This window comes from Cynocephalus volans, chromosome 3 (assembly GCF_027409185.1).
Source record: "Cynocephalus volans isolate mCynVol1 chromosome 3, mCynVol1.pri, whole genome shotgun sequence".
Lineage (NCBI taxonomy): Eukaryota > Metazoa > Chordata > Mammalia > Dermoptera > Cynocephalidae > Cynocephalus > Cynocephalus volans.
Window position 1 is genome coordinate 107,642,737 of NC_084462.1, and position 72,089 is coordinate 107,714,825.

Sequence of the window (72,089 nt, forward strand, 5' to 3'; positions counted from 1 at the left end):
CCGAGCTGCTGCAGCAATCACCCCAGACTCCCCTGCTGGAATGAGGGTGGTGCCACAGGCCTTGACCAAGCTCTGCCTCTTTCCTACTCCTCCCACTCTATTTCCTTCCCCTTCCTGTCTCCCCTTCCCCCCAACTGCTCCACAACAATATCTTAGAATGTAAAAAATAATAATATTAATTAATAAATAAATTTAAAACAAAACAAATAAAATAAAATAGAAGAATATTACTCAATTGTTCAATATAGGGAAAACAAAATATCATCCAAGAGAAGGAACATACTCATAGCAGTTTATATGGTTCAACTAAATTGTCTTTTAGATAAGTTTCACTAACTGATTCCATTAGTAGCAGTGATTGGGCAGAATACTTATTTCCTCCAAATCTTGTGTATTAATAAGCTTTTTGACTTTTGATTAGTCAGTTAGACTTTCTTTTATTTTAAAAATTCATTTAATTAAGAATGACATGGAACTTCATTTAATATGTTTAAAGGCCATTTACATTTATTCTACATATATTGTTCATTCATATAGCTGTCCATTTTTTGTTATATTTTTCCCCACTTCTATTATTGCTCCAAATCATACCCTTAAAAAAAAAAATAACACTTTTTTTTAGTGCTGTTTTAGGTTGCAACAAAATTGAGAGGAAGGTACAGAGATTTTTCCACATACCTCCTACTCTGCCCCCCCCCATTATCAACATAGCCTCCCCCATTATTAACATCTTCCACCAGAGTGATACCTTTGTTGCAATTGATGAATCTACATGGGTACATTATGGTCACCCTAAGTCAATTTACATTAGGGTTCACTCTTGGTTTTCTATGGGTTTGGACAAATGTATAATGATATTTACAGTATTATACTGAGTACTTTCACTGTCCTAAAAATCCTCTGTGCTCTATTTATTCCTTTTCCAACTCAACCACTGGCAAGCATTGTCTTCTCAGTTTTGTCCTTTCCAGAATGTCACATAATTGAAATCATAAAGTATGCAGTCTCTTTGGATTAACTTCTTTCACTTAGTCACATACATTTAAGGTTCCTCTGTGTCTTTTATGTCTTGATAGCCAATTTCATTTTAGTGCTAAATAATATTCCATTATCTGGATATGCCACAGTTTTATCCATTCACTTCTTGAGGGGCATCTTGGTTGCTTCCAAATTTTGACAATTATGAATAAAGCTGCTATAAACATTCTGTGCCTGTTTTGGTGTGGACATAGTTTTTAACTCCTTTGGGTAAATATTAAAAATTATAATCTCTGGATCACATGGGTACTGTATATCTAGTTTTGTAAGAAGCTGCCAAACTGTCTCTCAAAGTGGCTGTACTCTTTTGCGTTCCCACCAGCAATGAATGAAAGTTCCTGTTGCTCCACATCGTCACCTATGCTGTCAGTGTTCTGGATTTTGGCCATTCTGATGAGTGGTAGTGGTAACTTGTTTTAATTTGCATTTTCCTGAAAACATATAATGTAGAGCAACTTTTCTTATGCTCATTTGCCATGTGTATATCTTCTTTGATGAATTGTCTGTTAAGGTCTTCAGTTTATTTTTTAATCTGGTTGTTTCTTTTCTTATTGTTGAATTTTAGGACTTCTTTGCATATTTTGGATAATAGTCTTTTATCAGTTGTGTCTCTTGAAAATATTTTCTCACAGTCTATGGCTTGTCTTCTCATTTTCTTGGCATTGCCTTTTACAGAGGAGAAGTTTTTAATTTTACTGATAAGAACAGATACCACACTTGATCTTAGCCAAAAGGCCGAGAAGCGATGAAGTTTTTAATTTTAATGAAGTCAGCTTATTAATAAGTCATTGCCATAACCAAGGTCATTAGGTTTTCTCCTATGTTATCTTCTCAGAGTTTTATAGTTTTGCATTTTACCCAAGTCTACAATCCATTTTGAGTTTATTGTTGTGAAGGGTATAATGTCTATGTCTAGATTTTGGTGGGTTTTTTTGCATATGGATGTCCAGTTATTTTAGCACCATTTGTTGAAAAGTCTATCTTTGCTCCATTGTATTGCCTTTGTTCCTTTGTCAAAGATCAATTGACTATATTCTTGTGAGTCTATTTCTGTGCTCTCTATTCTTTTCCATTGATCTATTTGTCTACTCTTTCACCAATGCCGTGCTCTCTTGATTACTGTTGCTTTATACTAAGTGTTGAAGTCAGGTAGTGTCTGTCTTCCAACTTTGTCCTTCTCCTTCAATACTGTGTTGGTTAATCTGGATCTTTTGCCTCTCCATATAAACTTCAGAATCATTTTGTCAATACCTTCAAAAAACTTGCTGAAATTTTGATTGGAATTGTATTGAACCTGTAGATCAAGCTTGGAAAAATTGACATTTTGACAGTATAGAGTCTTACTATCCATGATTATGGAATATCTCTCTGTTTATTTAGTTCTCTGATTTCTTTTATCAGATATTTATAGTTTTCTTTACATAGATCTTGTACATATTTTGTTAGATTTATACCTTCATATTTCGTCTTTTGATTGTTAATGTAAATGGTATTGTATTTTTAATTTCAAATTCTACTTGTTCATTGTTGGCATATAGAAAAGTGATTGCATATAATAAATAATTGTATAATAGACAATATATAATATTGTGTAAGTTAACCTTATATTCTGCAATGTTCCTATAATTGCTTACGAGTTACAGGAGTTTTTTTCTCAATTCTTTCAGATGTTTTACATAGATGATCATGTCATCTGGAAGCAAAGTTTTGTTTCTTCCTTTCCAATCTGCATATATTTTATTTCCTTTTCTTGTCTTATTGCATTAGTTAAGACATCTAGTACAATGTCAAAAAGGAGTGGAGATAAGGGGCATCCTTACCTTTTTTTGATCTAAGTGGGAAAGCTTCAGGTGTCTAATAATTAACTAATGTATTAGCTGTAGGTGTTTTGTAGATACTGTTTATCAAATTGAGGTATTTCCCTTCTATTCCTGGTTTACAGAGAGTTTTTGTCACGAGTGGGTGTTGAATTTTGTTGAATGCTTTTTCTGCATCTATTGATAATATCATGAGATTTTTCTTCTGTAGCCTGTTGATATGATGAATTATATAAACTGATTTTCAGATCTAAACCACACTTGCATAACTGGTATAAATCCCACTTGGTCATGGTATATAGTTTTTTATTTAGATTGCTGCATTTGATTTGCTAATGTTTTGTTGAGGATTTTTGCCTCTAGGTTCAAGAGAAATATTGATCTGCAATTTTCTTTTCTTATAATGTCTTTGTCTGCTTTTGACATGTTCACAACAGTATATAAAACCTACAAACAATGAATCTATATTATTTAGGTGCACACTGATTCTAGACTGTGATATCTATATCCATGTATATATATATATAGATATGTGTATATATAAACATATGTAGATATAGATAGATAAACAGATAAAGATATATTTATTTTTTAAAATTGGTTTATGCAATTGTTGGGACTAGCAAGTCCAATATCTGAAATTTCTCATCTAAAAAGTACCTTCACAGTATCATCTAGATTGGTATTAGACCAAATGCCTGGGTACTGAGGCCTAGCCAAGTGGATACATAAAATTAATCTTCCCATCCTCTTTACATCTAGTAATTATTTTCTGAAGGCCTACTTTGTCTTACACAAGTTCAACATACAAATTTTCTTGTGATTTTGTATGATATATCTTTTTCCACTCTTTTGCTTTCAACCTCTCTGTGCATTAAATCTCAAGCTTGCAATAATCCTCATATCTACACTACCCCTGTTTGTTGGCTTCCTAGGTCACTGAGAAAACAGAAACAATAAGAAGAGAATTTTCACAAGCCTCAACACTGATCACTTACCAGTATCTCTGCTCAAATACTCTCTCTTCCCTCTCATTAGATTGTAATTCTATGAGAGCAGGGACTTTGCTTATCCTCATAACATATAACCATATCTGACAAAGAGCAGGCCTTTAAAAAATAATTGTTGAATTAAAAATGAATGATAAAAAATACTACTGTCACTACAAAAACAAAAATTACCATTCATTCATTCAATAAAAATTTATTATATGCTAATATTTTGACTGACCCTATTCTAGCAACTGAGGATCTAGTAGAGAACAGATAAAAATCCTTATTCTAAGGGAGCTTACATTTTATTTGAGGGCTAAGTTCATGCTAGCCACTACCATAGGCCCTTTATATGAATTATCTTTTTTAAATCTCTCAAAAAATGTTAAGTAAGTGTTACTACACCTGTTTTCAGATGAAGAAGCCGAGGCTTAACTCTCTATCCAATATCACATAGAGCCAGAATTCAGACTGAAGTCTTAAACATATGTCTTAATTATTAATCTACTGTGCTTATATATAGACATATAGAAGCTTATATTGTAGATCATGTTGCAAATAGCAAGAAGGAAACAGCAAAATGCTTAATCAGAGGTTTTGAGCATCTGTAGCTCTGATCCCAAGATGGCAGCATTTGCTTCGGTCCTGCCTGTAGGTGTGAATGTGTTTAGCATAGCTATATCTGGTCTCTGATTGACTGGGAATACTCCCTAAAACTCCTTTTGTTTAATGCTGAAAAAAAAGATGTTAAATAGACAAGTTGGCTCTTTTACGGGCAGACCTCTGCAGAATAAGAATAGAGAGGCATCTGAAGACCTACTTAGTGGTCTTGTGGCTTTATTTTTGTTGTAAGTTAGTGGAGAGTTTTAGCCAGTTGACAGAGGAAGTCTAGGGAACACTTTCTTAGGATTTGCGGCAAAGGTGTAATGCATTGGGGTAGAAGGAGGAAAGAAAATGAGCCATTTTCTCATTCATCTGGGATTCATTGTGGGGAGTAAAGAAGGAAGGCAAATTAGAAAGCATTAAGACTGGGTGATTGATTTCCTGAATCTCACTTTGCTTTCTGAATGGGGTTGAGTGGCAAAAACCAAGTGGAGGAGAGTCCACAGTGCCTGATCATACTGGAGGGAGAGAACTGCACTCTTCAATGCAATTATACAGTGAGCCCCTTTAACAACTCACGGTGGTACAAACAAGATACCGGGAGACGTCCTGTTTCCCTGACAATCACGGCGACTTATAGTGAGAGCAAAAAGCCAAGCAGAAAGTTTCCATGACAATTCTGGATGCGACCACCACAGGAAGCTCTCTGCACATCATAGCCTCCCAGCTCAGCAATTCTGCTTCCTACATCTGCGTGGTGAGTGCTGCATGCTCCCCAGGCACTTGCAGCCAGTACCCAGACCTGCACCTGGAGGTTGTCAAGGAGTCTTTTTTGACATTATTTTTTTATGCTGTATATAACTTCACAAGTGAGCTAGTATATCTTTTACAGACATGATTGGGTTTGAACTTGAGCCTAAATATCTACATAGCATAAAATTATCCTCTCTCTACAATAAAGTTAGCTGCTACATCTGGCTATTTCCAAAGGTAAGACTGTCGTGCTGTGTTACTGCTACTGAAGTAGATGATAGCTTTGGTTAGAAGAGAGAGACCAACTCTACCTGGGCTACAGCCGCCAGTATAATGTTAGCTACGTGGAAGAGGAACAAGTTGATATGGCTGATGACAATATCTGATAAGTTTCCTTCCCCTGACAGATATTCAGTCCTCATTATATGGATATTCAAGTTCTCAGAAAGCATCCTGTGGGGACAGAGCTGCTTCACCATTAAACCATGCTCCAGATCAAAACACCTTTCCAGGTGCTGCACCAACTCTCTTATCACCTCCTGCCATTGCTCCTTTGGAGGACATTTCTGCTCAGACTGTTCTCCCAGCGTGACATGGGCAGGCACAGCCACAGTAAAGCAACAAACTGCCCCTGGCTTTTCAACTAGCAGTGCTTTAGAAAAAAGACTATGTACAACTGTGAACACTGGTTTGCACAAATTAGCAATTTAAATATGATTTTAGAATTAGATGAGATAAATATTTATTGGGAAGGTAAATAGCAACTGACAAAAACAAAGAATATACACTAAGGTACTGAAAATGGTAATCTGTAAGTGGTAGAAATATAATGTTTTTATTTATATTCTATCTTTCTTTGTCTATACTTCTAATTTTCTATAGTTCACATGTTATGCTTCCATCAAAATAAAGGGTTTTAAAAAAACAAAAAACAAAATGTCTTAAGCAAAATTTGAAAAAATGGTTGTGATCTGTCATCATCAACTTACATAAATAGAAAAGTAAAGATGATTATACATTTCAGGAAATGGGTGAATAAGATTGACTAGTTATTGTGTGGGGCCTACATGTTAGTTCCTTTATAAGGCTTAGTGAATTGATAACTTGTGAATACGTGAAACCAAGACCTGAATTGACTTTGTAGCTAGTGTGGATATTGCACAAGTATCAATACTTCAAAAATGCTTTGAATTCTAAAGCTAAAAGTAAAGCTAAATGTGTTCACTTATCAGACATTTCTTCCTGTTCTGCACCTCCTTCCAAGTATTAAGATTTCTTCTACGTAAATTATTAATTAATTCATTCAAAAATCTGAATGTACAAATAAAAAATAAACCTCAAGTAAGTCTGGATTTAAGTACAAAAAGGTAAGGAAGTTCTTTTTCTGAGCTATTTTACTAAAAATGCAATTTTGGTTCGTCCTTTTGCCCACCAGTGGAGATTGCCTCATAACCAGATAGCTCACTTGCAAATTCAAAGTTCATTAGCTTCCTTCTTAGGACATCCTGCTTGTCCTTATGTTTATCAGTTTCTGAGATCATGACAGCAGGTATAAGAAGATTCTCCATCAGTAATCCCAACTCAGTCCCTGAGTCACTACAAGGGATATGCAACTCATGCTGGAGACCAGGGGATCCATTCCTGCTTTTCCTGGGAAAAGGAATCAGGCCACCATAGGCCATGACCTCTTTCCTGCCTTCATGACAAGAGTTGCTACTGCTTGGCGAGAAGGAGGCACTGAGAACTCTGGATTTTTTACTTTTGCATTATGTCTATTAAATTCCACTGAGGGCATTGGTACAGGTGCTGAGAGTCTGATGGTTGCTCTGTCTGAACTCAGCAAAACATTTTTAAAATAGTACATGAAAATAAGGGGTAAATGACACTACTAAAATTTTATTTTTCTCTTTTAAGTGTGCTGAAAATGATTTTCTGTTTCAGTTTCCTCCCAATTATACAAAGTCTTAAAAATTTAAACCTTTTCCAAAACGTTTGTTTTTTCATCCAGGGACAATTCTCCTGTTCTAAACTCATTATTATGTATAAATTATTGAATTTTCTCCAAATACTACCACAACAAATCCTTTTATTCTCTGGCAATTATCTACAGAGGAGAACTCTTAATATAAACACAGATGATATTTGTCATCATATGAGTGAATTACTTATGTCTCATATGACAGTGGAAGTCACAGCATCCAAGTTATCAAAATTGACTATAGTTCTTAGTAGTATATTTTTGGTATCCTCTCCTCCAAATTTCATTCTCTCTTTTCTTAAGGAGGTTCACAAGGATAGTCTGTCTTCTCTGTGTCCTCTCTCATTTACTCAGATTCATGTTGTCTTTGAAACAAAGTAGTGCTGTGCTGTGAGTCCTGCTCAGTCGACTCCATGAGATATAGTTCATATTTTCACAAACTCATTAGCAAGTGAGCATTTCAATTAACACAGAGGAAATGTCACCATTTACCATGTGACTTGTTGATTATGGAATGAAAAAGAGAGGTAGCAAAATGAATTGTTAAGAGCAAGGATTTAGGAGCCTGATTGCCTGGGTTTGAATTTGATCTTGAATGCCTATATCTGTGTGACCGTGGCCAAGTTACTTAGCTTTTCTGTTCCCAGTCGTAGTGGGGATTAAATGAATTAATATATGTGAAATTCTGTCCCATAGTAAATGTTCAGTAAGGGTTAGCTGATAATAAGGAATATTATTAAAGCTTCTATAATATTAAAAAAAATTGAGAACAGACTCTCAACTTCCCGCAACAATAGAACTAAGAATATACACTCAGAGAAACATGCTATCTGTCTTAGTAGTGTTTGAGGGCTCTCAAACCCCAACCAGAGTCCTCATTGAGTCTGATGAACAGTATAATGGAGAAGCCTTTGGGAATTTTGTTTGTGATTTTCTCTTGGCACCTGTGCTGTGAGTTGGTGGGCTCTGCAGATATCAATACAAAGAGCAGATTGTAGCAATCTTCTCCATAGGTCTGAAAGTTATAGAAGGGTGGTTAGAGCTACTATGATCACTGGTGGGGACTATGAATACATCTTCAAAAAGTAGTCAGCCACTAATGAATCCCCTCTGCCTGCGGTTCTCTGTTTAAACAGGGGTGAGAAGCCTACATATGCTGGAGCAGAGTCCTTCATTCCTGAGCATCCAGAAGCGAATACATACCATACTTACCTGTACTTATCAAGAGAGAATGTTCTACAAGGTCTATTGGTTCCAGCAGTATCCTAGGAAAGCATTTTATCTTTGACCTTAATTCAATCAAGCCAGAAAGAGCAAGCAAACAGAAATCTTAAAGAACTGCTTGGAAAAGAGAAGTTTTATAGTGTTTTGAATATCCCAACCTCTTATACTGGATATTCAGCCACCTATTTCTGTGCTTTGAGGCAGAGTGTTCCACAAGCACCTGTCGCCTGTACCACAACCTTGTAGCTGGGCCTCTCACAGGTGAGCATGAAGGTGTTTTCTTTCTTTGTAGAGGGAATTTTCTTTATAATCTCTGTTTCCAAACAGAAGTGATATATAATATACCATCTCCTTTATGTGATGGATCTCAATTTATGTTAAATTAAATTTTCTTTTGTTTTTATTTCTTTCCTCAATGCGATTGTATAGGTCCTGGGCCTGTTTGCCCACAGATCACTTCCCCTGCTCTGCCATTACTCTAAGAGGGAAGACCCCTTCGTGACACAGGCTCTGACTTCATGAAGTAAGTTTTCACCAAGCTGTAATTGGATTGAGTGACCCCCAAGACTTGACTCCCATTGTGACAGTGTTAAGAAGGTAGGAAATCTTATTATGGTAATTGAAAAGTGGGGCTTTGAAGTGGTAATTAGATTCTAAAGACCAAGCCTAGTGAGTGGATTAAAAATGGCGATCATGGTCATGGTTCTGAGGGCTTTAAAAGGAGAGTGAATGAAGAGCTACTGCTCTCTCTGCTCTGCCGTCCTGCCATGCGAGACCCCTGCATTGCTATAAAGCCACCACTGAAAAGAACCCTCACCAGATGTGTTCCCTGGGCTTTGGACTTCCCAGCCTCTGAAACTGTAAGCAATAAATTTTGTTTTCTTTATAAATTACCCAGCTCCAGATATCTTGTTAAAAGCAACAGAAATGGACTAACACATGTACCCTCACTAGGAGCATTTTACACATTGGTTCAAAATCTTCATGATAGTTTCTGTATCTGTGTGCCACCTATACCATTATTTACTTAGTTTAATATAAAATTGGCTTTTATATTAAATAGACTTTAAAGACAACTACATAAAAATTATCCTTATTTTTAAATGCTACTATCTGTAAAGCCACATATTTGATGTGCTGGTTGTATTTTTTTCCTAATACAAATTAAAATGACATTATATGTGTAACAATTAAAAAGTTCATGTGTGTACTGCTTAACATGACCTCTTGTGTCAATCACACTTTAGGAAATCCTGATCCAGCCCATGCCCCTCATTTAAGAGATGTGAGAATGAGGACCCACAAGCATTGCAAGACTCACTCAAAGGATGACTCACAGCAGAATAGAAGTTAGTAGTAGAATCCAGGCATTCTGACCCCTTGTCAATAGATTTTTCCACAAAAGATGCAAAGCAGGATCCAGGGTTTAGAGGAAGGAGTTGTGTGTTAGACATTTAAAAAAAAATAAATTTTTATTATTTAATCACATGTGTTCATTTGAATAGGTTAGAAAACATAAACACTCAAAAAAAATAGAGCGCTTCCATAATTTCATGACCTAGAGATGACAACTATTGCCATTTAAAAAAATTTTTTGCTACACATATACAGCTGCTATATAGTTTTCTGTAAAAGTGGTTTACAATATATCCACAATGTGCTTATTTCTCTTAACATCATAATTAGATATTTCCATTCCAGGAAACATATATTGAGAGCATAATTTTAAATGATTTCCGAGATTGCATTATATAGATTTATATATCTTAAAATTAGTCACTTTTTGGTATTGTTTCCAATTACCCAGTATCATAATCAATGTTTTTTATGAACTTCATTAAAGTTATTGCTTTAATGGAAATGGAGTCACTTAAATAAGGTGAAATATATGGCAGTGAATGCCTAATTTCCTTGAAGATATTTTTCACCAAATTGTGATTTCATCAGTAGCACATGATGATGCTGATTTTCCAGCACCTTACCAATTATGGACATTATTATTTTAAAGTAGTTTTCATTTTAAGTAAAAATTTTTACAATATTTTAATTTTTTTTCTTTTAGCCTGTGAGGTTATACCTTTTGTTGTTAAAAAATAAATAAAACAGGATTAGAAAACATTAGAGTCCACCACATAGAATAAGTATCCTTTCATATGGTACAATATTAAAAAAAAAAATAAAGTTTGAGAAACACCGTCCTGGTCCAAATTACCTTCTAGCTGGTCTCTTTTCTCTCCAGGCAATTTATTCTCCATATCCTTGTGTTTGTTCCACCATTGTATCTTGTAAGTAGATTACTTGTATTGATTTCACAGATGGGACTTTTTGAACTTTGGACTCGAGTTGAAACAGTTTAAGACTTTGGGAATGAAATGAATGTCTTTGCATGTGAAAAGGACATGAGTTGGGGGGGCAGGGGCAGAATATAGTGGTTGAATTATGTCCCCCAAAACTCACCGAAGCTTGAATTGTGTCCCCTAAGGTTTATGTATTAGAAACTTAGCCCCGACTGTGACTGTTAAGAGGGTGGGAAATCCTATTATGGTAATTGAAAGGTGGAGCCTTGAAGAGGTGATTGGAATGTAGGGCCCTACCGGGGTGAAAGGATTAAAAATGGTGGTCAGGGGTGTGGTTCTGAGGACTTTGAAAGAAAAGAGAGGAGAGCTCTGCTCTCTCTGCTCCATCATTTTCTACAATGTGTTACTCTGCCATCACTGTCACCACCACCAACGCCTTTACCAGCGGTGTTCCCTGGACATTGGACTTCCCAGCCTCAGAAAATGTAAGCAATAAATATTGTTTTTTCACAAATTATCCAGTTCCATGTATTTTGTTATAAGCAATAGAAATGGGCTAATACACCTTGCTACTCAAAGTGTGGACAAGCAGTCTCAGAACTTGTGCATAATCCCAGGCTCCATCCCAGACCAGTTGAATTCGAATCTTCATTTGACAAGATCCCCAGGTGATCCTATCACTTAAAAGTTTGAGGAGCACCAATCTAACTGGTTTTCAGAGTGATTTTTTTAAAAGCATAAATCAAAAGCTATCTCTACTTGCCTTAAATGCTTCAAAAACTTCCTATTGCTCCTAGAAAAAAATTCAAGTTTTAGGCTTGTGATATACAGGGTTCTGCATAATTTGAACCTCTCCTGACTCTTAAATATCAGCTTTTAGCTCTCTTTCCCTGGCTCTGTGTGCAGAAACAACACTGGTTTCCTCTCAATTCTCTGAACTAGCCATGTCATTTGCCACATAGAGTCTTACTGTTTCATCCATCTGAAATGTTCTTCCTTCAAATCTTGGAGAACCTGACTCATTTTCATCCATCAGGTCCCAGCTCAAATATCACTACTGTAGAGAAAGACCTGAAGGACTAATGCAAAGGACTTGCCTATATCTCACATAACTCAAAACTCTCTCAGAACAGAGAAATACCTATGTAAGGAAATTTTCTCTAGAAATATTTACCAGAGTGTTTCAACAGCAGATATAGGCAGGCAAGAGAAAGAATCCACTAACTTGAAGGTAGTCAATTGAAATAATACAGTTTGAGGAGGAGAATAGAAAGAAAGTAAAATGAACATAGCCAAATAGACCCGCGGGACATTATAAAATGTACAGACATAAGTATAACAGGAGTATGAGAAAACGAAAACAGAGATTAAGGGGAAGGAAGAATATTTGACAAAATAATGATCAAAACCTTCCCAATTTGATTGAATTCATGAATTTACACATCCAAGAAGTTCAACAAGCACCAAGTAAGATAAAGGCAAAAGATAAAAAAATAAAAAATAAAAAATAATCCACAGTTAGGCACATCGTAATCAAATTGTCAAATGACAAAGACAAATTGAGAAACTTGAAAGCTGCAAGAAAGAAGTGACTAATAATATGCAAGGAATCCTTAACAAGATTAGCCATAATTTCTCATCAGAAATAATGGAAGTTGAAGGCAATGGACTGATACACTTAAAGAGCTGAAAGAAAAAAAAAAAATTCTATATAATCATCCCTTGTTACCCCTGGGGATCTCGTTCCAGAACCCTCTGCAGATAACAAAAGCCAAGGATGCTAAAGTCCCTTATATAAAGGATGTAATATTTGCGTATAACCTACACTCATCCCCTGCATACTTTGAATCACTTCTAGATTACCTATGATACATAATACAATGTAAATGCTATGTAAAAAGTTGTTATAATATGTTTTTTTAATTTGCATTATTTTACTGTCATATTGTTATTTTTTATTTTTTGAATATTTTAGATCCATGGTTCGTTGAATCCACGGATGTGGAACCCAAAAATATGGAGAGCTGACTGCATATGGCAAAACTTTTTCAAAAATAAAGGGGAAATTAAGACATTCCAAGATAAACAAAATTTGAGGGTGTTCATCATTGTGGATCTTACCTACAAGAAATCCAAAAGGGAACCTTTCAGGCTGAAATAGCACTAGATAGTAACTTGAAGCCACAGAAAAATAATGAACAACAGTAAAGGCAACTACATAGGTAAATTTAAAGTCAGTATTTTTTTAATTTTTAATTTTAATCTCTTCTTTTCTCCCTCATGACTTAAAGACAAATGCACAAACAATAATTATAGATGTATGTTAACAGAAACACAGTGGGTAAAGACGTGTGTATGTTTTCACATGTGCAAAAATCTCCTTTTTGTTGTTGTTTTTAATAATATGACTTACATATTTCAAATGAACATAAAATTAGTACCATTTACAGTAGTGTTTTTCTTAAGATAAATTGCCTTTGAATGGGAACTTGCTTTCTAGTACTTTGAGGTTCATAAGACATATCTGAAAATATATTACTTTGGAAAGTGAAGACAGCTTCAAACAAATGGGGAGGGCTATCATTTTCCTTTTTGGTTGATTGACAGAACCATGTTCTTCAGGCATCTGGCGGGAGGGGTGGTTCACATCATTAGGCACAGAAGTTTTTGCAGGACAACTTTGATGCTGTATGAATTCTGGCACTTTGCTAACATTTTGGCACCACCACCACATTCAATCTTTTAATGGATTTATATTATCTTTTGTTACAAATCTGACAGAGAGGAATTCTTCTTACTAAGACTGTGCTGTGGGTCCACGTTCTATTTTTAAGGCCTTATGTTTGGTTTTCATAAATTTCCCAAGGCTGTGGTGGTTGCCAAGTTGTGTTGCTGTTACTCCTCCTTTGATTTTCACATTTACTGAGACATGGCTGCTGCGATTTCTGTCAAGTGCTGTGTACTCTTGAAGAAAAGGATTTCAGTATTAGCATCTTCTCCCACATTCTGTGTCTTACACAGTTGTCTGTGGGAATGGGAAGGGTCTGACCAGGGCATCTTGGTGGATAATGATTACCTGACTTTTGAATAGAAAAGGTCTCACTGCATTGCTGGTCTCCAGCCACCAGCTCCTGCAGGACACGAAGCAGGCTGTGGGACAGAGGAGGAACAGTGGTTGTCTGTGCTTGTTTCTCTGTGTATCCAGTTAAGCTTCTTGCATAGATAGCCCTCTGATAGATCTGTTTGGTGGTAAGGTTATGATGAAAAGGCAGAGGGAGAGACCAGATCCATTAACTTTCAAAGATTAATTCCTAAATATCTTACACAAGAGAGGGGAATAAGAGAATTAGATGAATAAACAGGTACATTCGGTTTTATTTCGAGTCTAGGTGCTGAAGGAAGTTTCATCTCTATTGCACTAACCCAAGTAAGGGATCTTTTGACAAAGATATTTTATTGGTGCAAAATGGAATGAAGAACTCCAAGCTCCTGTAGTCCTTGGTATTATTTGAAAAATATTGCCCAGCCTGTGAGCTGGAACCATGCATGTTCAGCCAGATTTTCAGCCATTCTGTTTTGAAAGGATTCTTTCGAGTTACAAGAAATTTCCTTTCAAATTGGAGATGAGGGAGTGGTATAGGGGTGCCTGGCCTGATACAGAGAAGAGCAGTGCAATACGAAATGCTCCTTGAATCACAAGAACCTCACCCAGATTTCCGTAACAGAATACATTGTGACTGATTTTTCAGTGTAGGAAAGTAGCTATTTGGAATGACTGCTCTAACTCAGACAAGAGCTGACATTAGATATAAAATCCATATAGACATACACTCCCTCCCTCCAGCCTGCCACACATGTTTACCTGGACCAAAAGCTTCTTAAGTATTTAATTTAACTAAAGTGTTAGATTTTTACCTTTAACAGCCCACATAACAAGAGTCTGCATTTGAATTTTCTTTGATCACCATCAAGAGTCCACATGAGGGCAGTGTTTTCTCAGGAATCCTGAGGAAAGCCCTCAAGGGCGTGTGTGTGTGTGTGTGTGTGTGTGTGTGTGTGTGTGTGTGTGTGTGTGTGTGTGTGTGTGTGTGTGTGTGTGTGTGTGTGTGTGTGTGTGTGTGTGTGTGTGTGTGTGAGAGAGAGAGAGACACACACACACACACAGGAGGGAGGGGCTTGGCAGAGTAGCAGAGCTGGTGAAAAGAATCATTTTTCTAATTGGTAGAACAGATTCTTTTTATGTTTCTTAAAGCAGAAGAATTAGAAACATCTGAACTAGAATAATTTTTTAAGGTTGTAAAATTTGAATCCTCAGTGAACCAGAGGAGAGAAGAATGAAGAAATCCTTGAGAGTTTACTAGTGATCCTGTGGCTTCAGTTAAGCTGTGAGTTTTGGGCACCTCTGTGGGAACTTAAAGTACAAAATTTGGAGTTATTGTCTATTCTAGGCCCTTGGGTAGAAACATGGATGTTTTTCCCCTCTAACTAAATGAGGGTGTGAAGCCTGGTAAAAGATAATTAAATTCTGGAGAGTAAGCATCCTCTATCCATCCAGTCTTCTTTTCTGACCGTCATCTTTTTGCACAGGTGTGAGGAGCCTGGAGGTGGAGCAGAATCCTGAATCCCTCAGTGTTCCAGAGGGAGCCATTGCCCCTCTCAACTGCACTTACAGTGACCGTGCTTCTCAGTCCTTCCTGTGGTACAGGCAGTATTCTGGGAAAGGCCCTGAGGTGCTGATGTCCACATACTCTAATGGTGACAAAGTAGAAGGAAGATTTACAGTGCAGCTCAATAAAGCCAGCCAATATGTTTCCCTGCTCATCAGAGACTCCCAGCCCAGTGACTCAGCCACATACCTCTGTGCAGTGAGCACACAGTGCTCCCCAGACACCTGCCACCTGTACCCAAACTTTATGGGGTCTCAGGAGTACCCGATATAGGGCTTAGATTATAGGGCAGAGAAATTCTGTTTGCTCTCTAGATGCAAATGGAAATTAATAGTATGGAGTGTTTCATTGATTAGGGAAGTATTTTCATATTTCTGAAGATAATTGGCCCTGAAGGGAAATTAAAGACACAATATTGGTCTGGTTGAAATATTTTCCAGTCTTCTCTCTCCACTTTACTTTAAAACTTTTTATTTTGTTGAGGTATGGCTGACGTGCAAAAAGGAGCACATATTTAATCTGTACATCTTGATGAGTTTGAAGATATGTAAAACTCGTGAAACCATCACCACAGTCTATGCCTTAAACATATCTGTCACCTCCAAAAGATTCTTTTCTTCCTCTTTTTTTCTTTTATTGATGTATGATTGATATACAGAAAACTCCACATATTTAACATATACATCTTGATGTCCACTCTAGTTTTATGCGACAACTTTACTTAATGGGATTGGTTTTATAATTCTTTTTACATATGATAAGAAAACATTTTAATATGATAATTGATATTCCCTCACAGTTCCTTCCCTTGCTTCTTCCTTGTTCCTCACCTTAGTCCTTTCCCATTTAATTACCTAGGCATTTGACAGTCATTGTTTCAGGAATGCAATGGCAAAACAGAAATGCAAAAGGAAGAAAGGAATCATAAAAAAAGACTGTGAAAAGTTGTAAGTCATAAATTATTTTAGCTATATCTCCCCACCCCATCTCTACCCTCAGCTGCAACTCCACTCCTGGATTAGAAAAGGATAAGTTTGATGGATAGATGGAAGGACTAGAGTCATAGGGTAAGAAGTAGTTAAAGCAAAAAGCCTAGACAGTCACAGAGATTAAAGATTAGAGAGGGTTTATGTTGCCATTTTGGGGTAAAAACAGAATAGAACTCAAATTTCTTGGTTTAAGCCCTGTTGGAAAGTATATTGATTCTTATTTTCTTGAGTGTAGCATAGAAATGGCAGGGAGCATTAGCCAATTGCCATAGAGCATCCCAAATCCCCAGCAAGCCATGGGAGCACATAGTGACTTCAGATTTCTTGAGAAGGATCTCTGAGTATCTAAAAGAGCTACAGACTACTAAGGGCTTTGTGATGGTGAATAAAGTCTTTCATGGATTAGTTATCAAAGACCATATGGTACTGAGAATGTCTTGTCAAATGTTGGTGAGCAGAGTTGGAAAACATTGATGATCATATGAATGTCCCCCTCCTGACTCCTTGGACCTATGGATTTTCCCTGCAACTTATGCCCCAGTCCAGGAAAAATGCTTGTGGCCTGATGGAAATGAGGCCTTATAATAGATACTAAGTTGAATTACAGGAAAAAAATTAAAAGTCACATTTACTGTAAAACTGAGGTTGTAATCTGTTACACATGACATTGTTTATGTAGTCCAGGAGGTGCAAATAACCTGGAAATGGGGAATTAAGATTTCTGTTCAATTTTGTTCACATAGTCATTGATGAAAAGGTGCTACCCAATTAGGATTTGCTTCAAATTCTAAATCTGCAGGACTGAGGACTCTGAACAAATATTTCCAAGTCACGGAAGACAGATTTAAAAGACAGTGAGGAAGAGCAGAAAGTTGTACTGAAACCAAGACCCTTAAATTTTAGTTGCCCTTTTATTGTGTGTCTTTTATTGTCATGGCACCCTAGAAAGAACCCAGGTGTGGTGCTGATTTGAATATCTATTATGTTACTAATGGGCCATTTGATCTTGAGCTGTACTATTACATGTTTCAAGATTGGTTTCAGGATTAAATGAGATAATATATGGTTTTAGGATGAGTTCCTTAAAAGCAGAGCCTGCATTGGGAATTCTCTGTCCATAATTTATTGAGGAAAACAGGTTGGCACAGGGGTAAAGTCCCAGCAGGGACGTGGTTCAGCTGGAGTCTTGATTCAACCTGATCTCCTGGGGAGCTCTGGGGCATGAATTGACCCCTCAAGATAGAGTTGATCCCTCCCATCTTGAGGCAAGGGGGCCAAACTGCTGAGCTTTTGTGCATAAGAATAAAGTACTCATTGACTGTGGTCTTTCTTGGAGTGTACTGGACAATCGTGACTCAGTGGAAGAGGTCAATTTTCTAGGGAAGGGACAACAGTGAGGCAACAGTAGGCAACACTCACAGCAGCTGAGGATTGGCTACACTGGCCTGGGAAAGGGGATCGAGGCTGGGTACCAACAGTGCCAACTATTAACATGGAGCTCTCCTGATACGTGAGCAGCATTCACCAAATGATAGGCTTTATAATTATTGTGTTCTAAATTTTAATTTTCTCTTTATTTCATGCGGTTTATACAGCTGGTCTTATGAATCTTGAAGAGCTGAAATAATGTATGTTAAAGCACTTATTATCAGAAAAGATCTAAATAAATACAAGGAATAAATATAAAGAAATATTATTCAAAGCTAAGACTCAGGATGTTAAGAATAGTAAATAGGAAACCAGTATATTATCTTAGTTCCTTTTGGGAATGATTACCTGACATTCTGTCCATCACTTTGTTTTCAGATAGAAATGACTCTGATGATACACAGTTGATGACTCTGGGTACCATGTGTAGAGAGACCAACAGAAAGAGATACTATCTATACTTATAAATGACTAACGTTATATTGTCCTTGGTTTTATTTAAGAATGAAGGACTGGGTAGCAGCATGGACTCCTTATGCCATTGTGCCGTGTTCCCCACTAGGTTTCTTCTTGAATGGATTGCTTGGTCAGCAGTATGGGCATGTGGGCATATCATGTGAGTTGGCAGGCTTCTTACTAGGATGAATGAGCAGAGAACTGGCAATTAAGTTTCTACTCTCCTTTTCCTGTACCTAATGTCAGCTTGAAGGTGGTTTAACTCTGTCAACTATTCACACTAAAACCTTTAGCCTTCTCAGGTGGTTCATTTCAACTTTAGTGAAGATTAGTTGCCCTGGGTAAAGACTGTCCTACTATTCTCTCACACATAAGTACATCAGCAGTTTGGAGAGTTCAGAGGGAGGCTGGTGTAGCTATTGCACATATTAACCCTCAGTTTGTCCCTTTGTGTTCTGTCCCTCTCACCCTCCATCAGACCTACTCTTTTTCTCAACCCAGAAACTCTTCAGAATACCAAGGAGTAGGCTTCCTTTATTCACATTTCTTCCATAATCTCCTCATAGTTCATTCTGGGCTGTGCTTTTCCCCTCTGTTTTATCCATCAAGTTGCTCACATCTACTTTCCATCTAATGACAATTATTGATATCTTACATCTTTTTATTACATTTACCATTATGGACTTAGGTTCATCCTGTTTATAATTGTAAATTCTATTTCAGTATAAATTTTGGAGAGATAAGAAGAGAGTACATATGCTTAATTAGAAATTTTAAATCAGAAGTACAGCTTAGTAACATTTAAAATTTCAAATTGTATGATTTGACTGTACATGTGAGGGAAAATCTATAGGGAGGATCAAGACATAGATCAGAAGCCCAAGGGACGACTAATTTCAGACTGCTACAAGCCAATGGAGTACATAGAAAGGAGTAAGTTTGTTCTGACTTTGTGAAAAGGATCCCTGTTGGCCAGATTCTCATTTTGTCTGTGATTCTCTCCTTAGTTTGTTATTTCAGTTTTAGAATCCAGTGATCTCTATGCTGAACTAGATTGTGTGAAGATGTCTTCTCCCTCAGATTTCCATCTTATCCTTAGCACATACAGCAGCCTGCCCCTGTTCCATAGGCCCTGTGTCCCACCCACACGGGCTGCTGCTTGCTTAGCTCTGTGCAGTGTCACTGTCAGTCTCTCCCAGATCTTCTATACCTTCCAAAACTTCCTCTCGTTTCTGGTCTGCTGGTTGCATTCCTTCCAGCTTTACTGAGTTGATATAGGTTCACTTTTCTTTTTCTCTCCTTAATTGTTTCCAGAATCACTTATCTACATGTCATATTTTCCTTACTGTTATGGTTCTCCTGTTCTGTTTTCTCCACAGATGGGTCTCTGTCAATGTTCTGTATAGTGTGGCATCCCCATAGTTTGGCATAATATATCAGTTTATTCTGAGCATTGACAATTGAAACAGGACTCTCTCTTTTTTAAAACATGAAAAAAGTTATTTCTTCTTAGCCTTACAAATATCAAACTTGTTGAACTGAACCCAGGGAGTCTTCGCACTTTTTCTGCTTGATAGAGAAAACTATTGCCTTTATTAATTTGTATTAATGAATTAATTGACAACATTTGGTCCAGGTTGATTTAAATATCAGTCTCCTATCTATTTCTTTCCTTTAGCACCAAATAAAGAAATAATATCTTTCACATACTCTGATGAAGCTCAGGCCCATAGGAAGCTCAGATCAGTCTGAAGGAATTGATCTTCTCTGCATAATGGAAGGCTTTAAAAATATATATTTAGAGGGTCTCAATAGTATTACAAAGTCTAGAATATTGTGTTCTGTGACTAAATTCTCAGTGAAGTAAATCACTCTTATATTTTTACACAACTTACATTTCTCATGTATTTTAGGATTAATACCATGTACTACAGAAGGTGACATTATTGCAGATTTGGGAAGGAAGAAACAGGTTCTGTCAAAGTTTTGATATCGCATCTGTGAAACGAGGAAACAGCTCTGTTGGATCCTCGATCCCACCGCTGGCCTCCAGAGGGCGATGTTGCACACAGGAGACATCTGTTACTGTGGTGGATCATATTCACCCTCTGAGCCCCTCCTCGCTGCAGGTGGCTGATGCATCCTCACTGATGTCTTTGTAGATAGGGACCTGTGACGAGAACACGAGGCCAGAAAGCATCCAGTCTCCTGAGCGGAGAGCCTCTTTCTAACCGTTTTTCACACTTGTCAAATCAAGGGGCCAGCCCAGCCTCCCCACTCCTCCTGGCTGCTGAGGCTCAGTGTCCTCGGCTAGGGTCCCACCTGTTCAGGATTTTGCAGTACTTCCACTGCTCCGCCATGCTCCTGCTGCTCATCCCTGTGCTTGAGGTGATTTTTACCCTGAGTGAGTAATATTTCATTCCCTTTCTTCTTTCCACAAAAGTGACTCTGTTCAAATTGGATCTGAATAGAGACACCTTTCTTCATAGCCAAGTCTGTGCTGTTTTTACTTACACAGCATTGATGTTGCAGGAGGAACAGGAGCCCAGTCAGTGACCCAGCCTGACCGCCACCTCACTGTCTCTGAAGAAGACTATCTGGAGCTGAGGTGCAATTACTCATCTTCTTTTTCACCGTATCTCTTCTGGTACGTGCAATACCCCAACCGAGGACTCCAGCTTGTAGTTAAGTATGTATCAGGGAACACCCTGGTTAAAGGCATCAAAGGTTTCGAGGCTGAATTTTTTCAGAGTGAAACCTCCTTCCACCTGAAGAAACCCTCAGCCCATTGGAGCGACGCAGCTGAGTACTACTGTGCTCTGAGTGACACAGTGCCTGGGACTGCAGGGGGAGCTCAACACAAACCTCCTGAGACACTGGGAGTCTCAGAGACTCAAGAACTCAACCTGGGGAGTTTTCAGGAAGATCTGTTTTTCCTGTGCCTCTTGCGAAGATGAATAGGGAGGATAGGCTGAGTCCCGAGGAGTTCTTGTCTCCTGAAGAGTTGCTTCAGTGTCAATGACATTGCCACATTCAGACACGCTTTGTCCCAGATGGAGTTCTGAGGAATTTCTTCAGGAGAAACCCTTCATCCCACTCCGAGTCCCACACCCTCCACTCTGAAGAAAATATAAAGTGCCAGAGCTCTGAAGTAAAAAAGGCAACCACATTTTAATAAAAATGCATTTCTAACATTCATTATGATAATCGGCACTGCCTCTGGTTGATCAATGCCTGGATAACTAAAGCACTTGGTTATAATGTTAGCTGACAAGCTATGCAGCATAGATTCTCAATAAGTGTTCTACAGATTCTCAACCTAGATGTGAAGCTTAACTCCTGGTACATATATAGTATCCCACTGTGTGATACTGACATATTTTAAAGTAACTTAGAATAATATTGAGATTTTTAATCTTGTGAGCATTACACAAAAGTGAACAAATGGAACATAATTCTTAATTCCCTATGACGGCCAGCTGCCAAAAAAAAAAAAAAAAAAAACCATCAGATTGTAATCGTTTTTTGAAACAGCTCTACCAGTGATTTCCAAATTAAATATTTGAGACAATTAATATATAAAAGAATATCAAATACAATAGGATCAACTACTAAAATGTTCTAAGGCATTTTATTTAGTTTGAGTTCACACAAATTTATGATATAATATAAAATTACACATTTAACAATAACTTCCTGTGTTTCAAAAAGCACACTAACAAAGTTCACAGGATGATACTGGTGATGAGTTTGTTATATATGGCTTTTATTGTGTTGAGACACTTTCCTTCTATACCTAATTTGCTAAGCGTCTTTATCATGAAGTGATGTTGAATTTTGTCTAATGTTTTTTCTGTGCCTATTTATATAATCATATGGGTTTTGTCCATGATTTTGTTGAGGTGGTGTATCACATTTATTGATTTTCATATGTTGAACCATCTTTGCATGCCTGGGATGAATCCCAATAATAATAGTATATAATTTTTTTTGATGAGTTGCTGTATTCTTTTTGATGATATTTTATTGAGGATTTTTGCATTCATGTACATCAAATATATTGCCCTATAGTCTTCTTTTTTGTTGTATTTTTGTGTGGTTTTGGTATCAGGATGATGTTGGCTTCATCAAATGAATTTGGGAGAATGGCCTGTTTCAATTTTTCAGAATAGTTTGAAGAGAATTGGTATTAATTCCACTTTAAAGGTTTGGTAGAATTCAGCAGTAAAGCCATCCGGTATTGGGCTTTTATTTGTTGGGAAACTGCTGATTACTGCTTCAATCTCATTTCTTGTTATTAGTCTGTTCAGGTTTTCTATTTCTTCTTGACTCAGTTTGAGTAGTTTGTACATGCCCAGAAATTTGTCCATTTCCTCCAGGTTTTCAAATTTGTTGATTTATAGCTATTTGTAGTAGTCTCTAATTATTCTTTATATTTCTATGGCAAAAGTTGTAATGTCTCCCTTTTCATATCTAAGTTTTGCTATTTGAGTCTTTTATGTTTTCAGTTAGCTTAGCTAATGGTTTGTCTATTTTGTTTATTTTCTCCAGAAAAAACCTTTTTGTCTCATTGATCATTAGTATTTTTTGTTTGTTTGTTTGTTTCTATTTCATTTAGTTCTGCTCTGATCTTAATTATTTCTTTCCATGCACTAAATTTGGGATTGGATTGTTCTCGTTTTCCTAGTTCTTTGAGATGCCGCATTAGGTTATGTGAAGTCTTTCTATTCTTTTGATGTGAGTGTTTAATGTGATAAACTTCCTTCTTCATACTGCCTTAGTATCCCACAGGTTTTGATATGACAAACCCACCACAAATATCATCCTGAATAGGGAAAAGCTGAAAGCCTTTCCCTTAAGAATGGGAACAAGAGAAGGATGTCCACTCTCACCACTCCTATTTAACATAGTATTGGAAGTACTAGCCAGAGCAATCGGGCAAGAGAAAGAAATAAAGGGCATCTAGAATGGAAAAGATGAAGTCAAACTGTCTCTGTTTCTAGATGACATGATCCTATATACACAAAAGCCTAAAGACTCTGTGAAAAAACTCTTAGAATTGATAAATGATTTCAGTAAAGTTGCAGGATACAAAATCAGTGTGCAAAAATCAGTAGCATTTTTATACTTCAACAACAAACTAACAGAAAAAGAAATCCAGAAAGCTAGACCATTTGCAATAGTCACCAAAACAATAAAATATCTAGGAATAAATTTAACTAAGGAGGTAAAAGATCTCTAGAACAACAACCACAAATTACTGCTGAAAGAAATTAAGGACACAAAAAGATGGAAAGACATTTCATACTCTTGGATTGGAAGAACTAATATTGTGAAAATGTCCATACTATACAAAGTGATCTTCAGATTAAATGCAATTCCCATGAAAATACCAATGACATTCTTCATAGAAACAGAAAAAGCAATCCTAACGTTCATATGGAACAAGAAAAGATTTTTAATAGCCAAAGCAATCCTGAACAAAATAAATAAATAAGTAAAGCTGGAGGCATAACACTACTTGACTTCAAATTATACTACAAAGCTATAGTAACCAAAACAGCATGGTACAGTAAAAAAAAAAAAAAAAAAAAAAAAAAAACAGACACTTGGACCAATGGTACAGAATACAGAATAGAGAACACAGAAATTAAGCCACATACTTATGGCTAACTTATTTTTGACAAAGGCTCTAAGAACATACACTGGAGAAAATACTGCCTCTTTGATAAATGGTGCTGAGAAAACTGAACAGCCTTATGTAAAAGAATGAAACTGGACCCGTACCTCTTGCCATATATGAAAATCAACTCAAAATGGGTTAAAGACTTAAACATACATCCTGAAACTATAAAAGTCCTAAGAGAAAATACAGAAATACGACTAGGCAAAGACTTTATGAATATGACCCCCAAAGCACAGGCAACTAAAGGAAAAATAAGCAAATGGGATTATGTCAAACTAAAAGCTTCTGCATAGCAAAAGAAACAACAGAGTGAAAAGACAACCTACAGAGTGGGAGAAAATATTAGAGTAACTATGTACCTGAGAAAGGATTAATATCCAGAATATACAAAGAACTTGAACAACTTGACATAAAAGAAACAAATAAGCTGATTAAAAAATAGACAAAGGAGCTGAATAGGCTTTTTGCAAAGGAAGAAACATGAATGGCCAAGGGACACATGAGAAAATGCTCAACATCACTAAGCATCAGGAAAATGCAAATAAAAACCACTTTGAGATATCATCTCACCCAGTTAGACTGGCTATTACTGAAATGACAGAGAATAACAAATGCCAGCAAGGATTCAAAGAAGGGGGAACACTCATACACTGTTGGTGAGACTGTAAATTGGTGCAGCCATTAAGGAAAATGGTATGGAGCTTCCTCAAACAACTACAGATAGAACTGCCACATGGTCCAGCAATTCCACTGCTGGCTTTATACCCAAAGAAATGGAAATCATCATGTCAAAAGTATACCTGCACCCCCATGTTTATCACAGCTCTATTTACAATAGCCAAGAGTTGGAACCAACCTAAATGTCCATCATTGGATGACTGGATAAAGAAAAGATGGTATATGTACACAATGAAATACTACTCTGCTGCAAAAATGATTGAAATATTGCCACTCACAGCAACATGGTGAATTAGAGAAAATTATGTTAAGTGAAATAAGGCAGGCACACATACCCTCACTTATAAGTGGGAGCTCAAAAATAAAGAACGAAAGAAATAGCGATCACAATAATACACCAAACTTTCAAAAGAAGAAAACAGAACTGAGGTAACCAGATGTGGAAAAGGGGGAGGGAAAAGAGGATAAGGGAGGAATTGGTAAAGGACCACAAAAATTGATTACACTGTATAATGTTGAATATACTAATTATACCAGTTTCAACATCACATACTGCACACAGGTACTGATATTCAATGCTGTACTCCACAGATATATACAATTAATCATGTTACAATAAAAAATAAATAAATAAAAACAACAACAACAAAATTCATAGGAAAATAGAACCATACTACCAAAGTTCACATTATCAGAGATTACTTTAATTCTAATAGGGATATCTAAGTCTAGGGAACATTTTTTATTTACTCTGTAATAATTGTGCTAAAAAATCAACATGTTAAGATATTTTATATACATGATTATGACTCCAAACTGCTACTTGTTGTTTGATTTACATGGTAGAACAACAACAAAAATCCCTAAGTATATTATGAAAAGATTGCACATACCGAAGTTAAGCCTTCCTCAATTCAACATTTTATAATTTATGGTGGCAGAAATTATGACATAAATCATCTCACTTCTTAAAAATTATTAGTTACCTAAATCTACTTTCTAAAATGAGATGAGGTGAGATTTATGTCTTATAAATGATCTCCAGAGCTATTAAAACATGCATTTTAAAATAGTTTTTAAAAATATTTCTATGAATTGAACAAATGGGGTAAAGGGTCTGTGTTCAAATACATTATTTAGATCTGACTTCTTCCTCTTCTTTTTGCATTAAAGAGTCATGTTCTTGCTTTTAGTTTCTTTGGCTGCTGACATTCTATAGTTTCTTCTTAGTATGTCACTTCTTCCAGTTTTGCTTTTGTCCTCCTTTTCATTTTTCTTTGGAGTTTTCTGCAAAGATTTGTTCCTTAATTATTCCTTTTATGGCTCTTTCTTTCTCTTAGGTCCCCACTTTTTAGCACTTAACATGAGATCTGCTATCTTAAGTTTTAAAGTGTACGATTCAGTGTTGTTAACTATAAGCACAATGTTATATCACAGATCTCTAGAACTTATTCATCTTGTATAACTGGAACTTTTTACCCTTCATCAACATCTCTTCATCTCTCCCTCCTGTCAACCCATGGCAACCACCATTCTACTCTCTGTTCCTATGAATTTAACTATTTTAGATACCTCATGTAAGTGGAACCATGCAGCATTTGTCCTACTATAACTGTCTTATATTACTTAGCATAATGTCACAAGGTTAGTCCATGTTGTTGCACATGGCAGGATATTCTTCTTGTTTAAGGCTGAATAATATTCCACTGTATGTATACACCACATTTTCTTTATCCATTCATTCATCAATGAATATTTAGGTTGTTTTCATATCTTGGCCAACATGAATAATGCTACAATAAATATGAGAGGGCAAATATCTTGTCAAGATCCTTAATTCAATGCTTTTGGATAAAAACCATAGTGGGATTGCTAGATCATATATTAGTTTATTGTCAATTTTTTAAGGACCCTCCAGACAATTTTTTTTTCACAATGGCTACACCATTTTGCATTCCCACCAATAGTTTACAAGAGTTCCAATGTCACCACGTCCTCACCAACATGTTTTGTTTTTGTTTTTGTTGGTAATAGCCATCTTAACAGGTGTGAGGTAATATCTCATGGTGATATCTCATTTACATAATAATTAGTGATGTTGAGCACTTTTTCATATAACTTTTGACTATTTGTATGTCTTCTTTGAAGAAGTGTCTACTCAAGTCCTTTGCCCATTTTTAAATCAGGTTATTATTATTATTATTATTTGCTTTTGAGTTGTAGGAGTTCCTTATATATTTTGGAGATTAACCCTTTATCAAGGATATGGTTTGCAAAGATTTTCATTCATTCCATAGGTTTCCTTTTAGCTCCGTTGATTATTTCCTTTGCTGTGCAGAAGCTTTATAGTTGGGATGTAGTCCTGATTATCTACTTATGCTTTCATTTTCTGTGCTTTTGGTATAAATCCAGGAATTGGTTATTGCCAAGACCAATGGCAAGATTTTACCTTATGTTTTCTTCTATGAGTTTTATTGTTTCAGGTCTATGTTTAAGTCTTTAATCCATTTTGAGTTAATTTTTGTGAATGGTATTAGATAAGGGTTCAATTTCATTCTTTTGTAAGTGGATATCCAGTTTTCCCAGCACCATTCATTGAAGAAACTATCCTTTTTCCCCATTATGTATTTTTGATACCCTTTTTAAAGATCAGCTGAATGTATATGTGTGGGTTTATTTGGGGGCTCTCTAATCTGTTCCATTGGTTTACATGTTGGTGTTTATACAGTGCCACACTGTGATATTCACTGTAGCTTTGTAACATATTCTAAAATCAGGAGGTGGGATGCCTTCAGTGTTGTTGTTCCTTTATTTTGCAAGATTGTTTCAGAAATTCAGGCCCTTTGTGGTTCTGTATAAATTTTAGAATTAAATTTTAATTTTGTGTCTATTTCTGGGAATAATTCCATTGGGACTTTGATAGGGATTGCATTGAATTTGTAGATTGATTTGAGTAGTATACACAAATTAAATCTTCCAATCCAACTTGTCTGAGTCTGGGGAGACAGAAAACCTATTCCTACCACAAGTTACATGAAGCTATTTTATTACTTAGAGATAAGCAGCAAGGAAAAACAGAAGCTTAGGATTCATTGCAAGTCAGTCCCCCAAGGCTCAGAAATCTGCCTGTGATGAATGGAGTCTCATCTGCACATGACCTATTGTACCTGTACTGAGGGACCCTGGAAAGCAGCATGATCTGGGTTTTATACCCTGGGATTGTGTGTCATGCTGGGTTAAAGCACTCAGGGACATCCTAGGAGGTTCTGCAATAGAGTCAGGCTATTCTAGCCAGTTCTTCTGTATCTCAGAATGTTAAATTCCTAGCACATTATATAATTATTCTTGCGCACTACAAGCAAGAAGGGGGCAACAATTGAGTTGGTCTAAGGCCACCCAGAGAATTGTTCTGAATGAAAAGGTTTTGTATTTTGTCTGGTGTCCTTTCTGCTTCTGTTGACATGATTAGGTGATTTTTAACCATCATTTTTTTTATGTAGTATGTCACATTAATTGATTTGCTTATGTTAAACCATCCTGGCTTTTCAGGGATAATCTCTGCTTGGTCATTGTGTAAAATGCTATTAATGAGCTGTCGAATTTGGTTTGCTAGTATTTTGAAGATTTTTGAATCTCTGTTCATCAGGAACAATGGCCTGTAATTTTCTTTTCTTATAGTGTCTTTGTCTGGCTTTAGTATCAGGGTAAAACTGGCTTCATAAAATGAGTTTGGAACTTTTCCCTCTTCAATATTGGAAGAATTTGAGAAGAGCTTGCTTTAATTCTTTCTCAAATGCTTGGTAGAATTCAATAGAAAGTCCATCAGGTATCAGGCTTTTCTTTTTGGGGAGGTTTTAGATTACTGATTTAATTTTCTTATTAGTTACATGTCTGCTCAGATATTCCATTAATTCATGATTCAGTCCTGACAGGTTGCATGTTTCTATATTTTTATCTGGGTTATCCAAATTTGTTGGCGCATAATTTTTCATAGTACTCCCATGTTGGTTTTTTTTATTTCTGTGCAATCAGTCATAATTTCTTCTCTTGTGTTTCTACTTTTTTTAAAAAAATTAGGATTCTGCTTTGAATCCATCTGGTCCTGGGCTTTTCTTTGTTGGGAGCCTTCTGATAACTGCTTCATTCTCTTTTGTTGTTACTGGTCTGTTCAGATTTTCTAGATTGTCTTGGCTCAGTTTTGGTTGTTTCTGTGTGTCCAGAAATTTATCCATTTCCTCCAGATTTTCAAATTTGTTGGCATATAGTTGTTTATAGTAGTCTCGAATGATTTCTTGTATTTCTTAGGTATCAGTTGTAATATCACCTTTTTCATTTCTTATTTTTGTTATTTGGGTCTTCTCTCTTCTTAGTTAATCTTGCTAAAGGTTTGTCAATTTTATTTATCTTTTCAAAAACCAAATTTTTGATTTGTTAATCTTTTGTATTGTTTTGGGGGTTTCTGTTTCATTAAGTTCTGCTCTGATCTTAATGATTTCTTTCCATCAGCTAACTTTGTGTTTGGATGTTCTTGTTTTTCTAGTTCTTTAAGGTGAAGTATTAGGTTATTCACTTGCCATCTTTCCATTCTTCTGAAGTAAGCATTTAATGCAATAAATTTCTCCCTTAGTAGTGCTTTTGCAGTATCCCACAAGTTTGGTATGATGTATCATTATTTTCATTAGTTTCAATAAATTTTTTGATTTCCTGCTTGATTGCTTCTTGGACCCATATGTCATTAAGTAGAATGCTGTTGAATTTCCATGTGTCTGTATAGTTTCCAGAATTTCATTTGTTATTGACTTCTAATTTTAATCCATTGTGGTCTGAGAAAATACATGGGATAATTCCAATTTTTTTGAATTTGTTGAGACTTGATTTGTGACCTAATATGTGATCTATCCTGGAGAATGATCCATGTGCTGATGAGAAGAATGAATATTCTGAGGTTGTTGGATGGAATGTTCTGTAGATATCTGCCAAGTCCAATTGGTCTAGACTGCTGTTTAAATCATGTGTTTTCTCTGCTGATTCTTTGCCTAGGTGATCTGTCCAATATTGATAGTGGCGTTTTCAGGTCCCCTGCTATTATGGTATTAGTGTCTATCTCCTTCTTTAGGTCTACTAGAGTTTGCTTTATAAATCTGGCTGTTCCAACATTGGGTGCATATATATTTATGATCATTATGTCTTAATGATGGGTCAATCCTTTTATCGTTATGTAGTGGCACTCATCATCTCTTTTTATGGTTTTTAGTTTAAAGTCTATTTTATCAGATATAAGAATAGATACTCCAGCTCGTTTTTCATTTCTGTTTGCATGGTAAATCTTTTTCCATCTTTTCACTCTTAGTCTATGTGAGTCTTTATACGTGAGGCGGGTCCCTTGAAGGCAGCATATAGTTGGGTCCTCCTTTTTAATCCAGTCAGCCAGTCTGTGTCTTTTGATAGGGGAGTTTAATCCTTTTATATTGAGTTGTTATGGAAAAGTGTTGATTTACTCCTAGCATTTAATGATTTTTGTTTGGATTTCTTAAGTGTCTTTTGTTCCTTTCTTTCTGATTTACTGTTTGTCTTCTGTATTTGTCGGTTCCTTGGTTTGCAGATAAACTTTTTTTTCTTTCTCTTCATTGTTGCCATTTTTATTTTACTAGTGGGTTTTGATTTTTCTTCAGTTTTTATGGCAGTGGTAGTTATTTTTCAGGTACCAAACGCAGTACTCCATTGAGAATTTCTTGTAAGGGTTTTTGTGTGGTAGTGAACTCCCACAGTTTTCGTTTGTCTGAGAAATATACTATTTGCCCTTCATTTTAGAAGGATAGCCTTGCAGGGTAGAGTATTCTTGGCTGGCAATCTCTGTCTTAGTATTTTGAATATATCATCCCTTTCCTTTCTAGCTTTTAGGGTTTGTGATGAAAAGTCTGATGGTAGTCTGATAGGGGCTCCCTTATAAGTGATTTGACACTTCTTCTCTCTTGCACCTTTTAAGATTCTCCCTTTGTCTTTGAGTTTTGCCAATTTGATTATAACATGTCTTGGAGAAGACCTTCTTGAGTTGAATACATCTTTGAGCTTCCTGAATCTGAAGATCTGTGCCTTTTTCTATACCTGGGAAGTTTTTTGCCACTATTTTGTTGAATATGTTTTCAATGCAACCTGCTTTATCCTCCCCTTCTGGAATACCCATGACTCATATATTTGAGTGCTTAAGGTTGTCTGATATCTCTCTTAGATTTTCTTCAATGTTTTTAATTCTTTTGTCTTTTTTTGTTCTGCCTGTGCTCTTTCAAACAGCCCATCTTCAAGGTCAGAAGTTCTCTCTTCTGCTTCTGCAAGCCTACTGGTTAAACTCTCTGTTGTGCTTTTTATTTTGTTGAATGAATTCTTCAGCTCAGCAAAGCTCTGCTACATTCTTTTTCAGGGCATTGATTTCCTTTTACATTTCTTCTTTCAGGTCCTGTATACCTTTCCTCATTTCATCGTGTTGTCTAGCTGAGTTTTCTTGTATCTCATTTAGTTTCCTTAAAATTATCACTCAAAATTTTGTCAGACATTTCAAAGGCTTCTTGTTCTATAGGATCTAGAGCTTGGGACTTATTACCCTTTGGTGGTGTACTTTCTTGATTTTTCATATTTCTGGTATCTTTCCTTTGATGTTTAGTCATTTTGGCAGGGGATTTCATGATCCACTGGTTCGACATTATTGTCTAAGTAGGATGCTGCTGGGGCTACCAATTTGGCATGGCTGCCTCAGTGTCTGGTTGGTCGCCAACAGTGCCTCAGGTGCATGGTCACCTTGGGTCTTGGGGCTCTCTGGGGAGGTGCCTCTCTTGTTGGCATGCACTCAGCCAGACTCTGTTTCTACTTTTGTTTGAGTCTTTTCTTTTTCTCTTAGTCTAAGCAAAGGTTTATGAATTTAGCCTATGTTTTCAGAAATTCAACTCATAGTTTATTTTTTATATTTCCTATTCTCTATTTCATTTATTTTTGCTCTAATCTTTATTATTTCCTTCCTTCACCTAAATTTTGGCTTAGTTTTTTTCTTATTTTTTCCTAGTTCTTTGAGATGTAAAGTTAGTGATTTGTTTGTGGCCTTACTTCTTTTTTAATGTAGGCATTTATTGCTGTAAACTTCCTTCTTAGTACTGCTTTTGCTATATTCCATTAGTTTTGATATGTTGTGTTTTTGTTTCTGTTTATCTGAAGACATCCTCCCTTTTGATTTAAATTTGTTCTTATAAAGTATGGTGGTTAAATTTCCATATATTTGTGAATTTTCTAGTTTCATTTATGCTATTTATTTGTAATTTTATTCCACTGTGGTTGGAAAAGATACTTGGTCTGATTTTACTGTCTTAAATTTGTTAAGACTTTTTTTAGCTTAGGATGTAATGTACCCCAACTGTTTTGTGTGCAGTTGGGAAGACTGTATATTTTGACCTCATACAGGAATAGACCCTCACCATTCAGTTTAGTCAAGTTTTGGGGGTCCTGCCAAACCTTAGTACTAGTCCAAGCCATCATCTTTGTTGTCAGTGGCCCCCAGGCATCTAGAGTATGTAGATCTCATCAGGGTTCTGAGACAAATGATACAGAAACCAGTTCCTTGGGAACACTACAGAAAAGTTGTAATGTTGGGCACATGGTTCAACTCTTTTTCTTTCCAGGGAGAAGATGGGAACTGTGAATTTTTGCCAATGAGTATGTACTGAGTTGGGGAAAGGGGCTATGGTAGATGCTTGTTTTGTACTTCAAACTGGCCTCTGTTCTCAGTGTCCCCCAGGCATCAGGAATATGCTTGTTACCCTCAGTACTCTATGACAAGCAAGACAGAAGCAGTCCTCAGACAGCCCCTGGAAAAGTTGGAATGTTGAATGCATGGTCCAACTCTTTCCCTCCCCAGGGAGAGGCTGAAGCTGGGGGTTTCCTCTAGTTCATCTGACACTGCACTAGGAGCATGAATATGGCAAAAGGGTGCCACAGATATTTTCACCAGCTTTGATATGGCTGGTTTCTCACTCACCTAGGGTGCATGCCTCTCATCTAGTTACTAGGTTTCTCACCAAGAGAATTTGGTATGTCTGTCTATTCTTGTTAGATTGGTGTGTCCATGAGGGGAAGGGTCTAGGGCTTCTTATTCTGCCATCTTGCTGATGTCACTCCTCAGGTATAGGGTCCTTACTGCTCTTGGGCTTCTCCTTCACTTGTTCTTCACCAGAACTGACTTTCCTCTTGGGTGCCTTGCTGAATGTGGTGCCCGCTGTGGGTGTGGTGGTACTGCCCAAGTGCCAGCAGGTAGCCAAGTAATGAGAGACAATGACACACTTTTATTTCTCCTTGTTACTCCATTTTATTTAGCAGTGTCCTTTAAGAAATAGAAGGATGGATATGAAAATCAGATTGTTTCTGTATCTTAAAAGGAAAATGTAGCCTTTTAAATGTACATACATACATGCATTTATTGCTACCACTAGTATTTTCAGCTTACTGTACTTGGCATAGTGACAACTTTCGACATTGTAGAGCACTCCCTTCTTGAAATACTTTATTTGAGTTTAGAGAACCCACTCTTGCTTTATTCTCACCAATATTATCTGTTTTTCCTTCTCAGTCTTCTTTGGTGTTTTTTTCCCCCTCATCTGTCTGATCTCTAAATATTGGCATGCCTAGGTATTTATCTTTGGAACTCTTTTTCTCTAGTAATACTTTATTCATAGCTGATTTCAACAAGTCTCTTGCTTTAAATACCATTTAAATACTCAAGTATACATCTGAAGCCCAGTTGGCTCCTTTGACTTCTGGACTCATACATCAAATGATCTATATGACATCTGCTTTTTGGCATCCCCCATTAAATATATTTGAAAATGATCTGCTGAGTTTGACATCAACTTACTGAGCCCTCCTTATATCACACCTGCTTCTTCTGAACTCTTCCTCACTTAGGTAAAAGGCTTCCACTTACTAATTCCTTTAATTTCCTTTGCTAAAAACTTTGTAATTATTTTTGTCTTCTCTTTTCACATACCCCTATTTGATCCATTAGGAAATCCTATCAGCCATTTTTTCAAAATATGCCCAGAATCAACCAGTTCTCATGACCTTTTCCACTACCATCCTGATGCAAGCCACAATCACCTCTTGTCTGGCTGAATTCAATAAATCTAACTGATCTTATTTATTTTATCCTTGCTCCTCTTTGGTCTGTTCTCCACACAGCTGACAGTGATCTTTTAAAAACACAATTCAGATCATTTTGTTTCTGTGCTCACAACTCTCTAATGTCTTACCATCTCACTCAAATGAAAACCAAATTTTTCTACAATTTACAATTCCATCTAGCTCCCTGCCACATCTTTGCCATTTGACATCAGCTGCTGTTTCCCTACCACTCACTCCTTCCAGCCTCCCTGTACTTACTGTTGCCCTAACATGCCAATTACTTTCCTGCCCCAGGGTCTTTGCAGTGGCTCATTCCTCTGTCTTTAGTAGTTATATCCCAGATAACCACATGGTTTATTCCTTCACTTCATTCTAGCCTCTGTCAAGGAACATGCCTGAAATACCACAGAATTTTTTGTAACATTGGAAATAAAAACACTAAGTGTTTGTCAGAGAATGGATACATAAACTGTGATAATTCTGGACTATGGAATATTATGAAGCAGATGTGCTCACATCAATAGATGATTACTACATATAATTGTGTACATAACTCACATTGCAAACTGTGATACATTTGGAAATTATAGTGAGATAAAAATTTAAGCTACATATATTTTGACAATGTATTTATATGCTCCTTAAATTTTTTAAATTAATAATAAAGAGTAGGTTGCTATACTGTATATCCTTCTACATGTCTGCCCAACTTCTCTTTTATTTTCATCTAGGGAAAAATCTCTATTCCACTCCCAAGCTAATATATCTACTTAATCTCTTGATTTCATTCCTTTCTAGTTTTTCTGGAAAATAGACAAATGATCATTTTCTCCTTAAATCTTAGTCTAACTATCCTTCGTTATAAGAAATGTTTCCTTATTTCTAGATTCCTTTTGTACTTTTTGGGGTGCTACATGACACATGAATAAACATATATGTGTTTGTCTTTCCCACTAGACTGTAATATCTTGTGAGAAGAGACAACATCTTATTAATGTTTTCATTTAAGACTTTAAGATCTTAATTTAAGATCTAGCTCATAGTAGATTTTCAAAAAATTGCTATGGGTTTATTTTCAAATAGATTGGAGAAATAATGTTTAACCTTGAAGATACAATTTGAGAAAATGTTGTAAGATGGTAGTATCAAGGGAGGTGGGGCAAGGCAGTGGACTAGAGGTGCCCAAGGCATGTTCCTCCTATAGAAATGGACCAAAACTCAAACAGACAGCTAAATAGTGACAGGAACATCAGTGGAAGAGCATGGGAGTGCAGGAGGAGACTGTTGAGATTGCTGTGGAGCGTGAAAACCAAGGAAGATAGCAGAGAGTTACATCTCTGACAATAGGATTGGCAAAGGAGGAATTTTCCCTTGCAGTGAAAAGGTAGGCAGAGGACCCACACCAATCCCCATCCTTACCACAAAGGCCTTCAGATCCTTTGGAAGGACAGGGCCAGAGCCAAGTGTGGGGAATGCCTAGAAAATATGCTGCCTACCTCTAGAACACTATCAAAAATGGTGCACTCCCCAACCCCCATCCTTGGGACCCAGACCAATGCAGGATATCGCTATGATGCAGGATGATACCATCTTGAAAATGGAGCCATTATGAGAGCACATCCCACCCTGAGGCAAGCAGCCATGGGCATTTTCCCAGCCTTAAGGCTCTGCCTCCACACAGCACACTCACAAGAGAGGCTATAATGCCCTGACTTCAGTGGCATGAAGCCTGGACTTTCAGTAGCTGTGACTCTGTTCTGCAGTCTAGAAGCCAACCCTAGTCTTGCTGAACTGACACACCCCTGCATCCCCAGCTGGAGAGAAGAAAGGCAGACTCTCCTCAGGCAGGAGAGTCTCACCATTCCTCCCCCATCTCCAGCCCTGCCAACTGACTGAGTTGTGTGCTCCTGAGCCCCCAAGCCAGAAAAACAACTCATGGGTCTCTACCCTAACAAATATGCCCTTGGGCTGGAGGAAATAAAGTGCATACATCACTTCCAGAGAAGTTGTCAGATGGTCCCATCCACCTAGCAGCCTGGCCAATAACCCTAAAAGCAGCTGCACCAGTCCCTTCACTGCAGGCCTACTTAGTGGCCCTGCCCACTGCCCAGAAGCAACTGAACAGTCACTTAACTGCAGGCCCACCTACTGGCCCTACCCACCACACAAGAAGTGGCTTGATGGGCCCCCTCAATGCATCCCCTCCTGGTGGCCTCACCTTCTTCCTGTGAAGCAGCTCAGCAGCTCAGCCTTTGGCAGTCAAGTTCCTGAACCACAAGGGAAAGCATGACATTGTGGCTGCTGCTGTCACCATTGTCTGGCTCCTGAGCACTGCTTCCACAGCTGTCTTTCTATCTGCACGGCAGTCCATCCTATTCCCTGCTGACACCCAGCCCAGGTGCCACCAGCTCCACTTCACCCAGATGTAGGTATTCCAGAATTTTACTAGGCAGTAGTAAGGAGGAAAAAGGAGAAGCAAGGGCCCAGAGAAGCCTCGGCTTGCAGGAAAGAGGGAAGAGAAACCCAACCTGGAGTCTTCCATTGAAGCTGAGGAGCTTCACTACACCTTTGTGCATCTACCAGGGTCATGGGACAGTAGGTGGGATGCCAGCAATCTCACCCAGGGTCACCTACCTCAGCCAAGGAGTGACAGGGCACCCAGGTGCTTCTCCTAAAAACTTAAAATCTTGACTACATCCTTAACAACCCAACACAGTGTCACACACTTAAGCAGGCAACCACTGAATGCCTCGGTGCCTAGGCCATGGAGGCACTCATTGACAATGTCACTCACTCTGACATTGAATACAGTTGAAGTAACCACATGGAGACTACACTATTGTGTCTACTGGAACCAAAATTAAAACACCTGACCAGCAGTCAATTTAAAGCACATCTACAGGAGAGAATCTCTCTCCTTAAACACCAGTTCAAAATAATAGAAGAAGCAACTGCTCCACTAGATGACCAAACATCAATGAAGGAATACTAAACATAGTAAAGTATAACAAAATGTGACACTACCAGAGGAATACAGTAATTCTCAAGTACCAGAACCCAAGCAGCAGGAAACCTTTGAAATGACTGAAAAGGAATTCTGAGCAACAATCTTAAGGAAACTCATTGAGATACATGAAGACTCAGATGACACAAGGAAACGTGAAAAACAATTCATGATTTGAAGGAGGAAATTTACAAAGAGATAGATACCTTTAAAAAGCATGTAGCAGAACTCCTGAAACTGAAAGATTCATTCAATGAATAAAAATTACAACTGAGAGCTTAAGCAGCAGATTAGAGCAAACAGAAGAAAGGTTTTCTGATCTTGAAAAATAGTCTTTTTTAAATAACATAGGCAGACAAAAATAAAGAAAAAAAACTTTTAAAAAATGAAGAAAATCTATGAGAGCTTTTAAACAACCTTAAGCACACAAATATCAAAATTATGGAGGCTCTGGAAAGAGAGCAGAAAAAAAGGCATTGAAAACTTATTCAATGAAATAATAATGGAAAACTGCCTAGGTATAGGGAAAGACACATACCTTCAGATCCAGGAGGCTCAAAGCTCCCTGAACAGATTTAATCCAAAAAGGTCTCTCAGAGACTCATTATAGTCAAAGTCAAAGAGAGAATCTTTTAAAAAGCAAGAGAAAAGTGTCAAGTTACCTATAAGGGAGTCCCCAGCAGACTAACAGCAGACTTCCCAACAGAAACTCTGCAGGCCAGAATAGAATGAGGTAATATATTCAAATTACTGAAAGAGAAAATTGCCAGTCAAAAATATTATACCCAGCAAGGCTTTCCTTAAGAAATGAGGGATAAATAGCATATTTTCCAGAGAAACAAAAACTGTGGAGATCCTCACCACATGACCAGCCCTGCAAGAAATCCTCAAGGGAGGCCTGCATCTGGAATCTGAAAAATGATAATCACTACCATGAATACACAAGAAAGAACAAAACCCACTGGTAGAACAAAAATACAAATGAGAAAGAGAAAGAAGCTAAATCTTGCCACCTCAAAAAAACAAAAAAATCAAACAATAAAAGAAGACAAAAGGAACAAAAGATATTTTAAAACATTCAAACAAAAATCAATACCAGCAGCCAGACAATACCTTTCAATAACAACCGTAAATGTAAGTAGATTAAACTCCACATTCAAAAGACACAAACCAATGACTGGATTAAAAAGACAGGCCCAACTATTTGCTGTCATCAGGAGACTCACCTCACATATAAAGACACATCATACCAAAACCTATGCCATACTGCAAAAGCAGTAGAAGAGGGAGGCTTATTGCAATGATACATACATCAAAACAATAGAAAGACTTCAAATAAACAACCTAACATTACACCTCAAAGAACTGGAAAAGCAAGAATAATAAAATGCCAAAATTAGTAGACAGAAAGAACAAATTGAGATCAGAGCAGAGCTAAATAAAATAGAGATGCCCCCCCCAAAAAAAATTACAAAAGATCAATGAAATGAAAAGTTGGTTTTTAGAGAAGATAAACAAAATAGATAAATCATGAGCTAGACTACAAAAACAGAAGAGAGACGACTCAAATAAGAAAAAAACAGAAAATAAAAAAGAGACATTATACCTGATACCAAAGAAATACCAAGAATCATTAGAGGTTATTATAAACAACTATATGCCAGCAAATTTGAAAATGTGGAGGAAATGGATATATTTATGGGCATATACAAACTACCAAGACTGAACGAAGAATAGAAAACCTGAACAGACTAAAAACAAGAAATGAGATTGAAGCAGGAACCAGCAGTCTCCCAACAAAGAAAAGCCCAATACTGGATGGTTTTACTGCTGAATTCTACCAAACCTTTACAGAGGAATTAATACCAATTCACTTCAAACTATTCAGAAAAATTGAAACAGAGACCATTCTCCCAAACTTATTCTATGAGGTCAGCATCACCTTGATAACAAAAACCACACAAAGATACAACAAAAAAGAAAACTATACAGTAATATATTTGATGAACATGAACGCAAAAATCCTAACCAAAATATTAGCAAAAAGAATACAGAAACTCAACAAAAAAATTATACACTACAATCAAGTGGGATTCATCTCAGGAATGCAAAGATGGTGATCGTTCAGTATATGTAAGTCAATAAATGTGACACACCATGCCCACAAAATTGAGGACAAAAACTGTGCAATTATATAAATAGACACAGAAAAAGGATTAGACAAAATTCATTATCACTTAATGATAAAGACTCTCAGCAAATTAGGTATAGAAGGAAAGTATCTCAACAAAATAAAAGCCATATACAACAACTCACTACCAATATCATCCCAAATGAGGAAAACCTGAAATCTTTTCCTTTACGAACAGGAACAGACAAGGGGGTCTATTCTCACAACTGCTATTTAACATAGCATTGGAAGTACTAGCCAGAGCAATCAAACAAGAGAAAGAAATAAAGGGCATCCATATTGGAAAAGACAAAGTCAAATTGTCCCTGTTTGCAGGTGACATGATCCTATATGTATAGAAAAGACAAAAACAAATTCAGTAAAGTTATGGGATACAAAATCAATATACAAAAAACAGTAGCATTTTTATGTGCCAACAGCAAACTAGCAGAAAAGAAATAAAAAATGCAAGCCCATTTACAATAACAACCCCAAAAGTTAAATACCTAGGAATAAATTTAACCAAGGAGGTGAAAGATCTCTACAATGAGAACTAAAAATTACTGATGAAAGAAATAAAAGTGGATACAAAAAGAAGGAAAGACATCCCATATTTATGGATTGGAAGAATTAGTATTATGAAAATGTCCATACTTCCCAAAGCAATTTACAGATTCAGTGCAATCTCCATCAAAATACCAATGACATTCTTCACAGACATAGAAAAAACAATCCTAACATTCATTCGATACTAACAACAAAATACCCCAAATAACCAAAGCTATCCCGAGCATAAATAAATAAATAAATAAATAACAATAAATAATAAACAAAGCCTGAGGCATTACATTATCTGACTTCAAATTATATGACAAAGCTATAGAAACCCAAGCAGCATGGTACTGACATAACAACAGGCAGATGGAACAATGGAACAGTATATAGAACTAAAAAATCAGTCCACATACTTCCAGCCAACTGGTCTTTGACAAAGCCTCCAAGAACATACACTGGGGAAAGGACAGCTTCTTTAATAAATGGTTCTGGGAAAACTGGATATCCATGTGCTGAAGAATGAAACTAGACTTGTACCTCTTGCCATACACCAAAATCAACTCAAAATGGATTAAAGACTTAGATTTATGACCTGAAATGATAAAACTCCTGGAAGAAAACACAGGCAAAACACCTCAGGATGTAGGACTGTGCAAAGACTTTATGAATAAGACTCCAAAACCACAGGCAACAAAAGAAGAAAATAAACAAATGTGATTATATCAAATTAAAAAGCTTCTCACAGCAAAGGAAACAATCAACAGAATGAAAAGACAACATAAAGAATGAGAGAAAATATTTGCAAACTATGCACCTAACAAGGGATTGATATCCAGAATATACAAGGAACTCAAACAACTCAACAGAAAAAAACCACAAATAATTCAATTAAAAAGTGGGTAAAGCAGCTGAATAGACATTTCTCAAATAAGACATACATATGGCCAACAGGTACATGAAAAATGCTCAACATCACTTATTATCAAGGAAATGCAAATCAGAACCACACTGAGATATCATCTCACTCCCATTAGACTGGCTATTACCAAAAAGACAGGGAATAACAAATGCTGGTGAAGATGTGGAGAAAGGGGAACCCTTTTACACTGTTGGTGGTAACATAAATTAATACAGACATTATGGGGGAAAGTGTGGAGGTTTCTCATACAACTACAGATAGAACTGCCATATGACCCAGCAATCCTACTACTGGGTATATACCCAAAGGAATGAAAATCATCATGTCAAAAAGATACCTGCACCCCCATGTTTGTCACAGCTCTATTTACAACAGCCAAAAGATGGAACTAACCTAAATGTCTATCAATGGATGGCTGGATAAAGAAAATGTGGTACATGTACACAATGGGATACTACTCAGCCACAAAAAAGAATGAAATTCTGCCATTTTCAGCAACATGGATGAGTTTGGAGAAAATTATGTTAAGTGAAAAAGCCAGACACAGAGAGAGAAATTCATTTCCTCACTCATAAGTGGGAGCTAAGAAAGAGAGAAAGAAAGAGAACAATCACAATAATATGTCAAACTTTCAGAAAGAGAGAACAGAACTGTGGCTACTAGAGGTGAGAAAGGGGGAAGGGAAGGAGCGTTAGCAGGAAATTGGTTAACAGACACAAAGAATGCTTACGTTTTTCAATGAATAATATGCTAATTTTCCTGATCTGATGATCCATATGGTACACGAGTATTGATAGTCAACTGTACCTCACAAATATGTTTAATCAATTATGTTTCAATACAAAAATAAATTAAAATAATAAAGGTGGTAATCTCCATGAAATGGCATTTTTAGAAAGATACCAGTTTATCTTTTTTAAATAAATTTTTTATCCAACCTGACTTCTTCTGCTCTTGGCAACCTGTAGTTGGTCACTAAGGAGAGAATGGAAAGACAGCTCTGGGGTTCTGGTGACTGCTGATGAGCTGGTTGGCCTCACGGTTTTAAACCACTAGGAGGCTCTCTATGCTTTACTCTGAATGAGAAATTTCTTTCTCAAGGTCTGAGGTAGTTGAATCTTAAGTAGAGAAGATTTGATGGAGGGTTAGCCGCAGTTAGAAAAACACCGGAAGAATCATATACTGTAACAGGGGGAATCTTCATAGATTTCCCTGCAAGAAGGTCTGCAGCTGTGATGGGTGTGTCAGATGATTCCCCAAGCACAATCGAGAATATGAATCAGCTAAGGCCATGGTAAAGCTGGAAGCTCCAGCAGAAAGCATCTACATTACCTACTCAGAGCTTTGATTTTATGACTAAAAAGCCTAAACTATGAGTCTCTGCTCTGACTTCAAAATTATTCCAATGATTTCTACCTTCTCTTATACTTCTTCTGAGACCAGAAAATCAGCACAAAGGAGATGAGAAGACACGAGAGAAAAATAATGAAAATATTCACAGACAGGAGAAAGAGAAAAAAAGAAAAGAGATTTGGAATAAAGAAAGAGAACACACAATTGAATTTCAAGATGTGTTCTATGCCTCATACAGTTTCACTGTTGCAAGATGAAAAACTTCTAGAGATCTTTTCCACAACAATGTGAAAATACTTAACACTATTGAATTGTACACTTTAAAATGGTTAAGAAGGCAAATTTAATGTTATGTGTTTTTTACCACAATAAAAAAATATGGCCTGTACCTCCCATTTACTGAGCAGAATTGGCCAGGTGGGTCACAAAGTAAATGAAGAAAGTGTTGGGCAGAGAATAAGGGAGATGGAAATGAGGTCAGGGTGGCCATTGTAAACTTGTCCCATTTCTCTTCCTATCAACCAAAATCTTTTTGGAGACATTTTATACTCAAATGTTCATAATGGCCATATGTCCTAGGTTTATAGAATCCTCCTAATTTCCTTTAATTGTATTTAATCCTTTAAGGGGATTAAATAAGTAAACTGTATTCAATGAGATATTCTTTCTTATGAAACTGACAACCACAGCGTCAATTTGATTTTATATTTTAAGATTAGAAATATGTATTTTACTTAGTTTAAGAGTTAGCCTGTAGCCACTATGGCAGTAAAGCACATAGGTCTCAATAAACAAATGAGGGAGTTTACAACAGAGAAAAGTGTGTGACAAGTTTCTTTAAAAATGTCCCGCTTAAGAAAAAAATGTAGCCAATTAAACATAAAATAATAATAATAATAATAATCGGTAGTGATTTAAGGTCATAAGATATTGTTGCTTGAAAAAAGGTGTGTGATAAGATCTCTGACACCAGTCCTAAGTTTGTTTTACAGATGAAACAAGACCACTAGAGACCACAGACCTGCTGAAACACGTATTCCCCAAATCTGACGAAACCAAAAAACATTACGGAGGATGCCAGAATAATTGTGCTGCCTTCACCGTGAGCCAGTCAGATCCCCACATGACTCCCGAGACACATACTCATGATTTTTGCTCTATAAATGCTTGTGATTTTAGGCCATCAGTGTGTTTGGGTTTTGAAAGCACTAGTTTTTTGCTCTCCTTGACTGGCACCTTTCAATTAAAGCTTAATTTTTTACTACTTCAAAACCTGATGTGTGACTTAGTTGGCACAGTTGTGCACCAGGTGACAGTACCCTTCCAGGTACAGTAATACTTATAAATTCTCAATCACTTTTCAAACTATGTGTCCTGATTTTTTGGCTAAAGAAACTGGGTCACTGACCTTGATAATTTTTTAAGGAACGTCACCTAGATGAGGCCCCAATTTCTTGCTGAGGTGTCCCTTCCCTTTCTTCACTCTCCTCCTAACATGACTGATTACTGGGGCATTTTAATGGAGGAAGTCCTCTGAGGATGAAAAGCCTAGATGTTTCTGTGTCTGTGGTCAGCAATGTAGCAGACAGCTGGGTACTGACATTAGCAGCTATGTCAACACCTACTGAAGGACTAGAAGGAAGTCTCTTTGCCCCCTGATCTCCTTGTATTTCTGCTCATTTAAGTACAGATGGGACTCGATCTACCAGTTACTTTCTTCTCAGCTACTTGGGGACAAGAAGAGAGGCTTATCAAGATACTTAGTTTCCTTTTTAGAGGTCAACTGATTTCTGCAGCACAGGCTTTCTCCGTGACCTATAGTTTTCTTCTCTTCATCCTGTAGTTTTCTGCTCCTTCACCCCAGATACGTTACCTCACTTGGGCTCTGTCAGCATAGGCTGGCTGGGGGCCACAAAAGCTCTCTGGCTAAAGACAGAAGATCAGGGACATTTTCCATCTACCCTCTTTCTAGAATTGCCCTCTTTTCAGGTCAAATGATTGTTCCTTTGCTTATGCCTTTTTTTTTTTTTTTTTTTTAATTTGTAAAACTAAAATCCTAAAGAGCCACTTTCTGTGTGTGGAAGGTCAGAATCAATGATGATGGATGAAAAATAACTTGATCTGGTAATGTTTACACATTTCATTAAAATTCCCATACAGAAGTTTAAATTTTTATGAAGTGTAATCTATCAGTATTTTCCCTTATGCTTTCTGACTGTCACGCTCAGAAAATACATGACCATCCTAAATTTTTTTTAAAAAATTTATCTTTTGTTTTACTTTATTTAAAAACTGTAAAATATTATCTTCATTTAGAATTTATTTTGTAACAGTTATTAAAGTAGGCATCAAAATTTATTTGTTAACTTTTAATTGACTCTGCATTCATGATAGCACATTTTAACAAATATACCATCTTTTCCCCATTTTTATTTTAACTAAATCTCTGTAAGCATTTGTATGTTTGGACTTTATATTCTGTCCCATTGAGCTCCATATGTGGATCTTCTTAGTAACATTCTTTTTCAATTAGTTTGTCTTAATAACCGCAGAGGAAATCCCTCTCCATTCTGTTTGAAAATTTGAAGTCTTCCTAAAACCTAAGATTACCCGCAGTACCACATTCGGCCTCTAGAGGGAGATGCTACCCAAACTGAAACCGGCAGAAAACCTGAAAGCGACAAGGTCCTTTAAGGAAGAGCTTTTTCTTTTATATGTTGGGTAAATACACCCACTCCTCTGTCAAGTGTCCATGGGGCTGAATTGTTTACAGAATAGAACCTCTTGTTTTCCCGCAGCTGTGACATGAAGCCCACCCTCATCTCAGTGCTTTCTGTGGTCTCCTGATTTAGAGTCAGTTTAGTGAAATATTTTCCTGAGTCTGGAAGACTCTCTCTAATACAGAATTGGTGTTTCAGGATGAACAAGAGTCCAGACAGTGACTTAGCCTGAGGACCACATCTCTGTCTCTGAAGGGGTCCCAGTGCAGCTGAAGTGCAACTACTCATATTCTGGGAGTCCCATACTCTTCCGGTACATCCGGTACCCAAAACAAGGCCTCCAGTTACTCCTGAAACACATCTCAGGAGAGAGCATCAAAGGTTTCACGGCTGAACCTAACAAGGGCGAGGCATCCTTCCATCGGAAGAAACAGGAAGAGTTAGCCATGTGCTGTGAGTGGCAGAGTAACTGCTGTTGCAAGGGGAAAAGAGCACAAACCCTGTAGCAGTTACAGAACATGTTTTTCTGTCAGTTCTCTATATGGCCATAGTAGGGCATTCTTTCTCTAGAGATGAACATTGAGTTTATCTCCTAGACACAATATCATCAGCTGTCAATTAGCTATAGATTAACCTCCAAAATTTGTCCAGGGGGGCCTTAGGCATGCGGGAAACTTGTGGACCTTCCTCTTGCCGTCTCTTAAGGGAGGACTGCTGCTGCTGACCGGTCGTGGGGGATGACCGCCACTTTGCCCTTGGCAGGAGAGGCTGCCTTGTTTACAGGCAACAGCTTTGAAGTATGGAGCAGGAAAAGAACTGTTTCTTAGCTGTAAAAGCGAGTCTCTAAACAGGGAACACAGCGCCGGGGCTGCTGTTGACGCTGCCAGGATCCCGGAGGCCGGGGCCGTGCTGAAGGTGGCCAACTGCCCTATTCAGGATTCGAGGTTTCAGGCCGGCATAAAAGAAGATTCCTGGGAGTGCCCGAGCCGCGCCACGGGACCGAGCGAGCAGCCCAAGGCGGCGGCGGCCAAGAATGGGGACGGTGACGACACAGAGGCAGAGAGGGAGCCACCCCACATGGCACAGCCCCGTGACTGACCCCCGGCCCGGCCCTGCTCAGGGGGCGGACGCCCACCCGGCTCCCACATGCCCCACGGGGCCACTCACCGGCCCCGGGGTTGCCTCCATTTTTTCAGGTGGTGGCGGCTCCGACCCGGCTCGGCCAAGCCTGTCCTCCTTGCCTGGCTCTGCTCCTCACTGAGCCTTCCCACTTGCTTGCCCCAGGGCAGGGCTTCCCGGGGCCTGCAGGCCGGCCTCCCCTCCCACTCCCTCCGTGGTTCTCTGGCGGGGCTGGTGGCATGGGGCGTCCCTGGCCAGCGTCAGGAGGGCAAGGAAGTACGGGCTGGGCCAACTGTCACTCCACCGCACTCTGGGCTCCGGCCCCCGGTAAACTTCCTGTTACTGGGAGGCAGATACCATCTCTGCGGCCACCAGTTCGGAAAAACGCCTAACCGATTTCTGGTTAGGAATAGTGTGGTGGGAGAGTTCCCAAGTTCGCTTGAACCTGCCAGAGAGCTGACTGCGGCGGGCACCGGACTCGGTCCGCACCAGGGGGATTCAAAGGTGAACCGTGTGCTGTGGGCTCCTCCCCCGAGGAGCTCACGCTCTGGTGTGGGAGATAAGACAAGTACACAAATAACCGCGATACCAGGAGGAAGGTCATAAGTCCCGAGAAAGATCTACACAGTGCTACAAAGGCACCCAGAGCGACCGGTCGTCTGCGCCTAGCAGAAACCTGGTAGACTTCCTGGGCAAGGTGGTGCCGAGCAGGGTCTTGAAGGCTCAGCTGATAGACGAGGGTGGCAGAAGACACGTCCCAGCCCAGCCCAGTGCGCACAGAGCAGGGAGATGTCCGGCTAGGGAGGCGGAGACTCGACAGAAACCACACACCCTGTGGGGTCACCACTGCACGATCCAACAGCCCGGGCCAGAGCGCACAGAACAGGGAGAAGTCCTGCATGGGAAGTGGAAGCTCAGCAGAGACCACACACCCTGCGGTACCGCCCAGTGATCCAGCAGCCCAGCAGAGTCCAAGCTGACCAGAGAGGTGGCTCACCGGAGAGGCCCAAGACCCAAGGCAACCACACACACAAGGCACTAGAGGGCAGCTGAGCAGTCACGTAGGTAGCCATACCAAATTGGCAACCACAGCAACATCTTAGTTAGTCAATAGTGTCAAACCAGTGGACTGTGAAACCCCCTGCCACAATGAATAAACATCAAAAAAAAGATACCAGAAATACAAAAAATCAAGAAAGTACACCACCAAAAGTTAATAAATCTCAAACTCTAGATCCTATAGAACAAGAAGCCCTTGAAATGACTGAAAAGGAATTTCGAGTGATAATTCTAAGGAAACTGAATGAGATACAAGAAAACTCAGCTAGACATCATGATGAAATGAGGAAAAGCATACAGGACCTGAAAGAGGAAATGTACAAGGAAATCAATGTCCTGAAAAAAAATGTAGCAGAACTTCCTGAACTGAAGAAGTTATTCAGCGAAATAAAAAACACAACGGAGAGTTTACCCATCAGGCTTCTAGAAGTTGAAGAGAGAACCTCTGAACTTGAAGATGGGCTGTTTGAAATAACACAAGCAGACAAAAAGAAAGAAAAAAGAATCAAGGACATGGAAGAAAATCTGAGAGAGATATCAGACAACCTTAAGCACTCAAATATCTGAGTCATGGGTATTCCAGAAGGGGAGGAAAACGGAGATTGCATTGAAAACATATTTAACAAAATAGCAGCAGAAAACTTCCCAGGTATAGGAAAAATCACAGATCTTCAGATCCAGGAAGCTCAATGATCTCCAAATGTATTCAACCCAAAAAGGCCTTCTCCAAAACATGTTATACTCAAATTGGCAAAACTCAAAGACAAAGAGAGAATCTTAAAAGCTGCAAGAGACAAGCATCAAATCACTTATAAGGGAGCCCCAATCAGACTACCATCAGACTTTTCATCACAAACCCTAAAAGCTAGAAAGGAATGGGATGATATATTCAAAATACTAAAAGACAAAGACTGCCAGCCAAGAATACTCTACCCTGCAAGGCTATGCTTCTAAAATGAAGGGCAAATAGTATATTTCTCAGACAAACAAAAACTGTGGGAGTTCACTACCACACGACCACCCTTACAAGAAATCCTCAAGGGAGTACTGGGTTTGGTTCCTGAAAAATGACTACCACTGCCATAAAAACCCAAGAAAAATCTAAACCCGCTAGTATAATAAAAATGGCATTCATGAAGAGAAAACAAACAAACAAAAACACTATCTACAACCTAAGGAACCAACAAACACAGAAACCAAACATTAAATCAGAAAGCAAGGAACAAAAGACACCTAAGACAACCAAACAACCAATAAAATGCTAGGAATAAATAACACCTTTCAATAACAACTCTTAATGTAAAAGGCTTAAATTCCCCAATCAAAAGACACAGACTGGCTGACTGGATCAAGAGGACCCAACTATATGCTGCCTACAAGAGACCCACCTCACCCATAAAGACTCACATAGACTAAGAGTGAAAGAATGGAAAATGATTTATCATGCACACAGAAAAGAAAAACGAGCTGGAGTAGCTATTCTTATATCTGACAAAATAGACTTTAAACTAAAAACCATAAAAAGAGACAATGAGGGACACTACTTAATGATAAAAGGACTGATCCATCAAGAAGACATAACAATCATAAATATGTACACACCCAATGTTGGAGCAGCCAGATTTATAAAACAAACTCGATTAGACCTAAAGAAGGAAATACACACTGATACCATAATAGCAGGGGACCTGAACACCCCACTGTCAATATTAGACAGATCATCTAGGCAAAGAATCAGTAGAGAAACACAAGATCTAAACAAGACTCTAGACCAATTGGAATTGGCAGATATCTACAGAACATTCCATCCAACAACCTCAGAATATTCATTCTTCTCATCAGCACATGGATCATTCTCCAGGACAGATCACATATTAGGTCACAAATCAAGTCTCAATAAATTCAAAAAAATTGGAAATATCCCATGTATTTTCTCAGACCACAATGGATTAAAACTAGAAATTAATAACAAACGAAACTCTGGAAACTATACAAACACATGGAAATTAAACAGCATTCTACTTAATGACATATGGGTCCGAGAAGAAATCAAGCAGGAAATCAAAAAATTTATTGAAACTAATGAAAATAATGATACATCATACCAAAACCTGTGGGATACTGCAAAAGCAGTACATAGGGGAAAATTTATAGTATTAAATGCTCACCTCAAAAGAATGGAAAGATGGCAAGTGAACAACCTAACACTTCACCTTAAAGAACAAGAAAAACAAGAACAATCCAAACCTAAAGTTAGCAGACGAAAAGAAATCATTAAGATCAGAGCAGAACTGAATGAAATTGGAACCCAAAAAACAATACAAAAGATCAATGAATCAAAAAGTTGGTTTTTTGAAAAGATAAATAAAATTGACAAACCATTAGCATGGCTAACAAGAAAAAGAAGAGAGAAGACTCAAATAACAAAAATTAGAAATGAAAAAGGCGATATTACAACTGATTCATCTGAAATACAAGGAATCATTCAAGACTACTATAAACAACTATACGCCAACAAATTTGAAAATCTGAAAGAAATGGATAAGTTTCTGGACACACACGAGCTCCCAAAACTGAACCATGAAGACGTAGAAAATTTGAACAGACCAATAACAATAAAGGAGATTGAAGCTGTTATCAGAAGGCTCCCAGCAAAGAAAAGCCCAGGACCAGATGGATTCACAGCAGAATTTTACCAAACATTCAAAGAGGAATTGACACCGATTCTTTACAAACTATTCCAAAAGATTGAAACGGACGCAAATCTCCCAAACTCATTCTATGAAGCAAACATCATCCTGATATCAAAACCAGGTAAAGATAGAACCAAAAAAGAAAACTACAGGCCGATATCCTTGATGAATATAGATGCAAAAATCCTCACTGAAATACTAGCTAACAGAATACATCAACACATATGTAAAATTATTCACCACGATCAAGTGGGATTCATCCCAGGGATGCAAGGTTGGTTCAACATACGCAAATCAATAAATGTGATACACCATATTAATAAAGTCAAACACAAGGACCATATGATCATCTCTATAGATGCTGAAAAAGCATTTGATAAAATTCAGCACTCATTCATGACAAAGACCCTCTATAAGTTAGGTATAGAGGGAAAGTTTCTCAACATAATTAAAGCCATATATGACAAACCCACTGCCAATATCATCCTGAATGGGGAAAAGCTGAAAGCTTTTCCTTTAAAAACAGGAACTAGACAAGGATGCCCACTCTCACCACTCCTATTCAACATAGTGTTGGAAGTACTAGCCAGAGCAATCAGAGAAGAGAAGGAAATAAAGGGCATTCAGATTGGAAAAGATGAAGTCAAACTGTCCCTGTTTGCAGATGACATGATCCTATATATCAAACAGCCTAAAACCTCTACAAAAAAACTGCTGGAATTGATAAATGATTTCAGCACAGTAGCAGGATACAAAATCAATACACAAAAATCAGTAGCATTTCTTTTCTCCAATAGTGAACATGCAGAACGAGAAATCAAGAAAGCCTGCCCATTTACAATAGCCACCAAAAAAATAAAATACTTAGGAATTGAGTTAACCAAGGAGGTGAAAAATCTCTATAATGAGAACTACAAACCACTGCTGAGAGAAATTAGAGAGGATACAAGAAGATGGAAAGATATCCCATGCTCTTGGATTGGAAGAATCAACATAGTGAAAATATCCAGACTACCCAAAGTGATATACAAATTCAATGCAATCCCCATCAAAATTCCAAAGACATTTTTCTCAGAAATGGAAAGAACTATCCAGACATTTATATGGAATAATAAAAGACCACACACAGCCAAAGTAATGCTGAGCAAAAAAAAATAAAGCTGGAGGCATAACACTACCTTTCTTTAAGCTATACTACAAAACAGTATGGTACTGGCATAAAAACAGACACACTGACCAATGGAAGTGAATAGAGAATCCAGAAATCAACCCACACACTTACTGCCATCTGATCTTTGACAAAGGCACCAAGCCTATTCACTGGGGAAGAAACCGTCTCTTCAGCAAATGGTGCTGGGATAACTGGATATCCATATGCAGGAGAATGAAACTAGACCCATACCTCTCACCATATACTAAAATCAACTCAAAATGGATTAAGGATTTAAATATACACCCTGAAACAATAAAACTTCTTAAAGAAAACATAGGAGAAACACTTCAGGAAATAGGACTGGACAGAGACTTCATGAATACGACCCCAAAAGCACAGGCAACCAAAGGAAAAATAAACAAATGGGATTATATCAAACTAAAAAGCTTCTGCACAGCAAAGGAAACAATTCACAGAGTTAAAAGACAACCAACAGAGTGGGAGAAAATATTTGCAAAATATACATCTGACAAAGGATTAATATCCAGAATACATAGGGAACTCAAACAATTTTACAAGAAAAAAACAAGCAACCCAATTAAAAAATGGGCAAAAGAGCTAAGTAGGCATTTCTCTAAGGAAGATATACAAATGGCCTAGAGACATATGAAAAAATGCTCCACATCACTCAACATCCGGGAAATGCAAATTAAAACCCACATTGAGATACCATCTAACCCCAGTTAGGATGGCTAAAATCCAAAAGACTCTGAATGATAAATGCTGGTGAGGTTGCGGAGAGAAAAGAACTCTCATACATTGTTGGTGAGACTGCAAAATGTTGCAGCCTCTATGGAAAATGGTATGGAGTTTCCTCAAACAATTGCAGATAGATCTACCATACGACCCAGCTATCCCACTGTTGGGAATATACCCAGAGGAATGGAAATCAAGTCGAAGGTATACCTGTTCCCCAATGTTCATCGCAGCACTCTTTACAATAGCCAAGAGTTGGAACCAGCCCAAATGTCCATCATCGGATGAGTGGATATGAAAAATGTGGTACATCTACACAATGGAATACTACTCAGCTATAAAAACGAATGAAATACTGCCATTTGCAACAACATGAATGGACCTTGAGAGAATTATATTAAGTGAAACAAGTCAGGCACAGAAAGAGAAATACCACATGTTCTCACTTATTGCTGGGAGCTAAAAATTAATATATGAATTCACACACACACACACACACACACACACCAAAAAAAGCGGGGGGGGAGGAGGGGGATGAAGATATAACAACCACAATTACTTGAAGTTGATACGACAAGCAAACAGAGGGGACATCGGTGGGGGGAGCGGGGGAGGGAGGAGGTTGGGAGGTTTTGGTGATGGGCAACAATAATCAGCCACAATGTATATCGACAAAATAAAATTTAAAATAAATAAATAAATAAATAAAAATAAAAGTCAGTCTAGCACAGGGTTGCCAGACTTAGCAAATAGAAACCCAGGACACACAGTTAAAGTTGAATCAGATAAAAACCAAAAAAAAAAAAAAAAAAAATTAAATTAAAAAAAAAAAATTTGTCCTGGAAAATTCTCATTACTTATAATGCTTAAACTAGTTTTAAAAATAGTAATCATATTTATTTTGTCTAGTAGTACCTGGAAAAAATACTTCTTAAGTAAAAATTATGTAGCATAGAATAAAAAATTCTTTTCTTGACGTAGAAGGACTCTCTGGTTTTAAGGGGTGGAGTCCACCTCTTCAACTCCTCTGCCACCCCATGCCTTCTGACATGTGTTCATCACCACATACCTACGCACAGCTCCTTAAAAGTGTTACGCTATTTCATGGCTTGTGATTGCTGTGCTTTCTGTATCCAATGTCTTTCCTCTCATGTGTTTCACAGACTGCTACTATCTCAGGGCCTAGCTAGGGGAAAAAACAACACAGTAATTTGGACAACAAAAATTTAATACAAAGAATTATTAAATAATAATGGGATTAGCTACTAATCGGAAAAATAACTCTAAAGAATATAGGAATAGCGCATGTAGGGAGAGGCTCTCATATCTAGGATTAAGACAGAGTTCCTAATGAACGAACACATGGAATAAGGACACCCCCTGCCACTCCAAATCCATACTTCACACCTTGTCGAGAGTGTTTTTGCTGTAGCCTGCTGGATAAGTTTGCTGAGGTGCCAGAGAAACACGTTGCCAAGGAGAAAAACACCTACCAGAATTCCAACAAAATTTACATGAAGCCAGCACAAAAGTGCTGCTGAACTTGCCTGGGATCCTCATGAAACCTGCCAAGAAATTATTTGTGGGGCTGTCACTGAACCTTGCTGGAGGTGAGTGTCACTGGGTGTCCCACAGGCCAGTCAAGCAGTGCAGGACAGGAAGTGCAGAAAACATACCAGAACCAGGAAGAGCCTCTTCCTCCTGCAACGTCCTTGTAGCACCCTCTACTGACAAATATAATATCATGCTAGCTGACTAAGGGGAAATATTTACAGGCTCTAGATTCAGAATCAAGGTCTATAGGGTGTAGATCCAGAGTCACAAATTGAGCAATGAAGTGTGGATTTGGAGCTAAGAACCAATAAAGTGATAACTGGCACACCCTATCCCTCTGACTATGATCTTTCATAGGTACGCTCTACACATGTTTGAACTTCCAAACAACAATAAAATGACTGTTTCCACCTAACAAGCCAAAGATGTTCTTTGAACAAGTGAGGAAGTTCTCATCCTTTTACCAAAATGAGGAGGCCTATAGTCCTCAAAGTCAATCTATGAATCTCTGGGTATATTAATCACTTCTAAAATTCAGAGGAAGTTTTGTTGTTTATGCTATTATATACAGACTAAATAAAGTTAATAAAGTTAATCTTCAACAATTTGTATATAAAATAATTAGGCGTCTTAGTCCATTTCTGTTGCTTATAACAAAATACCCAGAACTGGGTGATTTATAAGAAAAACGAAATTTATTGCTTACAGTTTCTGAGCCTAGGAAGTCCAAAGTCCAGAGAATACATCTGGTGAGTCTTCTTTGGTGGTTGCTTTACAGCAATGCAGAGGTAGAGTAGAGACAGCAGAGAGACTGACCTCCTCATATGGTATGAAAGAAAGAGAAGAAAAGGGTAGCATGTACCAAGGAACACATACATATAAGGACCAATAGAAAATATAGAAAGCTACTACATTTCTTGATTCCAAATTTGGTTATGAGGCTGAAATTGACACAGACAGCTTCTTTTTTATTACCCGTCTTATATTTTGCCTGTTCTCAGCCTTGACCTCAGTGGACTGGGATTATTTACCTGGTGGAGTGATCCAAATCTTCATTCTCAAAGGTTCTGAGTCCTCAGTAATCCTGCCTTTTTATTTGTTGCCACAGTTTTTCATTAACCTTTACTTTTGGGTATGGAAGCACCAAGAGGCTCGCCAGAAAATCCCTGGATTCCAGACATAATCCTCTTTGTACATAATGTGTAGCAGTCACCCAATCCCCGCTGGAAATTGGTATCAGTCCAGCCTGTAGAATAACCTCTTTTTTGACTTGTTGGTTCAGAGATCTATGAAGCCCCAAATGGCCACATGGCAGTTTAATCTTCCACTTCACCAGAACAATTGTTGTGTCTCCTGGTGGAAGAATTCCTCCTTTTAGAGAATAAGACCTCCAAAGCAACGCAGCTCAGAGTTACAAATACTGAAAGCAGGAATTCTGCTACTAGATTACTGGTAATAATAGTGAGAAGATCCACTCCCAGTCCACTTCCTTGATGCCTGGACCCATGCATTCTGGCTGCGGAGGAGACAACACCTCATAATGGTCTTTCAAATAAAGAATATAGCACATCTAATAAGACAGAACCCTACCTTTTCAGGATTTTTTCAAGTTGGTGCCATAACTGAATCAATAAATAAGACATTGCACATTTCAACAGGCTGGCCACTTGTGAATGATGGGGTATGTGTTAAGATTAAATAATTCCATGGGTGTATGCCAATGCTGTAATCCTTTGCAGTGCAAATAGTTTCGTTCTCGAAGACACACCACGGGGAATATTTGGTAGATTAACCATTCTGTGAGTTCATGATGACGCCAGCAGAAGCCTTATAAGGAAGGAAGAAAAATCCATATGGATCCATATGCAAGTGTATATGTCTATCCCAGCGAGGACAAATCTCAGCCAAGTTCGTGATGGAAGAGGTTCAATGCACCCAACATTTCACCAGATTTCTGGCCAGTCCTTCTGAGGAGTGACATCACATGAGGAGCTCAGTATTAGTTTCTGTGGTTGACAGATTAGGCACTCAGCAGTAACATTAGCTAGGTCAGCCTTGATAAGTGAAATTCTATGCTGTTGAGGTCATGCATAACTCTCATTCCTGCCAACAATGCCATTTTGTTCATGAGATCATTGAGCAAGCACAGGGGTGGGTGGAGGAGTATGTTGATATATCCATAGAGTGCATCATTTTGTCCATTATAAGAGCTTCCACTGAAGTGGTTTTCCCTTGGTCAATATTCACATGGAGCATAATTATCTTGATAGTCTGTGCCCATCCTGAGAGGTACATTCACATGCCTTCTCCCTAGATTTCCTTGTAATCAATCTTCCAATTCTGTTTCTTCCAAGTCTCTTACCATCCAACAAAACCATTAGCAGCTGCCCATGAACCAATGCAGGTCAGCACTCTGGCCACCTCTCACTCCAGATGATGTGGACATGGACAACCAAAATGTATCACTTGACATTTTGCCCATTGGAGGGATTTTCTTTCACCATTGTTCTTCAGTGGGGTTGCAGAGCTAGTTTTGTGTGGTGACAGTATAATGTGCAAATCCATATAAAAAGCAGGCTTTATTTTTTTGTTGTTGTTTTTCAGTCAATTAGTTGTAAGGAACTCCCCAGAGACTATAGGCATGAATTAATGGAGAGGTGACAATACAAGAATATTTGGTGTCCAAGGAATCTGAGCCACCTTCTCATGCAACTAAGTGTAAATTCTGGATCTGCTGATGTGATCTCTTATCTACCATTTCCATTTCATGATAGATTGCTCCTAGACATGTCCAACGCCATGGCTAAGTAGGCCAGACAACACTCAGTTCATGGTGAAAGCTCAGTGTGTATGGTCACTAATTTTCTTAAGTTAGATATTCAGACTTTACCAAGGAAAATTACCAAGCCAGAAGCTGTTTCTCAAGAGAACAGTTATTTGAAGAAAAGGGAATATATTCACCCCAAGTATAGGAGGCTGTGCTGTGATTTTTCCATTAGTGCTTCCCAGAATCTCCACCCAGCATTTCTATTTACCATGGGGACAAGTATCATTGCTGGATGTGGTGGGTCACAAGACCAGTGCAGTAGAAGATTGCACTGATACCTGCACTTGCTGTAGAGCCTCCTGCTGCTCTGGTAGCTTTACAGGTGACTCCATAAATAGGTCATAGTAGCACATTGACCTGTGACATGTGTTTCCTCAAAAATTTGAAATGTTCTACCAAGTGTTGTGTCCCTGTCTGTGGTAGGTGTTGTGGGGCACAGCAACTTGTCTTTCACTTTTGGGAAAATACCTCCACATTCTGTGGGTGAAAATACACCGAAGTGACAAAACCTTGAATGTGGGGGGCATTTTGGGGGAAGGCATTAATTGTTTTACCTAGTGATCTGATTGTTCAATTTTCAGCTCAAATGGCTCCTTATAGTTTCAGCATCTCATGACTTATGGAGCTACACCCTCACCTCCTTTCTAAGGACTATGCAATACATATATTTTTAATCCTGACTCATATTACATGCATAAAAACTTTTTCTGCCTCTTCTTCCTATTGGGCTGAATGCTTCAGAGAAGGACCATTGTGTTCTCTCTGAGTTTTACCTAACCATCTAACACAATATCCTGTTGTTTAAGCCACCCAATTTGGTATTTGTTACGGCAGCCTTATCAAACTAATACACTCATATCATCCCTCTGTAAAGATAGGAGTGGGCACATGACTTGGGCTCCAACAATTAGGTACATCGTTCCTGAACTTTGACTCAGGAGTTACTTATGCAAAATAGGAAAGATTAGGAGTTTCTTTTTTGGGAGTGGTGGTCATGGCAAAGAGCTGGAAATGAGAGTTTGCAGGGCAGCAGGGCAGCAGGGCAGTGAAATTGCAGCTGCATACATAGTTCTGTATGAGCAGCCTTTCAGGCACAGCCTTCAGTGTCTGGAGCTCAGAACAGGACCCAGTGGGATACGCACAGGAATAGTTCTCCAGAGTGATTTTCTGGTTCCTGACTTGACAGCTTTTGAGTCCAGTTCTCTGACTCTATTGCAAATTATGAGGAAACCAAATATTCATTATTTTTTTCCTTTTCTGCTTAATTCAGCCAGAGTCAGTTTCTGTTGCTCACCAGTAAGAACCCTGACTTCTTTATAATCTCATTCCAGCACTAGGTAATTTTTTTTTTTTAAAGGATGCTCATAGATATATTATTAGAGGGTGCAGTAACTGTAGAAAACGTAACAGTGCTTCTCAGATGTATCCTGTAAATGCGGATGCCAACATTCTTCTTGGCATTATTATCTGAATTAAACTTTATCTGTTCTTACTATTAGCCAGAACTAGAGTTTGATAAAGGCAAAGAAAGGAGCAGCTTTGTCATTTCCTCTGAATCGGCTCTGGTCATCTCACTATTCCAGAGCACATTTCACGAGCAGGAGGATGTGGCCACCGCAGGATGGCAGTGCTCCCTCTCTCAGACTCGCTTGGTTTTACATCAGCATGTGGGTGTGTTCAGAGCAAAGACCTGAGCTTGCCTCTGATTGGCGAGGTAGGAAATCTGAGACACTGGGAGGCAGAAGGACTAGATGTATGTATACTCAGTAAGGAGAACTAGCTCTTTTGACTGAGGAATCTGGTTCCATTTCAGGCCCCAGAGGTGTGATCCCAAGGAAGAATGGAGAACCTCCTGGAGAGGGCTTTGGTGATTCTGTGGCTTCAATTGGCCAGTGAGTTGGGGCAACTGGTAATGGGAACAGGGACCCCAAAGTTCAGAGTCCACAAAACTGAGGGGTAACATCTTCTTGTTAATTTGGGAATGTAATTTGAACATGTAATGACTGACTTCTGGTCTCTGGCCTGTGTTTCTGCCTAGGGGTGAACAGCCAACAAGGAGAAGAGAATCCTCAGGCCCTGAGCATCCAGGAGGGTGAAAATGCCACCATGAACTGCAGTTATAAAGCAAGTATAAACAACTTACAATGGTATAGACAAGATTCAGGTAGAGGTCCTGCCCTACTAATTCTAATACATTCAAATGAAAGAGAGAAACACAGTGGAAGACTAAGAGTCACGCTTGACACCTCTGCCAAAAGCAGTTCCCTGTCCATCATGGCTTCCCAGGCTGCAGACACAGCTGCTTACTTCTGTGCTACAAATGCACGGTGTTCACCAGGCACCTGCAACCCCTACACAAACCCTGCCAGAGCTGCCTCTTAGAAGCCCGAACAATGGGTAGGGTTGGTGGCTTTGTCTTCCCATGCAGGAGAATCTAGAAACAGCTGGCAACATGAGAGTGAAATTTTTTTTTTCAAGGGGAAGCATCTTGGATTAGGGCAAAGAGCATGGGATTTGGAATGGGAATCTGAAATGCCAGCTTCAGATCTGCCAATCCTGGTTCTATCATTAGGTATATCATCAGTGTAGCAGTCTTCAATTTCTTCATTCGAAATGAAGGATTTGGATCAATGAGCCCAAAATATTCCTCAAACTCTAATTTTATCAGAAATAAAAGTAAGCTCTAGACACTGGGAAGGATGAGGAAAAACTGCTCAGTATTAAAAGGTCTCATCTGTCCTACGTGCAGCCCTCTCCCCACCCGAAGAATTAGGTAGGTCTTTGAGAGGCACAAGGTAATTCTTACATTCCTCTAATTCCCGTATAGGAAATAGTAGACTTATCAGGCATTAGATATAGAGGAGATCTTAGAACTTTTTAAACCAAACTTTTCATTAGGCATCTATACTTAACAATAACTTATTATATGTTCTTACGTGGCCAGAAGAGAGAAGGTCAAATGTATTCATAACAAAGAAATTATAAATTTTTGCAATGATGAATATGCTAATTACCCTGATTTGATCATCACACATGTATACATGCATTAAAATATAACTCTTTTATAAGAAATACTTTTTTAAATTTATTTTCTTCATTTACATGTTTTTTGGATACAGCTTGTTGTTTCAGTACAAGCATATGTTGTATAATAATCTAATCAGAATAGTTAGCGTATCTATCACCTAAATATTATCATTTCTAGGGCAGTGAAAATAATATGTATAGTACATGTTGTTATACATTAATCCAAACCCATAGACTGTACAACACCTAGAATCCTAACGTAAACTATGGACTCTGGGTAATATCGATGTGCTAATGTAGCTTAATTAATTATAACAAATGTACTACTCTTGTGCAGAATACTGAGAATGGGGGATCTATAGATGTGTGGGGACAGGGTATATAGGAAATCTCTGTAGCTTCCACTCAATTGTTCAATTTTGCTGTGAACCTAAAACTGCTCAAAAAAAAAATAAAAATCAAAGATCAGGTCGCTATATTTATGTGGGTCTATTTCTGGGTTCTCTATTCTGTTCCATTGATCTGTCTGTCTATTCTTTCACTAATATCACACTTTCTTGATTACAGTAGCTATAAAATAGGTTTAAAGATATCCCCACCTATGTTAAATATATTGATTTATGAGGGACAATAATATTTAAAATGTTCATGAACCTGTTTTTATTGGAAATACATAAACTTATGGACCTATATCTATAGGATTGAACCATAAGACCCAATATTTAAGGCTGTGAAGAGTTTTCTCACTGTGATGCAAGGGGAAAATGCCCATAGAGACTAAACTCTACTACTATTTTCAATAGGATTTCTACTGTCTTTGATAATTCTTTGGCTACAGAGTTGTGTGTTTTGGGGGGTTTCCTTATCCTAAATTCCACCATAATTAATGCGTGTGGTTTGGAAGAGCAGAAATTTCAGGAACACACATGTTGAGTTAAAACAGAAATTCCTGTACTTCAGCACTAGGTAGAATTTTCTGAATGGATTTCTGTTTACATTCACTCTCTCGCACACACACATGTAAAATGTGTGTGAAAATATACCTGTATGTATTTTTTTCCCTGCTGTTACTTGACATGGCATACACACTTGACAATTTGTGACTCAGAAGGCATGATATGAAATCATTCATTAACAGTAAAATGTTTCTTATGTAATGTCTGCTGAATTCCATGACTAGCAAGGTAGAAACAAAGACTGAGACTAAAAGTTTTGCCTTCCTGTGAGAGAGTCAAAATTTTGTGATTCTTTTCACTTTGATTATCTCTGAAGTAAAAGAAGCATATATAAAGCCAAAAGGTGCATAATTATGTTATCCCACATATTCACTGTAGTTCATAATAAACTGTATTCTATTAAAGTCGTACATTTTCCATCAAAGAAGTATTGACTAAACAGGATCCAATTTGCCAATATTTATTTCCAGTGTGATAAGTTATAATGAGACAAAACAGGTGTTCAGGAAAGTCTATCATCTCCCACCTACTCAGGAATCATGTGATATGACCTAGGCAAACTTGTCCTATATCTGCTGTGTTTCCTGTATGGGGCAGAAGCATCACACCATCTGGTAACTTTGCTTGTACGTCTTGAGCACAGGGTGGATTTGAGAAAGAATAGAAAATTTCACTCAGGAGAACATCTACCAATATGCTGATCACCAGTCTGCTGAGGGCAGTCATAGCCACCATCTGTTTTGGTAAGAATGGCCACAAACATGGGACTTTGGCTTTCCTCAGGTCTGAAAGTTGCAGAGAGGCAGATCATTGTTGTTTGATGGGGCTTAGAAGGGAGATATAATGGGCAATAGAATCAGAGCACTGGGTTCCTAAGCCACTGCATTCCTTATGCCCCCAAAGTTACAAATAAAAGTTCACTCTATTCCTTTCGTCTTTCTTGCAGGATCCAGCATGGCCCAGAAGGTAACTCAAACTCAGAGTGCAATTTCTGTGGTGGAGCAGGAGGCTGTGACCTTGAACTGTGTGTATGAATCCCGTGATACTACATATCATTTATTCTGGTACAAACAACCAGCAAGTGGAGAAATACGTTTCCTCATTCGTCAGGACTCTTATACTGAGCAAAATGAAACAAACGGTCGGTATTCTGTGAACTTCCAGAAATCAGCCAATTCCATCAGCCTCACCATCACAGCCTCACAGCTCACAGACTCAGCAGTGTATTTCTGTGCTCTGAGAGAGGCCACAGTGAGATAGGTGCCTGCAGGAGCCTTGCAAAAACCTCAACATGAGAAAAGACCCTAGGGGAGAGACTCAATCCCAGGCAGGAAGAGGCAGGGGCTGCATCAGCACAGGTGGGGGTTTGGAAAGCTTATTCCAATTCATATAGAATGTCTAGGTATAGCATTCATTAGAAGCATATGTATCTCTTATTCTTTAGAATATATTGAGATAGAATATGTAGCACATTTTATATCACATAAAAATTATAAGACAAAAAGTGCAATAACAAAATCTGTAAATCTTGCATTGGCTTTGCTGAGGTGGGAAAATTAATTATCTTCAGACAAAATGGGTGATTCCATTGATGAGCTGTTAAATTTTTGGAATTATTGATACATTTATGCATTTATTGTTATATAGAATGCTTTAATCCACTTTTGATAAAAATAGCTTTCATTGGTTTTTCTCAAAAATGGTATTATTACTCAATAAGGTAGAATGAAATACTAAATTTAGACTTCTTTCCAAAATCATACTAACAATCTGTTGTACAGTGGAATAGATTTGAAATGTTCCTCAACTTACATCTCTCTGACTCCTCTCTTTTTGTGATGTAATTATGATTTTTTAAAAACCATCAAAATACATTGCTCTCATTTAAAGCCTGCCTACAGAGGTAGATATTTAAGGTAGGAATTTGTCCTAACCTATTTAGCTCCCAATTTAAAATTATATTACAAAGCTATAGTAATCAAAACAGTGTGGTGCTTACATAAAAACAGACACGTAGACCAGTGGAACAGAGTAGAGAGCCAAGAAATAAATCTAAATATATACAGTCAACTGATTTGCAACAAGGGCACCAAGAGGACACAATGATAAAAGACTAGTCTCTTCAATAAATGGTGCTGGAAAAATTAAATTTTTATATGAAAAAGAAAATGACATTGAACCTTTGTCTTATACCATACAGAAAAATAAACTCAAAATGGATAAAAGACCTAAGCATAAGACCTGAAACCACAAAAATCCTACAAGAGAGCATATAGGAAAAACTCTTTGACATCAGCCCTGGCAATGATTTTTTAAATATCACATCAAAAGGTCAGGCTACAAAAGCAAAAATAAATGAATGGGACTATATCAAACTAAAAAAGCTCTGTGTAGCAAAGTAAACAATTAATTAATTAAACTGAAAACTGTAAAATGGGGGAAAAATTGCAAATCATAAATGTCACATGGGGTTAATACCTCAAATTTATAAGTAATGCATACAACTAAATAGTGGACAAATAACTTGATTGAAAAATGGTCAAAGACTTGACCAGATATTTCTACAAAGAAGACATAAAAATGGCCAACAGGTGTATAAAAAGGTGCTCAACATCATTAATCATTAAGAAAATGAAAATCAAAACCACTATGAGATATCACCTCATACCCTAAGATATTTATTATCAGAAAGCCAAGAGATAACAAATGTTGTTGAGGGCGTGGAGAAAAGGGGACCCCTGTACACAATTTGTGGTAAAGTAGATTTGTGCAGCCATTATGGAAAACAGAAGGAGTTTCCTGAAGAAATTAAAAAATAACTACCATAGGACCCAGTGATCCCTTTTCTGGGCATATACTCAAACAGAATGAAATTACTGCCTCACAGAGGTAAGTTCATTGCAGTGTTATTCACAATAGCCAAGATATGAAAACAGCCTAAGTGTCTGTCAATGGATGAATGGATAAAGAAATTGTGGTATACAGTAGAATATTATCAGCCTTAAAAAATGAGGTCCTGCCTTTTGCCATAACATGGATGAAACCTGAGGACATTATACTAAGTGAAATAAGCCAGACACACAAGGAAAGATATTGCATATTTCACTTATATATGAAATCTAAAAAAAAAAAAAAAAAGTCAAATATGCAGATCGTGTTTACCAGGGGCAAGGGTGTGAGGGAGGAAATGAGAGATGCAGTTTAGAGGTTACAAAGTAGCAGACATGTAGGATGAATAAATCTAAATATCTAATATACTATATAAGGACTATGGTTGGTAAAATTGTACTGTATTTGGGATTCCTGCTAAATGACTAGATTCTAGCTGCTATTACCAGAAAAAAAAAAAAAAAAGGTAACTATGAGAGATGATAGAATTTGCTTCAGTATAATTACCATTTTACCATCTATATGTATCCCATAGCATCACAGTTTATACCTTAAATACACCAAATAAAATTTATGTTAAAAATTTAAAATAAAGCAAAGTAACAGAAAAAAAAAAAAAAAGGCAAGTCAAACCACTGCTCTCTCATCAGCTGTCGTTGGTCCTGAATCACTTAGATTATGCAACTTCTATTGTGGGCCCAATCCAAGGTCATAAGTATTTTTTTTTTAATAAGGAAAGAATGAAAGTAGATATTAGGTACGTATTACATGTGGTATAAATAAGTTCTACACCTTGTCCCTTACTCATCTTCACTTTATTGCATGTACCAGATGCCTTTTGCCCAGCCCCTAGTGCAACCTGTCTACCACCCACATCCTCTACTGTGTTTGCTCTCACATCCATCTTCTTCCAGACAGTGAAATACAGGTTCAATACTTTGATGCCCCCTACAGCAAATGGCACCTTTAAAAACCTTTTCACCTGATTTCATAAATAAAGTTTCCTTTTCTTTGAAAAAGAGCAAAATCTCCCATCAGAGTCAGATGTTTTAGAAAGTGAACAGAACAATGCCAAATATGTACTCTCTTCTGAAGTAGGGTGGAATCCCTAATGTTTCACACAGTTATTATTCTGTAATCCCCAGTCTCCCTCAGCATTTCCAAAAATAAACAAAATTAGCTGGACTTGAAATACTAACTCAATTCAACGGGCTTCCAAAAGAAATGAAAAACATCTTTGTTTCTTGTTTATTAGATTTAAAAAGATACCACCCTCTAGACACAATCACCAATTTATGGTAAGTACAAAGGAAATAAGAACACATTAAACCTACCACAAGTATACAATAAGGAAAAATCAGTATGGAAAACTTTGCAGGATGAACAACTGGGTTTTTTTACCAACAGATTATGAGGAACGAATGGAGTGAGGACACCTATAAGTTAAAAGAGGCTTAAAAAACATATAAACCAAACACGCTGCTTAACCCTTAGGTGTATTCGGAATCAAACAAACTGTAAAATAATAGGAAAATCTGAACACATATTGAATACTTGATTGCATTAAGGAATTACTAGTAGTTTTTAAGTGTGATAATGGTATTGTGGTTGTGTTTTTAAAAGTCAGAATTTAGATATATGTACTAAAATAATCAAAGACAAAATAATATGATATCTGGGATTAAAAGAAAAAATATGGGATGGGGAAACATAGTTGGGGTATTAACGAAATAAGATTGACCATGAATTGATAATTGATAAAACTGGGTGATGGGAACCTAGGGCTTTATTGTTTCAAATGCATACTTTTGTATATATTTGAAATTATCCTTAATAAGACTAAAAACAGGAATTAGCTATGTTCAAATTCTGTCATCTCCATTGCAGCATAACTTTTGGCATATTATTTAATCTATCAATTTCCTCATCAGTAAAATGGTGATAATAGAACCTACCTCATGGAATTGAGTTGAGAATTAAACAAAATTACACACACACACACACACACACACACACACACACACACAAATTTAATGATACATAATTTTATATGTACAGATGGTCCCCAACTTAACAATGGTTCCTTTGGAATCTTCCTGGAGTCTCTTTGTAAGATTGAAACCAAGTTTCAACTGACGGTTCACAGAAACATATATATCTTATTACAGTCTGGTTTGAATAAAATTTTACCACTTCACGTATAGTGCCGGAAACTTACAGCATTGCCCAGCATCCTTTGTCACATTTTTATGCTACATAAATTAAAAAGCCCACAATGCCATTTTATAGTTTTTATTTTAAGCGATGATCTTTTAAAGACTTTTTTCTCTTAACACTTTACAAAGTTGTGTTCTGACATGCATTGTTTCTAATGAAAAGCTTGCTGCCATTCTTAACTGTGATCCTCTGTATGGGATGTGTCTTTTCCCACCCTACTCCCCCTCACCCTGGCTGCTTTTAAGAATTTCTCTTCATTACTGGTTTTCAGACACTTGATTATGATGAACCTTCAAATAATTATTTTTGTTTCATCTTCCTTGCATCTGAGACTTTAAAATTAAACCTGGGAAATTTTCTGCTATTACTTTAAATATTTTTCTTTTCCTCTCTTCTTCTGAGATTTCAGTTACACATATATTAGACAACTTGATTTTATACCTTTGCTCATGAACTCTGTTTTTTAAAATATTGTTTCTCTGCTTCAGTTTGATTAATTTCTATTGCTTTTTCTTCATGTTCACTGAGTTTTTTTCTCTGTGGTTTCTAATCTGTTGCTAATCTTATCTAATTTGTTTTTCATTTCAGTTATTTAAATATTTTTCTTTTTTTTTCTTTTTTTATTTTAAATTTTATTTTGTCGATATACATTGTGGCTGATTATTGCTCTCCATCATCAAAACCTCCCTCCCTTCTCCCTCCCCCCCCCAACAATGTCCTTTCTGTTTGCTTGTAGTATCAATTTCAAATAATTGTGGTTGTTATATCTTCTCCCCCCCCCCAGTTTATTTGTGTGTGTGTGTGTGTGTGTGTGTGTGTGTGTGTGTGTGTGTGAATTTATATATTGATTTTTAGCTCCCACCAATAAGTGAGAACATGTGGTATTTCTCTTTCTGTGCCTGACTTGTTTCACTTAATATAATTCTCACAAGGCCCATCCATGTCGTTGCAAATGGCAGTATTTCATTCGTTTTTATAGCTGAGTAGTATTCCATTGTGTAGATGTACCACATTTTCCGTATCCACTCATCTGATGATGGGCATTTGGGCTGGTTCCAACTCTTGGCTATTGTAAAGAGTGCTGCGATAAACATTGGGGAACACGTATACCATCGACTTGATGATTTCCATTCCTCTGGATATATTCCCAACAGTGGGATAGCTGAGTCGTATGGTAGATCTATCTGCAATTGTTTGAGGAACCTCCATACCATTTTCCATAGAGGCTGCACCATTTCACAGTCCCACCAACAATGTATGAGAGTTCCTTTTTCTCCGCAGCCTCGCCAGCATTTATAGTTCATACTCTTTTGGATTTTAGCCATCCTGACTGGGGTTAGATGGTATCTCAATGTGGTTTTGATCTGCATTTCCCGGATGCTGAGTGATGTTGAGCATTTTTTCATATGTCTGTTGGCCATTTGTATATCTTCCTTAGAGAAATGCCTACTTAGGTCTTTTGCCCATTTTTTAATTGGGTTGCTTGTTTTCTTCTTGTAAAGTTGTTTGAGTTCCTTATATATTCTGGATATTAATACTTTGTCAGATGTATATTTTGCAAATATTTTCTCCCACTCTGTTGGTTGTCTTTTAACTCTTTTAATTGTTTCTTTTGCTGTGCAGAAGCTTTTTAGTTTGATATAATCCCATTTGTTTATTTTTCCTTTGGTTGCCCATGCTTTTGGGGTCGTATTCATGAAGTCTGTGCCCAGTCCTATTTCCTGAAGTGTTTCTCTTATGTTTTCTTTAAGAAGTTTTATTGTTTCAGGGTGTATATTTAAATCCTTAATCCATTTTGAGTTGATTTTAGTATACGGTGAGAGGTATGGACCTAGTTTCATTCTCCTGCATATGGATATCCAGTTATCCCAGCACCATTTGCTGAAGAGGCAGTCCCTTCGCCAGTGAATAGGCTTGGTGCCTTTGTCAAAGATCAGATGGCAGTAAGTGTCTGGGTTGATTTCTGGATTCTCTATTCTATTCCATTGGTCAGTGTGTCTGTTTTTATGCCAGTACCATTCGGTTTTAGTTATTATAGCTTTGTAGTATAGCTTAAAGTCAGGTAGTGTTATGCCTCCAGCTTTATTTTTTTTGCTCAGCATTGCTTTGGCTATGCGTGGTCTTTTATTGTTCCATATAAATGTCTGAATAGATTTTTCCATTTCTGAGAAAAATGTCTTTGGAATTTTGATGGGGATTGCATTGAATTTGTATATCAGTTTAGGTAGTATGGACATTTTCACTATGTTGATTCTTCCAATCCAAGAGCATGGGATATCTTTCCATCTTCTTGTATCCTCTCTAATTTCTCTCAGCAGTGGTTTGTAGTTCTCATTGTAGAGATTTTTCACCTCCTTGGTTAACTCAATTCCTAAGTATTTTATTTTTTTGGTGGCTATTATAAATGGGCAGGCTTTCTTGATTTCTCTTTCTGCATGTTCACTATTGGAGAAAAGAAATGCTACTGATTTTTGTGTGTTGATTTTGTATCCTGCTACTGTGCTGAAATCATTTATCAATTCCAGCAGTTTTTTTGTAGAGGTTTTAGGCTCTTCAATATATAGGATCATGTCATCTGCAAACAGGGACAGTTTGACTTTATCTTTTCCAATCTGGATGCCCTTTATTTCCTTCTCTTCTCTGATTGCTCTGGCTAGTACTTCCAACACTGTGTTGAATAGGAGTGGTGAGAGTGGGCATCCTTGTCTAGTTCCTGTTCTTAAAGGAAAAGCTTTCACCTTTACCCCATTCAGGATGATATTGGCAGTGGGTTTGGCATATATGGCTTTAATTATGTTGAAAATCTTTCCCTCTATACCTAACTTATAGAGGGTCTTTGTCATGAATGAGTGCTGAACTTTATCAAATGCTTTTTCAGCATCTATAGAGATGATCATATGATCCTCGTGTTTGAGTTTGTTAATATGGTGTATCACGTTTATTGATTTGCGTATGTTGAACCAACCTTGCATCCCTGGGATGAATCCCACTTGATCATGATGAATAATTTTACATATGTGTTGCTGTATTCTGTTTGCTAGTATTTTAGTGAGGAGTTTTGCATCTATATTCATCAAGGATATTGGCCTGTAGTTTTCTTTTTTGGTTATATCTTTACCTGGTTTTGGTATCAGGATGATGTTTTCTTCATAGAATGAGTTTGGGAGAGTTGCGTCCGTTTCAACCTTTTGGAATAGTTTGTAAAGAATCGGTGTCAATTCCTCTTTGAATGTTTGGTAAAATTCTGCTGTGAATCCATCTGGTCCTGGGCTCTTCTTTGTTGGGAGCCTTCTGATAACAGCTTCAATCTCCTTTATTGTAATTGGTCTGTTCAAATTTTCTACGTCTTCACGGTTCAGTTTTGGGAGCTTGTGTGTGTCCAGAAATTTATCCATTTCCTCCAGATTTTCAAATTTGTTGGCGTATAGTTGTTTATAGTAGTCTCGAATGATTCCTTGTATTTCAGATGAATCAGTTGTAATATCACCTTTTTCATTTCTAATTTTTGTTATTTGAGTCTTCTCTCTTCTTTTTTTTTGTTAGTCATGCTAATGGTTTGTCAATTTTATTTATCTTTTCAAAAAACCAACTTTTTGATTCGTTGATCTTTTGAATTGTTTTTTGGTTTTCAATTTCATTCAGTTCTGCTCTGATCTTAATGATTTCTTTCCGTCTGCTAACTTTAGGTTTGGATTGTTCTTGTTTTTCTAGTTCCTTAAGGTGAAGTGTTAGGTTGTTCACTTGCCATTTTTCTATTCTTCTGAAGTGAGCGTTTAATGCAATAAATTTCCCCCTAAATACTGCTTTTGCAGTATCCCACAGGTTTTGGTATGATGTATTATTGTTTTCATTAGTTTCAATAAATTTTTGGATTTCCTGCTTGATTTCTTCTTGGACCCATATGTCATTAAGTAGAATGCTGTTTAATTTCCATGTGTTTGTATAGTTTCCAGAGTTTCGTTTGTTATTAATTTCTAGTTTTAATCCTTTGTGGTCTGAGAAGATACATGGGATAATTCCAATTTTATTGAATTTATTGAGACTTGATTTGTGACCTAATATGTGATCTATCCTGGAGAATGATCCTTGTGCTGCTGAGAAGAATGAATATTCTGAGGTTGTTGGGTGGAATGTTCTGTAGATATCTGCCAATTCCAATTGGTCTAGAGTCTTGTTTAGATCTTGTGTTTCTCTACTGATTCTTTGCCTAGATGATCTGTCTAATATTGACAGTGGGGTGTTCAGGTCCCCTGCTATTATGGTATTAGTGTCTATTTCCTTCTTTAGGTCTAATAGAGTTTGTTTTATAAATCTGGCTGCTCCAACATTGGGTGCGTACATATTTATGATTGTTATGTCTTCTTGATGGATCAGACCTTTTATCATTAAGTAGTGTCCCTCATTGTCTCTTTTTATGGTTTTTAGTTTAAAGTCTATTTTGTCAGATATAAGAATAGCTACTCCAGCTCGTTTTTCTTTTCTGTTTGCATGGTAAATCTTTTTCCATCCTTTCACTCTTAGTCTGTGTGAATCTTTATGGGTGAGGTGGGTCTCTTGTAGGCAGCATATAGTTGGGTCCTGCTTTTTGATCCAGTCAGCCAGTCTGTGTCTTTTAATTGGGGAATTTAAGCCTTTTACATTAAGAGTTGTTATTGAAAGGTGTTGATTTATTCCTAGCATTTTATTGGTTGTTTGGTTGTCTTAGGTGTCTTTTGTTCCTTGCTTTCTGATTTACTCTTTGTTTTCTGTGTTTGTTGGTTCCTTAGGTTGTAGATAGTGTTTTTGTTAGCTTGTTTTCTCTTCATGAATGCCATTTTTATTATACTTGTGGGTTTAGATTTTTCTTGGGTTTTTATGGCAGTGGTAGTTATTTTTCAGAAACCAAACCCAGTACTCCCTTGAGGATTTCTTGTAAGGGTGGTCGTGTGGTAGTGAACTCCCGCAGTTTTTGTTTGTCTGAGAAATATACTATTTGCCCCTCATTTCGGAAGGATAGCCTTGCAGGGTAAAGTATTCTTGGCTGGCAATCTTTGTCTTTTAGAATTTTGAAAAAATCATCCCATTCCTTTCTAGCTTTTAGGGTTTGTGATGAAAAGTCTGATGTTAACCTGATTGGGGCTCCCTTATAGGTGATTTGATGCTTCTCTCTTGCAACTTTTAAGATTCTCTCTTTGTCTCTGAGTTTTGCCAATTTGACTATGACATGTCTTGGAGAAGGTCTTTTTGGGTTGAATACATTTGGAGATCGCTGAGCTTCCTGGATCTGAAGATCTGTGATTTTTCTTATACCTGGGAAGTTTTCTGCCACTATTTTGTTGAATATGTTTTCAATGGAATCTCCATTTTCCTCCCCTTCTGGAATACCCATGACTCGGATATTAGATCGCTTAAGGTTGTCTGATATCTCTCTCAGATTTTCTTCAATGTCCTTGATTCTTTGTTCTTTCTTTTTGTCTGCTTGTGTTATTTCAAACAGCCCATCTTCAAGATCAGAGGTTCTCTCTTCAACTTCGACAAGCCTGCTGGTTAAACTCTCCGTTGTGTTTTTTATTTCGCTGACTAACTTCTTCAGTTCAGCAAGTTCTGCTACATTTTTTTTCAGGACATTGATTTCCTTGTACATTTCCTCTTTCAGATCCTGTATACTTTTCCTCATTTCATCATGATGTCTAGCTGAGTTTTTTTGTATCTCATTCAGTTTCCTTAGAATTATCACTCGAAATTCCTTGTCAGTTATTTCAAGGGCTTCTTGTTCTATAGGATCTAGAGTTTGAGATTTATTAACTTTTGGTGGTGTACTTTCTTGATTTTTTGTATTTCTGGTATCTTTTTTTTTGGTGTTTATTCATTGTGGCAGGGGTTTTCACAGTCCACCGGTTTGAGACTAATGACTAACCTGGATGTTGCTGTGGTTGCCAATTTCGTATGGCTCCCTCCGTGACTGCTCAGTTGGCCTCTAGTGCCTTGTGTATGTGGTTGCCTCGGTTCTTGGGCTTCTCCGTGGAGCCAACTTTCTGGTCAGCTTGGACTCTGCTGGGCTGGTGGATCACGTACCACAGGGTGTGTGATCTCTGTTGAGCTTTCACTTCCTGTGCAGGACTTCTCCCTGTTCCGTGTGCTCTGGCCCAGGCTGTTAGATCGTGCAGTGGTGACCCCACCGGGTGTGTGGTTTCTGTCGAGTCTCCGCCTCCCTGGCCGCAGTCTCCCCACTCTGTGCGCACTGTGCTGGGCTGGGGCGTGTCTTCTGCACCCCTCGTCTATCAGCTGGGCCTTCAAGACCCTGCTCAGCACCGCCTCGCCCAGGAAGTCTACCAGGTTTCTGCTAGGCACAGACAACCGGTCTCTTTGTGTGCCTTTGTAGCACTATGTAGATCTTTCTCGAGTCTTGTTCACCTTTGTATCCCCCTGGTATAAACCGAATCTAGCGCCCGCCTGCAGCCAGTTCTCCGGCAGGTTCAAGCGGACCTGGGAACTCTCCTTCCACACTATTCCCAACCAGAAATTCGTTAGGCTTTTTTCCAAACTGGTGGTCGCAGAGATGGTATCTGCCTCCCAGTAACAGGGAGTTTACCGGGGGCCGGAGACCAGGGTGTGGTGGAGTGACAGTTGGCCTGCCCCTACTTCCTTGCCCTCCCGAAACTGGCCGGGGACGCCCCCCGCCACCAGCCCCGCCAGAGAACCATGGAGGGAGTGGGAGGCGAGGCCGGTCCGCAGGCTCCGGAAAGCCCCGCGCCAGGCCAAGCAAGTGGCAGGGCTCAGTGATGGCCGAGCTGGGTGGGGCTGCCCACACCTGGGAAAATGGAGGCAGCACCGGGGCGGTGAGTGGCCTGGTGGTGCAGGCGGGAGCCAGGTGGGCATCCGCCCCCCCGAACAGAGCTATGCCAGGGGTCACTCACAGTGCTGTGCCAGGTCGGGCGCTCACTCTCTGTCTCTGGTTTGCCGCCTTCCCCGTTCTCGGCCGCTGCCGCCTCGGGCTGTTCAGTCACGGCGCGGCTCTGGCGCTCCCAGGAATCTTCTTTAATGCCGGCCTGAAACCGTGAATCCTGAATAGGGCAGCTGGCCGCCTTCAGCGCGGCCCCGGCCTCAGGGATCCTGGCTGCATCCACAGCAGCCCTGGTGCCGAGTTCCCTGTTTCGAGACTCGCTTTTGCAGCTAAGAAACAGTTCTTTTCCTGCTCCACACTTCAATGCTGTTGCCTGTAAATGAGGCAGCCTCTCCTGCCAGGGGCAAAGTGGCGGTCACCCCCCACCTATTTAAATATTTTTCATCTCTAGATGAATTATCTTTCATTTCCATTTGGACCTTACCGTGTCTTTCATTTTCTCCTCTTTATATTTTATACCTTGGATACAT

The 72,089-nt window shown here is 38.0% G+C and overlaps 1 pseudogene and 1 gene segment (V, D, J or C); one reads left to right on the plus strand and one right to left on the minus strand.

Annotated features, from left to right (window-relative positions):
* Window positions 1-1,672: 1,672 nt before the first annotated feature.
* Window positions 1,673-1,785, minus strand: LOC134374121 (U2 spliceosomal RNA; annotated as a pseudogene).
* An 18,740-nt stretch (window positions 1,786-20,525) lies between these two features.
* LOC134372695 (T cell receptor alpha variable 8-4-like) lies at window positions 20,526-21,199 on the plus strand. The segment is given in 2 exon segments: window positions 20,526-20,646; window positions 20,775-21,199. Coding segments are annotated over 2 exon segments (471 nt in total).
* The last annotated feature ends 50,890 nt before the right edge of the window (window positions 21,200-72,089 follow it).